This window comes from Talpa occidentalis, unplaced genomic scaffold (genome assembly GCF_014898055.3).
Source record: "Talpa occidentalis isolate TD23 unplaced genomic scaffold, MPIMG_talOcc4v2.1 talOcc4.16, whole genome shotgun sequence".
Lineage (NCBI taxonomy): Eukaryota > Metazoa > Chordata > Mammalia > Eulipotyphla > Talpidae > Talpa > Talpa occidentalis.
Genome location: NW_023601653.1, coordinates 22,651,037 through 22,723,125, shown reverse-complemented (window position 1 = coordinate 22,723,125; position 72,089 = coordinate 22,651,037).

Below are 72,089 nucleotides of genomic sequence, written 5' to 3'. Positions count from 1 at the left end.
ATGGAGAACAATTCACTCCTTTGAAACGTAAGCCCTAAATACAGAATCCACCCATGCATTAATTGATGACCCTATATAGTAGAGCCAGAATCTTATCAGGTTATCTCTTTTCAAGATCCCCTTATAGAAGTTTGTATGGGTTAAATAAGCATTGGAAATATTTATTATCATTTATACAGAGAACCCTGTATAAATGGGTTGGGCATGGTGGACAGTATACAGATCTGTTACAAAAACCAGTGCTAGGAGTTCAAGGTTGATTGATACATAGCTTCTGTCTACAAAGACTTCAGGGAGTCTTAGAACCAAAGTAAAAGGTAATCACAATTACTATTATTAGTGAGATTATTATGTGAAGCAATGATATTTAGAGAATTCAGTTCATGGAGAGCAGTATGAACAGATTCATCAATAAAATGCTTGGGTATAGGATATAAGGGAAGGGGAGGTCAGAGAAGAGGGTAAAAGGAGTAGGTAAGGGTCATCATAAATGTTTGCCATAGGCAGGGATTTATTTTATGGTAAAGGTAGGAAAAATATTAAAAATTTTGAAGCAAAGGAATGATCCAGTGGCTATATTTTTTCCTAAAAAGATGGATATCTTTATTAGAACTCACTGAAGAATATTTAAGGGAAAACTATAAATGGAATATATATTGTTTTTGATTCATCTGTGCTTCAAACCATGCTATATTATTTCAAGAAGAAAAAAGCTTTTTAGCTATTGATGACATAATATAACTGCCCTGTATACATGAATACAGTGATGCCATTAGAAATCCACTTTGAAATAACATAGATCTCTGAATAAGCCAGGTGTCCTTTTTGAAACTTCATTTAGCTCTTTTTGCAGTGAGTGTTTCAATGGAAAGTGACCTAAGGTACAAAAATTCAAAACTTCAAACAAATGTACAAAGCCAACATTTGCATAAGAGGCAGGAAAAAATCTATTGCAGTAATTTTCTGCCCCAACACATTCTAGAACCTTCCAAAAAATTTTCTCATTTCATGAAAATTAACTAACCAAAAGTATAATTTTCAACATTCTATCATGAATTCCTTTGAAACTATTTTATTTGGAACAGAAAGCTCATAAATTGTTTTTTTTTTTGTGGTTTTTAAACAGTTTTCACTTAACTTTAGCTTTAAAAATGGTAGGACTAATGCTGTTATGCATAAGTAACTTGAAGATAGCCTTCTTTCTCTGTTCAGTTATTGACAAGTTTGTATGAAATCGAAACGAGGTAGTCTTTCAAAATGAATTGCTGTAGCAACCAAAGATCTGAGCATAGATTGATCAAACTATTGCTGAACAACCATAGGTGCCAAGAGGCAAATATATTCCAATGAAAAAGTTTTAAATTAGTGATTTTTCTCTAGCACCTGTAATGCTTCATAATGCTTAGCCTTTTTTTTCTTTTTTTTACTACATAGCACCTGTTAATAAGATGTGCCAAAGTATAAATATTGGAGTATACAAAAATGCCATACATAGCCAAAAAAATCTCAACATTGTATTGCAATACCTGGCAGTAGAATCAGTGATTTAAAAGTCATTTGGAGATTTGAAATCTGTTTATATGGCGAAAATAGGCAAAGTTAGAACAATTAACTGACTGAATGTTCTCTCATAAGCCCAAAAAATAATTTGGGACTGAAGGACATAGATGTATTGGCATTCCATTGGAAAGAAATTGATGAGATTTAGTGAAACTATTTTTCATTCCATACTTAGTGGATTTTATTCCATCCTTTTATCTTTTTTAAAATGTGAATAAATACTTTTTCATAATTTATATTTTCTGTACTTTCATAAGTGAAAGAAAAACAATACATGGTTGGGGATATGTTTGCCTGTGTATGTTTTTGCCTTTGTAAGATTCTTCTGACATATTGGTAAGGTGAATGGTAAACAGTAATTACCATGGTTTTTAGACTTTTGAAGCTAGAACCACATTTTAAATCAATCCTAACGGTCATGTTCAAGAAATTCCAGAATAACATGCAGTATAGGGGTATATGGGTGGGTAAAAGTGATCGGGGAAAGACACAAGTAATGGTGCTTCTGTTCTAGTGCCACATGGTTCAGAAAAAAACTACCCTTACATCTGTTTATTTAATTTTCTAAATGACCTCTCATAATATTGTTGGTTTTAAAAAGAAGCCTGTCACTTAAAAGATATTTGGTTTATCATTTTAATTTGAAATGAATGAAAAATAAGAATGATATAGATTTTATTCCCTGGCTGCCAGTGAGGGTCCCACACACACACACAAAAAAATGATACCAATTTTAGTAATATTCATTCCAAGTCAAATATTTGCACAATGTTTTTTTCTGATCGTTTGTAATGACTAATCTTGTGTGTCCACTTGGCTGGAACATGCAATTCTCAGAGATGTGTCACATGTTATCCTGACTATTTTTGTGAGAGTGTTTCTAGATGAGATTAATATTTGGGTTGGTAGACTGAGTAAAGCAGTCAGTTACAGGCCTGAATAGAACAAAAAAGGTTGAGTAAGAGGGAATGTATGCCTAATTGCTTTGAGCTGGCACATCAGTCTTTTCCTACAGTGGGACTCTAACTGAAGTATTCTTTTTTCTTGGGTCTCAAGCCTGTCGGTTTTCACACTGAAACTTAGGCTTACACTTCTCCTGCTTGTCAGGCCTTCAGACTTGGGCTGAAACTATACATGATGCCCAGCAAATAAGTCTTCAGCTAATGTAGCTCTGCAGCTATGGAAAGGTCCCTCCCTTTTGCTGTGTAGTTTTGAAACTCTATATATTCATAAATAATATTACTATATTATATATGGGTATATAATATATATTATTATATGTGAAAATATACATTAGAATGTATAAAATATCTTTGGCCAAGGTATAATTGAGAAAAAATGCAATGCTGTGAATGCCTTGCTCCCAGGACTCTTTTGTCCTCCATCCTCTACACAGAATGACTAAAGGGGGGAACTACAATTAAAATATAACAATCAGTCACTTCCTATCTCCCATGACAATACTGCCCATTGATATCTACATTTTCTAAGTATATTTATATTACAGATAAGAATCCATTATGTAGGTATACTATACTTTACAAATAACTCTCCTATCCTTAAATATTTGTTTCTAAATTTCTCTTTTTTAGAAATGTTTACATAAATTTGTGTGACCTTTTTTCCTTTTTTGATATATAGAAAGTAATAAATATATATATTTCACACATATATATCTTATATATCAAGTAATATACATAGTATATAACATGAATTCTCTATAGAGATATCTATGTGTATATCATCCTATCAATCATGCATGGAGAGAGAGTAAAGGAGGGAGAGAACATATTAAGGGTAGGGCACATGATTGACCAAATAAGAAAACAAGAGCCCAGGAAAGAGTCCTTCCTAAAGGGCACAGATCCCATGTTTCAAAATAAGGTTAAAAGATTGGACTGTGATACAGTGTAATTCTTCATTATGATTTACATTGTTTCCTATGCTTGAGCCCCACACATTGTAAACACATATATACAAATTTACTGCTTAATAGTAGCAATTGCATAATTTGAGCAGTTTTAGATAGAGCAAGTATAATTGTTCCATACACACTCTTAAAGTAGTTAAAACATCTGCCTGCCCTTCCTCAGAGCCATTTTTTTTTTTCCTAGAAGAAATTATCTTGTGTTGTTTCGAAGATTTTGAGGATTGAGGTCTTCTGCTTAATTGAGTATGATGGTTAAAAAGAACTTCTACAGCTGGGTTGCCAATTAAAAAATGGGCCACTCTGTAATTCACACAGAATACATTAAACATAAACATAATGTTTGCTGAAACCATCATGTTTGTCATTATGCTTTCCCCAAGTCTTTTCAATGTAGTAATTTAAATATGAAGAAACCAGAAAATAATTTCTCTTGCAAAGAGGCATGCTCATATATGGCCATCGATATCCATGAACCAATGCAGGTGTTACTCAAAATGCTTCACCTACATTGGAGTTACCTAAGATGACTTTTAAAACATAATTTCCAAAATGTGTCAGAGACTGAATTTTCCACCAACAACCCAGGTAATTTTCAGGTGTAGGATTTCACCCAAATTGGGATGAGTTTACATGAGTGATTCAAATGAGTCATAGTTGTTTAGCTCACTTTTTCATTCCTTGTTTCAACTTTTGAGTAATTGTGATGTTTTCAATCAGTAGACTTTATCAACTTAACGCTATGTGAAGCCAATAATTAAGCTATAGTTTTAGTTTTAAGACACATTATGAAGCTTTCTTACTTTGGCTAGCACTTTCATGTTATAGTCAGCAATTCAGGGGTTAGGAGGTGTCAGGTCAATTCTGAAGCACATGTAAATGCCTATGTAGCACATGCCTTGATTACGATCATGTTTTTTGTGTGTTTACTTTGACCATTCAGAGCTGTGTGTTTCTTGTATGCAGCTTTCAGACATGTTAGAAAGTGGAACTGGGCAGTAAATCTGTTCGAAACACTTATTGTGGTTACTTTGCTACTCATGAGACTGAAGGCCTCAAAACTGTAAGCCCTACTAAACTATCTCATGGAGATAAAAACCTATCAAAGCACATTATTATGTTTAGTAAATTAAAATGGTGAAATTTATGTTGTGTATATTTTAATTAAAATTATTTAAAAGCAAATAAATAGGGCACAGGTGACAGCCCTGGCAGTGTGTAGTGAGCATGCATTTTTGTGTGTGCACTTACATGGCTTCCTGCTAGTAGTGGCAGGAAAAGACAGTCCTGGAACCCTCGGTGGCTTTTTTGGGACTTTCATTAAATTTTCCAGGTACATGGCAGGAAGGGGGGCCGGGGGACCGGGAGGCTGGCAGGCCGCCTAGCCCCCAGCGAATCTTCACTCTTCCTGAATCTTCACTCTTCCTGGCCTCTCCAGCGTTCTCTCATGGTTCTTTCTCATCTGCTTCTCTTTCATCTGGTCGCATTCCCTTTTGATGCTGCCCTTTTAAGCCCTTTTAAACCCACCTACATTTGCCCACACCCCACTCCAGGTGCCTGTCATCAGGCATGCATTTAGGATCACGTGGAATCCATCATTAATCCTAATGGTAGGAGGGCAGAAAAGCCTGATAATCACTTCCCCTACACTGCTGCATATATGTTTTCAAAATACATGATTGTTGGTGGTAGCAAGGCTGGACTTTCTCTTGGGCTTTGTCCTCCTACTGGTCTAAAAGCTGAAAACTCTTTAACCTGTTTACCCCTCACTCTCCTCTTCTGTATCTTAACTGGTACATAAATGTCTACCAATCTTTAACTTGCTTTAAGAAATTCACATGAAAGCAGTTTTGCATTTTGTAAATTTTTTTTTTTTTTTGCAGTTAGAGTTTGTCTCTATTATGTAAAAGAATGTTAGCAATACTAAAGAGGCATTTTGCAGATAGCTCTTATTTTATTTTTCTCTGTCCTAGTAAGCAAAAAACTCAAAATCATTAGCTATCAATCTTTGATCTGAATTCAGAAGATGGAGTACTAGGTCAAATTTCATAAAGCAATGGAGAGTAGGTTAGTTTTCTTTGGGCCTAGTCTGTGCAGATGGATAGAATAGGCTTTATTTTCCTTTCAATTGAGGTAGGAATGAGAGTACTAATTTAGATGGGGGATATCTATCCGCCGTGACTTGAAATATGCACCTGCTGTCCTCTGTTTTAGTGACTGAAAGTCTAGCGATACCTGTGGTCTAGATGTGTTGTAGCATTGCTTTAGTAGAGTTCCTCCTACATATGAATGTACTACTGTTGGGTTCCTGTCAGCATAATGTTGAGCATTGTTTCAACAGTGAGGTTATTTTAAATCTGTACTTTAGAGTAATAATATTTTTATGAGCATATTATTATCTCCTAATAGGAATATTGTAAAGCTGAAAATATCAGGGATTATAAAGCTAATAGATTAGTATGTAATTCCGTTACAAAGTCAATCAACATTAAGTCATAAATCCTTAAGAAAACAGGCTAAATTAGTTTGGGTGCATGCCTTATGAAACAACTTATCAGGGAGCAAAATTAATTTTATTTTAAAAACACAAAACAAAGATTAGATTAGAAATAATAAAAAGTCCCAGTGGCATTTGGGCTATTAATCCTTTTGTTGATATATGCGATGTAGTGGCATTTGGGCTATTAATAATCCTTTTGTTGATATATGCAATGTAGAATATATTCTAGTGCTGTGTATTGCTAACCCATAGATAAAATTGAAGACACTTCTTGTGTGCAGCAGTCTTACTTCACACTATGCAATTTTAATTCAGCAAGCGTGAAATTCTCCTTTGGAAATTATTCTTTTTTGTTCAGTTGTTAATTTAAGAGCATAAGGGAGCATGTAATTTTAGAGGAGATTCCTCTCAATGAGTTGAAACTATAAGTCTCACAATTCTGCCTATCCTACTGTGTTGTTTTTGATAAGGAACAGTTCTTTAATTTTTTTTTTAAGATTTATTTATTTATACAAGCACTGGGGTACAGGCCAGAGGCGCGGGAGGGTGAGAGAATTCACCAGAGACAGAGCAGGGAGCAGAACAGGCAGAAGGACTGAAGTACACTGCTGAGGGGAGCAGCGGGCACGACAGGAGAGGTCTGCCACGCCATGTGGGAATATCCCTGGTGGGCCAGGATTTGAACTGGCGCTGCAGAGCCTACAGACAGCTTCACAGCACTGCGCTCAATGCACTGTGCCACTTGGGAAGCCCTGCCTATACTACTTTTGTTCTACCAATGTGTCATTTTTCTTCATAATTTATTCTACAGTATATTTTAATCATGATAAAAAATGGTTAAAGAAAAAATGTATGAATATGATTTTGAATTTTTATTAAATATTTCCTCACTACCTTCTTCTGAAGGGTCCAGTTACACAATTATAATTTTGATATCCCCTAAGTTATTTTATCAATTTTTGTCTAATAATTAAAACTTATTTTGACATTTTTCATTTTTCTTCTGATTAATCATTGAAACATTAAAGAAAAGTGTATTCATCACATTTTACATGTTCTAATGAAACCAGATATCTAAAATGTAGACACAAATTTGCAAACCCTTGTAATAGAGGATTTCATAAAATAATTTTTGTACATTTATTCTTATTTTAAGAAAGAGTATTATTTTTGGGTAAAGTCTTACCCAACTATAAATTTCATTTCACAATTAAATTCATACATTTGTCACCAAAATTCAGAAATATAGTCAGAATATTGGACCTTTAATTAAACAAAGGGGGAATAATTACTAAAATTGAGAAAAAAATATTAACAGAGTCAACTGGATAACTCACATGGATTTAGAGATTAACCATGGTGAAGAATATAAGCAGTATAGTAGTGAAAAAAGAAAATAAGCACAAGGTTCATATACGAATTCTTTTCTTTTAAAAATATTAATATTTCCTGGATTAAACATGTGGAATTACTTCTCTTTGCAAATAAAAAATACTTGAATGTTGGTAATTTGAAGGGATACAACTTAAGCAGTAGGTACTGCAGAGTTTCTTTAATCAAGAGAAAAGCCTTCCTTTCTTTCTATACTGTATCTATTGAGACTTGACACTAATTTTTGGCTGAATAATTAGAAATCTTTTAATCTTTAGAATTTTTCTCAAAATGTCAGCTAGTATGACTCGTTTGAAATATGTCAGATCATGTTACTAATCTATTCAAGCCCTCGTTTAGCTGACCATTTTACTCAAATTCATAGGTAAGTCCTTAAAATTTTCTAGAAGGGGCTTTATTCCTGCCTGACCCTTTCTGACTTAATCTTTCTGACTTCTGCTACCACCCTCTCCTGTACTGACATTGCTCCACTGCATTGACCTGTTGCTGTTTCTTGAACATATCAACACCCACTATTACACTCCATCCACCCTGAGGATGAGCATTTCTCTGAAATTAATAGTGCGACTACATTGATTTATTTCCTTTGTCACTTAGATTTCTTGCTCTCTACTACACTCATCTCCCTCTTAACATAATTGTTTACTTGGTAACTATCTGTCTACTAGAATGTAAGCTTTGTGAAGGCAGGGCCTTTTTTTTTTTTTTATTTCTATATCCTAAGGTCTTAGAATGGGGTGTAGCATGTTGTTGACACTCAAAAAATAACTAAATATTTAGATGAAACTACAGAATGTCTTCTCTTCAGGGAGTAATTGGACAAGCAAAATCTGGAACTTTGTCACAAAGATCTAAGCATTTAGATTCAAAGGTTTTTCTGTGAAATCTTTCAAATTTTGAATTTTTTTTCAAAAATTTAACTTGCAGAGCTAAACAGGCCACTCTCATCTTAAAAAGAGAAATGAATTTGACGAAATTGATACTAAAAAATTGTGTGTTTAAATTCTCAACTGACAGGAACTTGACCTGGATTAGTAAGAACCTTGGTTTGGAGTATGAAAAAGGATGGCATTTTATGGTAATTTTGAAGAAAATAATTAAGCATATTGTGTTGAGAAGAAAGATCTAGGAAAGGAAAGGCAATGCTAGGTCAAAAAGACCTAAAGACAGGACACAGACTGTTTCTATTATAGTACTATGCATTTGTGTAGCTTTTTACCCCATAATATGTATATTGTTTTTCCATTTAAATTTTCTATAATTTTAATACTACAAACAAATGGAAGGAAGAAAAGCTTTGAAAAATAGGACGATTTCCAAAGATTGTGATATAATTTGTATGAGAAAATCTAAATAGTGTGACAATTCATATTGATAAATCTGACATTCTCCTAAGGAATGTATTGTTTCTTTTTTGTCATTTTTGCTACTTGGTCTTCTTCAACATAACAGGTTCCTAGTGTAGCCCATTTTCAATGTTCTTTATTTTTTAAAAATATTTATTTATTTATTTATGCATACAAGAACTAGGGTACAGGCCAGAGGTGTATGTGGGGGGGCTGAGAGAATTCACCAGAGACAGATTGGGGAACAGAACAGGCAGATGGACTGAAGTACATTGCTGAGGGGAGCAGCGGGTGAGACAGGAGAGGTCTGCTGTGCTGTGTGGGTAGCTCCCTGGCTGGGTATTGAACTTGTGCTACAGTGGCTGCAGATTGCTTCATAGGTTGTGTCTTTACCCCTTGCACCACCAGGGAGGCCCTTCAATGTTCTTTCTTATAAATTAATTCCGAAATTACTGCTAACTGGCCCTGGGGTGAGAGTTACAACACTCCAACCACTTCAGAGCCCCTTTAAATTCCCAACCCTCTACCACTTCCACATTCCAGTCCCCACTCCTCTCACATGTGGAATATTAGTGTTATCCCACATGTCTACAGTAGTATCTGTGCATATTCAGGGCTACAATTTCAATTTATTTCCTTGATCAGATCTCACTTTTTTTTTTTTATTGTTCAGTGTGTCTGAAAGTTAACTTTGTTATGGTCAAGATTACATTTTTTTTAAACAAGCGTATTTGCTATAAAAAGATAGTGTTCCCAGTCTACCATCTTTCCTTGAAATATATCGTCATCTTACCCAGTACCAAGCACACTATCACATTGCAGGACTTCCTTCCTAAAATGATGATGCCATTTGTAACTTCACAAGATAATTAACAAGATATAAAGGAGGAAAATGAAAATATTATGATAGAAGAGTCATCATTTGTGATGGATCTTGAAAAAGGAAGAGACAGAGAATGTGAGAAGAGGTGTTACAGGGATAGTTAGGAACATATGTCAAGACAAAGATTGTGTGAAACGGCTGTGTATTCCTTGAAAGGTGAGATGTTTAACGTCATTGGAACTCAGAAGTTGAAGTTGAGGAAATAAAATGAGATGAATTCTAAAATTAACTTTTTTTTCTGTTGTAATTCAGTAAGTGAATACCAAATGCATATTAAAATCCAAACAGTACTTTCAATCTACCTGTCTGTAAAGATTCATATTGATAGGCCAAGGAGTTTGAAGTTTATCATAAAGAAAGAACTAGATATTATTTTTAATTTTAAAGATAGAATGATCTGATTTGGTTTTTAGCAAGTTGGATTTAATGGCAGGCTGAAAAATTGCTTAAACTAAGGAGAGACTGGTGGCATAAATAGGGAGAGGCAGGTAGAGTCTGACAAGTTGATAACGTCTGAACTAAAACTCTGTTAGTGTGGACAGAAAGTAAAGATTACTCTGTAGATATTTTTGTGAGAAAAAGTTTCATTTCAGTTAGTGCTGAAAATTGCTTGTATAGAGGGGTAGAATGGCTTAAGGCTTAGACAAATCTAAAGTTTCCAGTTTGGCTATGTGGGTGTATAGGTATTCTACCTACCTGGACTATATAAGAATGTTTATTTTAGAAGCACTTTTTGGATACTGTGGTAAGCAGAATTCCAAGAACGCTCTCAAATTTCCCCACCTCTGTTGTACAGATGTAATGCAGGACACAGTGAATATAATGGATTTGTTCCTGTAATTAGGTTATTTTATATGGCACAGGTGACCTTGACATACAGAGATAATTGAACTGGGCCTGACCTAATCTCATCAGCATTTTAAAAGCTGAGAGCTATTTCTGGTGGGTCACAGAGCTGGGCAAGATTCAGTGTGCCATTGTTGTCTTAAAAATGAAGAAAAACATGCCACATGATTCTAAGCAGCCTCTAGGAGTTGAGAGTAGTCTTGGTTGCAAACAGCAAAGAAAGAGGGAATTCTGTCATACAGCCTCTGAATTTTTCCAACAACACAAATGAATTTGGAGGTGTATTTTTTCTGAGACTTCAGAGAACTCAGTGCATCTAATATCTTGATATCAACCTAGTATGAGAATCCAGTTATGCCATGCTAGTTCTCTGACCTACAGAAACTTAGTTAATAAGAAGGTATAGCTTTATGTTAATAATTTTGTGACATTTTGATGCATGATAATAAAAAATATTATAAAAGATACACAGTACCTATATAAATCAGTACACAAAGAATAAATGAAATACAAAATAACTTTGAAGATGTATTAGAAAACTTGTGCTATTATATAATAATTTATAGTTTTAATTAAATTGAATGACTTCCTTCAAAAATATATAAAACAGCATCTTAAATTAAATGTAGAAAATGTGAAGGAACCAGATCAGTAACTGTGGAATATTATTTTAGTGTTGACAATAAGGCATAACATAGTAGAACTTGCATTACAGTCCTCAAGTGTTATTTTTAAGTGACACAATGTGTGAACCTAAACTCAAGTAAATGGAAATCAGAAATGCCAACATTCAATGCATTCTAAAAACTGCTTATTCTTCAGAAATGTCATAAAGAGAGTGAAATATGTTAGAGATGAGAAGCAGCAGAGCAACATGAGCTCTAACTGCAACATGGCACAGTATATTTGGGTCCTGGAGCAGAAAAAGGGCATTCATAGATAAACTAGGGTACCTTGAATGAAGTGTACAGTTAAGTTCAAGCCTCTGCAGTCTATGACGCATGGGTCAGATCAAATCAAGTTTAAAAACTTGTCTCTGGGGCCTCCCCGGTGGCGCAGCGGTTGAGCGCTGGGTTGCGAGGCTGCCCGCAGCCTCAGCAGCGCCAGTTTGATCCCCAGCTGCTCCCCGGCCACCGGAGGGTCCCACATGGCGCGCAGGCCTCTCCTGCCACCCGCTGCTCCCCTCAGCAGTGTACTTCGGTCCTTCTGCCTGCTCTGCTCCCCGCTCTGGCTCTGGTGAATTCTCTCACCCTCCCGCGTGCTTCTGACTGTACCCAGTGCATGTATAAACAAAACAAACAAAACAAACAAACAAATAAATAAATAAAGCATGCCTCTATTAAAAATAAATAAATAAATAAATAAATAAAATAAAAACTTGTCTCTGAAGTTTTATCGCCTGCAACAGTACCTATTTGTTTACATATTGTATGTTTACAAAATAACTGATTTCAGGCTATCAAGGTAGAGTTGATAATTGAGGGAAAAGACCATATGACCCACCAAGCCATTTACAGAAAAAGTTGTCTTAACACTGGCTTAGGTAATAGTTTTATGCTACTGTTAATTTATAACTTTTGATAATTTTATCATGATTATATAAAATGTTCACATCAGAAAAAGCTGGGTAAAGAGTCTGCGGGAGTAGTGTGTACTCTGCGACCTAAAATGATTTCAAAATAAAAAGTTTTAAAAAAGATATAATAGTTTAGACTTCTGGCTTTGGAGTCAGACAGAGCTAGATTTAATTACAGCTTTGCAAGCTACCAGCTGTGATTTTCATCTTTAAAATTTGGGTGATTATAGTACCTAGTCACATAGGGTATTACCAATATTCAATGTAATGATGTACTTACATCCACTGCACATAATAAGCTCAATTCATGATAATTCACTTGTAATGATGATAGTTTTTATCAAAATATTATAAAGTATAATGGCATAAGAAACATTATTTTTGCCCTGAAAAAAATCAATCCTTATAGGTCACTTATTTTCCATTTTTACTTTACAAAATAAGTTACCTCAAATCTACTGGGATTGGCAGATCCTTACGGAAGAAGAAAGCTGTAATTTTCTGGTAGAATCAAGAGGGCATGTATACATTTTCATTTTGATGGAAGTTTCTGGATAACTGCTGCCCAGAATTAATAAATTATTCATTAAGATTATAATAATTGTAAGAAAAAATACAGGAAGATATTCAGAAAATATACATCGATCAGTGCTCAGAAGTGAATGATTTATTTTCAATGTAATATTCTCTAAGGCTAATATAAAACTAAATTACTACTTATAATAATATAATTTTAAAATCAGTAGGGATCTTACAAATGAATTAATTCAACCTCACAAGTGCTCTCATTTTTCAGATACATGATTTACTAAAGATCATGGAAATAGTGTTGGTGTGAGACTAGAATTTCTCACTGCACCAGAGCATATAAGGTATGAATTTATTTTGCAAATTACATTTTGCTTCTATGAATATATCCAAGCATTAATAATACATATTTGTGAAAATCTATCAAATGTTATCACTTACATTAATATTCTCATTATTTCATTTTATTCAGAAGCAAATTTAGGAGAACTTAACCTCTGTGTATGTTTGATAATAAGTAGTTGTTCCTTGGAGATACTGTTATGATTTTCTCTACCAAATGCATTGAATGATGGAAAAAAGAACCTCATAGACACAATGGAGACCTCTTGAGACTTTTGTTACTTTTAAATAGTTGGATAAATTATGTGTTCTCTTTGAGATATGTTAAACCTCTAGTATTATTATCTATAATCTTCAGCTTTTACTATGAATGTGCTAGTCACCTTTTTGGGGCAATCATAGTTAATTATTTCAAGTCTCTTTAGATATGAGGATAGTTAAATATGAAATATTGCTTTCACACATTTCATACAGCATTGGATATTAAAAGTTACATGCATAATGCCTAAAGTAAGATGGGAAGTTTGAAGTCTGAATGATTTCAAAATCCACACTTGGAATTATTAAAGCTGTCTACATAATTACATGATAAACATCCCCTCACCCATGCTGTACTACCTCCCAGTTTACCATACCATCACTCCAGTAAACACAGCAGTTTATGGTAATATATATATATATTTTTGCTATAATGCTGTGTCAGATGAGATTCGTGGAGGTAATATATTTAATTTTCTTGCTAAAGAATGAGTATGATTATTCCAAACTCTGGTAGAGAGTAATAAGAGAAACTATTCACAATTCATTCATATATGAAATATTTGTGTTTATCAAGTAATTATTTGTGTTCTACGATATAACTGGGCTGCTCTGCTCTCAGGATTCAAAATGTATCCCTTATAAAGGCATTTTATGAAAAATAAACAATAAAGATGTCAATTAAATCAGGAGATCAAGAGGACTTTAGCAAAGGGTCAACATTTTAATTCATCATCATATTTTGATAAGATTTTATGTATACTATATAAATTATTTGTTTATTGTCTTATAAGTTCATGAGGACATGTGGTATACCTCTTGTTTACCGATACATTCTCATGCTGAAAATAGTGTCTGGAACATAGTATTTATTTGTTTTATAAATATTTGTCAATAAATTAGAATGTTAAAAGAACTACTCACTTCAAATATCAAAAATACTGAGACTGAATTTTAAACATATTTGGAATCTAAAGTTTTCCTACTTTCCAATTTGTCAGTTGACTGGAGTATTTTATTCTGTAAAAGAAGTTTATTATTGAATATTTAACTATTTCAAATAGAGAGCAAAAAAGGTAAAAAATATCTGGAAATAAGAGTTGAAAACCCTTACATATAATGATTTTTTAAAATTTTTTCCTTTCATGATTAGAATCTGATTTTTCAGTATTAAAATTTAATCTAGTAAAACATCTTTGCATGAAATGCTATCCAGAATAGCTCAATTGTTTCTTACCAAATTCTAAGTTATATTTCATGGAAATAAATTCAGCATTGTCTCTGAAAGCTTATCAGCTAAAATTACCATACAAAACTGATCAGACATTTTTTACCTCCATCAAAAAGACTCCAGGGTTTATAATCAGAATAGTATATTTTCTTGTTTGTATAATCTACATTGCTTTATTTCACTTTGTAAAGGAATGGAGAAAAACAGCCCTCCAGAGCAAATGTCATAATGTAGTGATTTCAAAAAAAGAGTAGTGGAATAATAGGCTTCTTTACTTTATCTACAGGTATACAAGGTTTATATTGCATCATTCAGTTAACATTTTAAAAATGAATGGCTTTAATTTGATTTTCTTTGATCTTTGTTTTGAAATCTCTTTATGCTATGAGATTTCTGTCCAATTCTAACATGGTGAGATTCTTATCATCAACATGTCTTGTTAAATTGGCAGAAGAAAATCACAATAGAGCAAAAAAAACACTTGTGGAGAAATCCTAGCATATCTTTTGTCAAATCATGAAGTGTAAAACACTCCCAAACTCCTTAAGTGATATTGCAGACTGGAGTAAATAAACGTGTTTCTCTCTAAATTAGAAACAAGCAGAATAATGGTATTTATTTAAATGACCTATTTATACAGGCCTGTATCTAGAGAGCAGTCTTGGCTCAAGTAAAACCACAAACTTAATTATGAAACTTAATTATGAAAATGGCATAATCAGAATTTTCTCATCTTCCTTCATTTATCCCTCTTCCTCCTCCTCTTCTTTTTACAGATATAATCTACCTTATCTATTATTCCTTGGACAAAATGGTTACACCTAACTTTCAGGAGGAAATCACTTATGAGGGGAGTACATTTGCCAAATACATTCTAGCATAGATACATTTGTCCCACTTCTAGATTCTGTTTAATTTTAAACTCAAGTAAATGAAGTAGCAGCTTATTCAAAGGACTGAGTCTTCACAGTCCTTCCGAACTGTGAAGCTTTTCATTGTTTATATATCATGGGTTGATTTTATCTCTTAAATTACATATTCATTGGTAATTAAGTGATTTTACATGCTCCAGCCATTATGGGCTCCCAGGTCTTTGGTGCCCTGAAGCAGTTTGACATTTTGTATGGTAGTGAATCCTGCTTTTCCTGTGGATAGTTCCTCTTTGTTTTTAAACAAAGATTGCAGTTTAAAATATTTCTTTAGACCTTTAATTATTATTCCAGAATTTGACTAGTACTGAAACCAGATGTACTATTCTTCTTCGTTTTCCCTGAAACTTATTATTTCCATGAAACTTTGCTTTTTATGTATTTCTCCTATACCTATATAATAAATAAACTTCTCAAAGATATATATTAGGTTAACTCACAAAGATTGATAGATTCTAGAGATGTATGTTTAGAGAGAGAAATGTCATAAGCAGAGTTTGCACTCTGATAAATAGCTATTCTAGTTGTTTTACATGTACGATAGCATGGAACAATAAGATACCTCTATGACTAAGTAATTATTTTTGGGTTATCCACATTGATTGAAATAAATACTGTTTTCCTTGTTTCATATATGTTTAAGCATTGGATAAATAAGATATTTCTATGATCAAACAATTATTATTATTTTAGTTCTCCTAATTGCATTAGATGAGCAAATAAGGGTCAATGTTAAAAGGGATTGAATCAAATTTGCTGAACTGAATCATGGTATATCATAGCATCAAGCTGATTGCTTTCAGAATCCTTAGATTATTGCAGTCATTTGGCTATTCAATCATCTGACAAATACTTTACATTTTCCATTTCCTAATGTATTAAGAAGAATTCAAAAGAGATTATTTCTAGGACACATTGAAAGTAATTATGACAAGTATACAAAGTGCCATAATATAATAATAAAAAGGTATTTGTTATTATAAACTAAGTAGAAAAAATAAGATAAATGAACTTCTCACCAGTCAATCTTTGCCTGGACAAATTCATAGTGAATACGATTTCCAAATACTATTTCTAGAGCATCAGGTTCCTGCTCCAACAAACTTAAGTGGTTCAATATTGAGTTATTGGATCCCACTTACTTTTCTGCTTCATTTCTTATCATACATTTTACAAATACTTTAGACAGATGGTCTTTAAAAATGTGTGTTAGGGGCCTCCCCAGTGGCTCAGCGGTTGAGCGCTGGGTTGCAAAGCTGCCTGCAGCCTCTGCAGCGCTGGTTCTATCCCCGGCCACCCGGCGAGGGTCCCACATGGCGCGCAGACCTCTCCTGCTGCCCGCTGCACCCCTCAGCAGTGTGCTTCGTCAGTCTGCCTGCTCTGTTCTCACCTCTGGCTCTGGTGAATTCTCTCACCCTCCCGCACTTCTGACTGTACCCAATGCTTGTATAAATAAATAAATAAATCTTCTCCAAAAATTAATTAATTAATTTTTATAAAAAGGTGTATATTAGGCATTCTTAGCTAAGGAAAAATAATATAGTTTCTCACATGTCAGTATGAGTTTATTTCTATTAATTTTATGTACACATTGCTATTATTTACTTATGTTCGCAGTATATATTTTGGGTGAGACTAATGTTAAGCATAAGTGCTATAATCCATATTTCAAAGATTTGTAGGTAATTTTGATTATTTTGTTGTTATTTTTTAACCTTCCAGAGTGGAGTTATTTAGAATTACTTTATTTTACTTTTAAGTTTGCTGACTTTTCTACATAGTGACTCTATCTTATTTAATAGGCAACATAATGTAGTACAAGAGTTATCTTATATTTTATATTCCAAAAATTTAATCATGACCAATTAATTCATCTATAAACTACAGAAAATCTCTGTAGTGATATTACAGAGTGATATTCTCTGAGTGATATTCATCTAGTTTGTAGGTTTATTTGGGGCCTGTTCCATTTTGTTAGTAAACTAGAAGACTAAGAAGAGAATGGAGAGATCTATAAAAAAGGTTGATATTATAAACCATTTTTTTTAGGGGAAAAAGGTGTGACAGAAGCATGAATTAAAATGCTAAAATAGAATTAAAGGAAATGCACAAAAGAGTTGCAATAAATTAAAGACAACAAATCAAAAGAAAGAAGTGAATAATATGTTGAATTCTTTCATTGGAAATTGTGTCTATCTAGACATCATCTTAACATTTTAAGTTTCTTTTTTAAATTCCCTCCATCAAACCACCCATACCCGTAACTCATGTGCATCCCCACCCCCCCCTTTCCCTTATTCCTTTTGGTAACTATTATCTTCTTTTTGCCAAGTTCAAATTTTTATTTCTTCTATTATTTGCATGTAATTATTTTTTGGATATGTGTATTTTGCAGATGAGTGAGATCATGTGAAATCACGTTTTGACTGATGTAAGACAACATGACATCTGAAGATCTATCTCTTTTCTCCCAGTACCACTGTTTTACCTTTCTTCATGGCTGTGTAATATTCCATTGAATATATGCTCCACATTTTCTCTATCCATTCATCTGCCAAAGGACAGTTGGGTTGGTTTAATGACTTAGCAATTGTCAACAGTGCTGCTATATATATAGGTGTAGATAGATCTTTCTATATTAGATTTTTCATTTTATTTGGATAAATACATAATAGCAGTATTTCTGAGTCAAACAGAATTTCCATTTTTATTTTCTGGAGAAATCTCCATACCATCTTCTGTAGGGGCTATACTAGCTTGCATTTCCACTAGCAGTGAAGGAGGGTTCTTTTTTCTCCACACCTCACCAGCTTTTGTTAATTCCTGTCATTTTTATATGAGCCATTCCCACAGGGTCTACAGGGTATCTCAGTGTGGTTTTAATTAACATTTCTCTTATAATAAGTGATGTTGAACATTTTTTATTATGCCTCTAAGCCTTCTGAGTGTTTTCTTTAGAGAAGTGCTTACTGAAGTCATTTGCCCATTTTTTAATTGAGTCATTGCTTCTTTTTGTTGGATTGTATAATTACTTCGTAAATTTTGGAGATTAACTCCTTATCAAATGTATGGTATGCAATTTTTTTCCATTCAGTAGGTTGTCTTTTTGTTTTTGTGATGGTTCTTTTGAGATTAAAAAGCTTTTAAGTCTGATATAGTCCCACTTGTCTATTTTTGCTTTTGATTTCCTTGTAGTTGGGGTTGTATTCCCAAATACACCTTTGTAGTATATGTCTTGTAGTGTGTCCCCTATATTTTCTCTGAAATACTTATGTTCTCATAAATACTTATGGTTCTAATGGCATTAAATATGGATCTGGTTTTACTTTTTTTGTAAGTGGCTATCCATGTTTTCTAGAACCATTTATTGAAAAGGTTGTATTTTCTCTAATGCACGTCCATAATTCCTTTATCAAAAATTAGCTGTCGATGTTTATATGGATTTATTGCTAGGGTTTCAGTTCTGTTCCATTGTTCTGTTTGTTTTTGTTCTAGTACCATGCTGTTTTGATTACTGTTGCTGTGTAATATTGTAACATTTCACAATGCTCTGTAACATTTTAAGTTCCTTTAAGTCTGAGATGTCTTTTAGTTCAACCTCTTAATTTTATGCGGAGGAAGCTCAGAAATAAACTGGAGGGGGTAATGGTTGTCTAAAGTCAGATTGCTAGTCAGATTTAGAAATTTAAATCTAGAACTTCTGAGTTCTGTGTTCTTTCCTGTAAACCACACTGCCTTGCATGGAAAACTCCAAAAACTGGAGCTCAGAAAATAATAGAAAGTGAAGACAGTAAGTAAGAATTTTTAAGAGTATAACGGAAATGATATAAATCATTGGTTTTCAATATGGGGCAGTTTTGGCCCTCAGGATATTTGGTGATTTCTGGAGTCATTTTTGATTGTCTCAACTGGGTAATAATAACGATGTTCCTGGAATGTGGTGAATAGAGGCCCAGAAGGCTAATAAATGCCCTAAAATACACAAGACAATCCTCACAATAATACCTATAATGTCAATAGTGCATATGCCAAGAAACCTAGATGTGCATTTTTTAGATTTAAGTAACTACACCCGGAGAGAAAGAGGACACAAGAGAAAATGAGAGAAAATAAAAGAGAGAGAAGAAAAACTAAGGAGGAAGAGTGAAAGCAACAGGAAGGTGGAAATACAAATATCAGAAATGAGAAAAATAGAAAATGCATTACAAACAAGACTACCCAATTTTATATATGTATATGAATCATTCCCTGGGGAAAACAAATGTCTTCACCTATTTCCATGTATACTCATTTTTTGATAGATTGAAGAATATTTTATTTAGATAAACAATGCTTTCTTCACCAGATAGCTATGAGCAAAACTGTTATTAAATGACTTTACTGGAAGAAAAGAGTAACTTTAAAATGATACCTTTTATGTCAAACTTTGCTTCAAAGAGAGGTTGTGCACGGAAGTATGGTGTGTTCTGAACTCTAATTATATAGGAAATGTCATGCCATAACCATCAGGGTTCTTTGCTCTTCAGAGATAAGAATGTTCTATTTTTCATTTTTGTGTGTTGTTTATATCTAGGTTTTGAATAATTTATTTTATTTCTTTGTGGAAAAGTAAGCATTTTCAAATTCAGCTTAACATCAGTTAAGCTGGTATGCATCAGCTAATGCTGGTTTGCATTTCAAAAGAACTCTTATATTTTTCCCCTAAACTATAAAGAATCAGAAATAAAGAGATGCGTTTAAATAACAATTATTTGACACTTAATTGATTGTGAGTTCCAGGAATTATTCTTAGTGTTTTGCATGATTTGCTTTTTTAAGTCTCATATATCAGGTAGAATAGCATTAGTATTGTATTCGAGGCACAATAAAATTGAGGCACACTGAAGTTGAAAAACTCAACCAGAGTCCAATGGAACAAAGCTATAATTTGAATTCAAATCTCTAGACATCAGGTATTAGAGCTCTCATTCCTAATCACCAGGATATTTATTCTTTGCCAAATTTTGTTGAATTTATGGGTGATTATATTTTTATATAAAAGGCAAAAGATCTCAGTAGCTAATTCAAAGTTCTTAGAATTTAATTTTGTGGATGAAAAATTAAGTTTTTTTTTTAAGATTTATTTCTTTCTTTATTTATACAAGCACTGGGTACAGTCAGAAGCAAGGGAGGGTGAGAGAATTTACCAGAGCCAGAGAGGAGAGTAGAACAGGCAGAGTGACGAAATACACTGGTGAGGGGAGCAGCGGGCGGCAGGAGTGGTCTGTGTGCCATGTGGGACCCTCGCCCAGCAGCCGGGGATTGAACCGGCGCTGCAGAGGCTGCAGGCAGCTTCGCAACCCAGTGCTCAACTGCTGCGCCACCGGAGGGGGGGGTGGGGGGGGCAAAAAATTAAGTTTTAAGTCATTTTCAATGTTTAAGAAATGTTTTAAAATGTGCCTCTAAAATTGGGTAGGTATCCCCTACTCATGAATGAAGGGTAGAACCTATATATTGATAGTTGTACAGACATTTAGTTGCCTAACCGATAGCTATCAGCACAATATTATTTGACAAAATATGACTAATTTAATTTTGGTGGCTCTTAAAATAGGAACGGACAGCTTGGGTATATTTCTTCATACCTGTACCCCTTGTTCTTTCTACTGGAATGTTGCCTTCATGTCTGGAGCCACAGCATGTGTCATGGACAATGAGGTCTATGTAAATGAAGGTCATTTAACTAAAAGTGGCAAAGCAGAAAAGGAAGTATACTCTGGTGATCATGGATTAACTCTAGCAATCCTGGATTAAAATCCTTAGACTGTTTACATGAGAGAAAACTAAGCCACCTACTTCTTTAAACTGTTGCTATTATTAGCCTCTGTTATTGGCAGATGAACCAAGTCTTGAACACATGCTATACTCAGTATCTTTAACCTTTGCTTTCAAAATCGAATTGATTTTTTTAAATAAAGGAAATAGGAAATATATCCTTCCTCTTTCATTCTTTTTAAAAAAGATTTTATTTATTTATGTATACAAGAGCTGGGGTGTAGGCCAGAGATGCAGGAGGGTGAGAGGATTTACCAGAGACAGAGTTGCAGAACAGGTAGATCCACTGACATACATTACTGAGGGGAGCAGCAAGCCAAGATCCCTGGCCAGGGATCGAACTGTGTTTCAGTGGCTACGGATTGCTTCACAGTGCTGAGACTTAACCCATTGGGCCACCAAGGAGCCCCTTCTTTCATTCTTAATGAAATTATAGAAATTTAAATTTAAGGGACCACCCTGGTGGCATAGGGGTTAGAGTCTTAGCGCTGTCAGGCTATCACCAGCCACCTCGGCATGAGTTCCATGCATAGCCAGGGAATAAGAAAGTCAAATGGAAAGTAATTGTTTTGGTTTAGACATAATGAGTTAAAAAAAAAAGTAGATGGTGTGAGTTCAGGTGTCAATGTGTTATTCAGGTGTGATTTTTAGGAATAAAAGCATTATGTATTTTAATATAGATGAATTAGCCAGAGGAAGAGACCCATGTGGATAGAGACAAGGGAGTTTGTACTTAAGTTTTGGTTCAAATGGTTTAACTGCATAACTGTAATATTGATATATCATTACAACTGAAAGTGGTAGTTTAGATAATAAGTTACTGAAAATTTTATTTACTCTTACTAAAATTTGGCTGGGAGGTATTTTACATAGCTAAAAATAATGATTTCATTCCTACGCAAAAACAATTCTTTTCTAACATTGTAGTTTTCCTGTTTATCAAAAGTCTGTAATGTTTCACTATTTTGATTGATTCCCTTCCAGTCTGAGGAATAAAAATGCACAGATTAAGATCAGGGAAACATAGTCCAGTCTTTTCCTTAGAAATTCTCTCAACACCAAGCTGATGGAATTGAACTGTGTATTTGTGTTTGAGATGTGGATTATTCTCCACTAGAGGTTAGTGCTTAATATACGGACTTGAAAAGGTCAGAACTTTTATCCATTAAGCCATCAAGCTTTTTTCTATAATAAGAGTAGATGAAAGGTTTTAACTTGAATCACAAATGTAAAGTTCAGCACAATGATCATATCTCAAATTGAAAGAACAAGGCAAAAATAGCTTTGTCGTTTATTGTATTGGAATCTTGTGGTCTAAATGTCAGTACAGAGTGATAAGAGTATCAAATCTTAGATCATATCACCAAAAGTCAGAAGATAGGACAATTTTCTGCTTTCTTAGCTTAAATTATATTTATAAATAGGATGCATAGTTTGAATCCTTCTTATCTAATATTACCATGAGTTCAGATTTTATACAAGCAGGCTTATACAACCAGGCTCTAATTATATTCTAATAATTTGATTCTCCATTTGAAATCCAACTATTGCCACACATTGAAGAAACTAAGCAGTTATTGTACCCAGTAATAAACAGAATTTAGTTGTATATTCAGTATGATGAAAATAAAGGCAGATTTGGTTTCATTTTCTTGCAAACTGTTGTATGGGACACTTACACTTTGTATTGACATGTTTATAGTTCTTTTATTAAATTGTAACACCCGAGATATTACCATGCTATTGTATTCATAATTTTCTTCCTGAGTGACAAACACTAGCTTCTTTTTGTTATATTTTTTCTTTTTAATACTATTTTATTAAATTTAAGGTATTTATACAACAAGGGGAGGAAGAGAAAACTAAGAGGTTTATTTGAAACACAATTTCTTATAAACTGAGAGATAATTTATATTTTCTCATAAAAAACACCAGGTTTTCATAGTTTTCTGACTTGAGGAAACAGAAATTTGTCACTAACAGTAGGAAAAAGAAAAGATTAATGTGGAACAAAGGCACTACTTTTATCTAATGAAATGACCAGAAAAACAAAACAGGCACATGTTCTTCCAGTCTATTCAGCAACTTAAGGCAAAGCCATTCTGCATATGATTCACCTGGGTGCTGATTTAAAAAAAAAAAAAAAATGAATGTGAGGGTTTGGTGTTTGCTGTAGGTGTTTGCAAAGATAAGTTAAAGCCCTCATCTCCATACTGTGAATTTAATCTTAGTTGGAAATAACATCTTTGAAGATATAATCCAGTTAAAGATCAGTGGGATGGGCCTTTTTTCTTTTTTCTTTTTTTTAATACAAGCACTGGGTACAGTCAGAAGCGCAGGAGGGTGAGAGGATTCACCAGAGCCAAAGCGGGGAACAGAACAGGCAGACCGACGAAATACACTGCTGAGGGGAGCAGCGGGTGCAGCAGGGGAAGTCTGCGCACCATGTGTGACCCTTGCAGGTGGCTGAGGTAGAATTGGTGCTGAAGAGGCTGTGGGCAGCTTCGCAGCCCAGCACTCAACCACTACGCCACCAGGGGAGGCCCCAGTGGGATGGGCCTTTAATCCAACATGACAGAGTTTCTTAGGAGAAAATGAAAACTTGAGCAGAGTAACCCGTCAGGGAACTTGGCCAAGTGAAGATGGAAGCAGAAGCTGGAGTTATATGATCCTAAGTGAAGAAAACCCTGGGGCTACGTGAAGGTAAGAAGTAAGTAAGCCTCCTCCCCTAGAGCCTTTGGAAGAAGGATGACTCTGTCAGCATCTTTATTTTGTTTTTTTAGCCTCTAGAACTGAGGCTTGGGGGAACATTCTGTTGTTTTAAGTGGCTCAGTTTGTTGTGCTTTGTTATGGTAGTCCTATGGAATACAGGATTCATTAGTTCACTTCTCAATTAAAAAAAAAAATCCTGAACACAAAATTAGAATTAGCTTTTCAAAAGTATGTAAACATATCATATCAACTTCTACCTTTCTTCATATTGTTCTTTCTAACTCTGCTCTCCTTCATTCATTTCACACCAGGATCGTATCATTTTTCTTCAGCATTCCTCATGTCATTATTCTTTGTTCACATATGTCTAGGTTATCAAGTTTGCAGACAGGTCTCTTAGTTCCATAGTGTCTTTCCTCTCATGATCATTTCCTCTGCTTCATCTTTGCCTACCAAATTGTCACGTCCAAGACTTTATCATGTCCAGTTACTGCACCACCCCAAAAACTTGACTTCAAGTTAGTCTCCTCCATGATCATCACTTTATTTCCTTTGCTTTCATCTCAATTCTGCCAGTGTTGAAATTCATTTTTTTAAAAATTCCATCTCTACTAGTTTTTCACTGACCTTCAGTCTCCTTTTGTCTTTATTTCTGCACACAAACATTAAATTCACTGCAATCACTTAGACTAACATAACTCCCATTTTCAGTGTTAGATGAACTTAGGGATATGATCAAAGACAATTTTTATTTTGCCTTGCCCAGCCCCTTTTGATTTTTCATTCATCTGGAAGGGAAAGGTGGGCTAGTTCTCTGACTTTTCAGTTCAGTTTTGAGAAACTAGAATATCCAGACAGAACTTTAATTATTTTAAATGACAGTATCAGCTCAATTCAGGAACCACAATAAACCATTCTTAATTATACGATTCCCAAGCTTTATTTAACAATATGTCTTTTCCACATTATTGATTTGTCAATTCAGAGAGGGAGATATAGGTATGGTCCACCTCTCTTGTTCTTTCCTCAACAAGTAGGTTAATTCATCCTTTTGTTTCTCATTGGTTGGGACTTAGGATGGAATAGGAGTGTTGTTTTCAATGTTGTTGATCAGATTTATTTCCCTCTGCAAGATCTATTAGACCAGAAGTAAACCCCCAGATTTCTTTCTGCTTTTGTGCTACATGGGGCCTGTTGAGCCTGGTCTAAGATGACCACTTTTCCATCTCTTTCTAACTGATATGACTCCCATAATGAGCTTCTTTTATCTTCAATACAATACTATTAACCACAGGTAGCTGTTGAGCTGTTTGGATTTTGGGGTTCATCAATGTTTCTGGGTTTTGGGGTTCTTGGTACTTAACTATGACCATGAAAGATTTCAGAGCTACATCTCTAACAGAAGCAAAAACAAAGTTTATTTAGAGACAGAATGACAGTGCACTCAGGGAGAGGTCCTGAGCTGGCAGGGTCCAGAAAGAACAACTATGAGGGAAGGTGGGGGTCCCTAGCTTCAGTGGGGTACAAGAGTCTGCTCACTCCATCTCTGCATAGGGTGTACTGCACAGGCACTCCCAAGGTGCTGGTTTATGGTCCAGGCAGCAGTGTGTAAGTCACTCCTTGTACTGTGCTCCTGGGCTATAGTTTGATCAGCCCCTGCAGCAGGTTGGATCAGGCAACTGCCTTACTCTCTCTAGGCATTTCTTGGCTCTCCCCAGGCTTAATTGGTTCTGGCAAATGTTTCCTGGGTATAGTCGGTGATTTAATTTTTTTTAGGCATTGGCCTCACTGCACAAAATGTCTAGCAGTGGTGAAATAGTACTTGGGGTATCAAGGATAAAAGAAAATGTATTATTAAAATGGGTTATATTCTTTTACTTTGCTGATATGGCTACTAGAACATTTAAATTAAAAATGGGGCTCACATTATATTCCTACTGGATAGCGATATTCCAGACATTGATTAGTTTTGATTGTTTTAATATTTATTTCAAGAACCAGGAATTGATCCTTGAACAAGTTTGGGGAGTGTTTGTGATCCCGATAATGCTTAGATCTTTAGACAATCTTAAATTTATTTATTTATTTATTTATTTATTTTTGTGGGACCCTCGCCGGTGGTGGCCAGGGAACGAACCAGTGCTGCAGAGGCTGTGGGCAGCCTTGCAGCCCAGCGCTCAACCGCTGCACCACCAGAGGAGGCCCAAATTTAATTTTTTAAAGATTTATTTACGCATGCAAGAGGTGCGGAGGGGTGAGAGGATTCACCAGAGACAGAGTAGTGAAAAGAACAGGCAGAGTGACTGAAATACCCTGCTGAGGGGAACAGCAGGCAAGACAGAAGAGGTCTGCTGCACCACGTGGGTAGGTAGCTCCCTGGCCAGATGGGGATCGAACTTGTGTTTCAGAGGCTGCAGATAGCCTCACAGTGTGGTGCTTAACCCCTTGCACCACCAGGGAGGCCCAACCAACCTTAAAATTTAAAATCATGATTATTTCCAAGTATTTTCACTGTAGCTCTGTTTTGGTCATTGTTCTCTGAATATCAGTGGAGTACCAATCTATAAGGGAAAAAAATCATTCTATAAAAAAATAATGGGCCTCCCCTGGTGGCGCAGTGGTTGAGCGCTGGGCTGCGAGGCTGCCTTCAACCTCTGCAGCGCCGGTTCATTCCCCGGCTGCCAGTGAGGGTCCCACACACACACACACACAAAAAAAAAAAAAAAAAAAGATAAAAAAATAATTTATATAAGCAAGAGAGATTCCATAAAAACAGAAGTGATATATATAGAAAAGTAAAGGTAATGTTGAGGAAGAGAAAAGCTACATATATTTGAGTTATACAAAGACCATGTGTGATCCTTCACTTATCAGAAACAAATTAGAACATTTTGTCAGACATGACCCATACATATTAAAGAAGAGAATAATACAAGAAAATACAAATAGGACTGGTGTTCAGCTGCACCAGCGTCTCTCATGAGAACAATTAACTTCAATTAGATAGTAAGAATGGAGGGAAAGTTGTAAAATTAATTATTTAATAATAATATATAATGCATACTGTTCAAGTATTTTTTCCTGTTTTGTTGAAAAATACTTGATGTATATTACTGTATAAAGTTAAGGCACACCATTTGATGGTTTGATTTACATATTGTGAAATGATTACTACACTAGGTTCAACTAATATCCACCCTCTCATACAAAAGAAGAAAAGAAAAAAAAGAAAAAAATTCTCCTTGTGATAAAAATGCTCCCAAAAAACGTTCCTATATATCATATGGCAGTATTAGCTATTGTTACTCTTTAATTATTTAAAAGTAATCCTTTGTATAGCAAAATAGAAAGTTGTTTTTCTTGTGCCTTTGAAAATTTATATCCTTTTGTACAAAATTTTCTTTTCACATTTGTTACTTGTTGCTGTTCCTCATGCAGTGTAGAAATTTTCTTCCTTGAATATATGTGAATTACTCAATTTCATATTCATAAGTCATTCACAGGGTAATTTCAATAGAATACCAAAATGAGTCACTGTGCAGTCATCTAATACCAAATGATAATTTAGGGAATAAAGTGAAATGCAGAATAATTGATGATAAGAAATCTACATCGTGTGTCCATTTTTAACCTAACAAAAATTCCAAGTAATTAAAAATTGCCCCTTCCCATTATAATGAGCTAAAGAAGAAAGAGAAATATCATAAAGATGTGTTCAAATATTCACAGTGAAAATCAAGCAGACATTCGACTTGGTAATATAGCATAATTATAAAAAAATCAGTTTTTGCATAACATATTCATACATCATTTAAATGAATTAGTCATTACTTTATCAATCAGTTAATTAAAGCTAATTATTTATTAGGCTATTCCATAAAGGTCAAAGTAACTTATGAACTTATAAACACCCATATATGTGTCTGCCTCTCTAAGAGCTCTGACACCAAGGCCCAGTGTGTGTTGCATGATACAGACTCAATAATTTGTTAAAAAATAGTAAAACAAATGAAAGCATGATCAGATAAAGAACTGTCCTTGAATATATTCAAGGTCAGAGATATTGACCTTGGGAGTTGAAGGACAGCTGCCTATTTAGGTATTTGTTTGCTCACCCAATTTTGACATAAGTGGACATTTAATGTTGTGGCCTAATATTCACTTTCTTCTTTATATTTTACAGACACCTTCTTTTCTATGAAGAACTCATTCGCACTTATTAAAAGAGGTGTAGCCTACCCTGACTCTAGCTGACTAGAAAAAAAGTAGATGATCTCAGATAAATTAACTAGAAATCTAAGTTGGTTATTGGCTTTCTGACCAGGGTTTTTTTATCCAGCACCTTAAGAAAATAATGTTCTTTTTACTTGTGTGCTTAAATTCTGCTTTGTCCTAAAATATCGCAGTTTTATGGACCAATATAATTTTATGTTTATTTTTTGCTTGAGATAGATTTCTGTTGTTTTTAGCTAAAATGACCCTCTTTTGTTTTTTGACTACAGATAGCTTGTAGGCTTATGTAGTACTTTGTTCATTTTCTCCTTAAAAATTGTTTGAGCTCCCACTGAGAATATTACAGGGTACCCCCCCACCAAGGGAAAAGAGGTCACCAGGATATGAGGCCTCACTTGTGTGACAGGACCCAAAGGTAAACATGCAGAAAAAAAAATTAAACAAATAGTTTATTTACAAAGAAGGGAAAACAGAGGGAGAGGGAGAATATTAATTGGCCAACATGCAATTAAATACCATTCATCCTGCTAACCAAGGGTACTACGGTACAAGTGGGTGGAAGAAGCAAGAGAGTTCCAGGCTGGCATGTGTTCACTTATATACCAATCATGGCTCCTTGATCCAACCCCTAGTCCCCCTGCTCAAGAGCTTAGGCAACATAATCTTCATATCTTCAAGATACACTGTTTCCATGAAGTACAGGCATAATTTACATCCTGATTTCTCTGATGTTTTCTATTAGACCATATGAGAGCTGAGTTTTTACATTGTAATCCAAATACTATGAATGCATGTAAACACCCAAGGGTCCTCACTGCAGGCAAATTTCTATATTCAGTTGCTTCCCTAGGAAATAAGAATGCATAAGGTAGTTCATATATATTACCTAACTCCAGAAAGCTCCTTATCCTTTCCTTCTTAAAATTTACCCCTCCACCACTACTTTTCTACATTTGTAAGGACTTCTCACTTCATCATCCATATTTCCTTTTTAATTGTTCCTTCGCAAAGTTCTTTAGCATGCAGAATTAACCACATTTTAAAATAAAGAAAAAAGCAGTCTCTCTGGGGCTAACTCTATCACCTCTCCAGACATTCTTTATCCATTTCCTTTAAGAAACCATCAGAACTCTTGACAGAATATATTACTTTTAATTTCTCCATTTTCACTGCAATCTGTCACCTAACTGAAAGTGCTAAAGTCTCTCAGTAATTGTCTCTGGATGTTAAATTTTAAGTGTCTTAAAACACCAAGACATAATGCATATGATAACCTGAAGTTAGATACTAACTCAATATTAACATTTGAAAATTAAGTATTAAAGATAGGTTTAGATGACTCTTAGAAGCCCTCAAAAACATAGATATTATGAAAAGGTCTGGAGTTGAAGATTGGAGAACATTTGAAGTGGAGGATTTTTTTAAAGATAGTTGCCACATTAGTGTGATTATCATGTCTGCCACCACCCAAAGGAAAGAGGTGAGTTCCCTACTTTCTTATCAAAAAATAAAAGATTAGAATTTGAGAGTTTGTTAGAGAATTTAATATATGCCCACAATGGTTGTAAATGGATTTGATGTCCACTTAGTAAACCTATACGGGCATTAAATGACTTTTAGTTCATAGATCACTCCAATTATTTCTGCACTCTTAGAGACTATTAGGGAAAAGAGCATATGTATTCCATGAATCTTTGTTGGACTATACAAGCGAGAGAATAAATAGCGTGTATAGAGAGAGAGAGAAAGGAAAAGGCAGAGCTGGGAGGAAAGAGTAAGGGGGGAGAGAAAGAAAAAGGGAAAGACCAAGATCTTAGACTGATAAACTTGGACATTATCCAAAATGACCATCAGAGAAGGAAGCAGATATCAATAAAGAGAATCTAAATATAATAATGATATTGAAACAGTGTGATCTTCATTAAAAAAAAAGGGGAGAATCCAGCTTCCCTGCCCCACCTAATGAAGGGTGGAGTGGAATAACAAGGGGAAACTAGGAGAAAACTTGGAAGAAGACTTAGCAGAGACTTGGAGGAGGCACATGGAACAGAGAAATAGGTGAGGAAGCCCCACTGGCTTCTGAGTTTTGACTTTCACCAGGGACTTGGGGGACATGGAAGGAGGCATGCAGAGTTGAGGTGTGTACAGAACTTGGAAGAGCTATGATGAAAGTTCCCTGGGGAGGCTGACAATGGCAGACTTTACCTTACTTTGTACTTTGAGTTTGCTTCTTTCATCCTAGACTTGCCTAACCCCTTCTAGCCCTTTTATGTGGTTCTCCACAAAAAGTTGCCTCAGACTGGTGGCAAGCTCTTAGACCTAAATAGTCCTGTTTTGGGACAACGCTGTTTGGGCATTTATCGAAGAGGGGATGTATAACTTTTGGTGTTTTATGGGAAACTATTATCCTTTATGCTCTTCTGTCTCTGCACACTATGCTGTTAAAGTTCTTTCACACTAAGACATTTTTTTGTCTTTATGTTGTGGATGGCAGAACCTCTTTGGAGCATGCAGGTTTGGAAGTCCTGGGGTACCCCTCAGTCTGCATGCTAATAAAGCCATCACATTCTCAGGTAAACTAGAACATAAGATGGCATGAATAAAAGCTAATTGAGTTCAGGGTCACTTATTTGTAGTATGGGCTTCAATATCCTAGCAGATATCCCACACAATAAACAAAGTTCATGTCGAATGTAGCTCTCAGAAGAATGGAGAAAGTGAACCATAACTCTGAGCAAAGATAAGATATCACAGCTGAAATGTCAGATGGTGAGGAAAGGTTAAAATGGTTTCAAAATAAGGGTACAGGGCCTCCCTGGTGGTGCAGCGGTTGAGCGCTTGGCTGCCAAGCTGCTCACAGCCTCTTGCAGCACGGGTTCAATCCCCGGCCGCCGGCGAGGGTCCCACATGGCGCGCAGACCTCTCCTGCTGCCCGCTGCTCCCCTCAGCAGTGTACTTTGTCACTCTGCCTGCTGTGCTCTCCCCTCTGGCTCTGGTGAATTCTCTCACCCTCCTGCACTTCTGACTGTACCCAGTGCCTATATAAATAAATAAATAAATAAATCTTAAAAAAATAAAAAACAAATAAAATAAGGGTACATTGAAAGAATTATATTGTATGAGGCTACAAGAGCCACCATGGATTATGTTCCATGAGAAATTCCAGAAGACACAACTTTCACTAAGGCCACCAAAAATATGCTGGTAAGAGAGTTAGCAGCATCACGAACTTCATTGGTTGCTCTCATATGCATGCTAAGGGTGTCAGCAGAAGAAAAATCTCAGATCTAAAACCTGGCTTATTAAGTGGAGCAATGGGAATGATGGAACCCCAATGCAATACATGTCAATAGCAGTGCTTACCCACCAGAATGCAGAAGTCAACAATATTCACGTTCACTTATACTGTCAAAGCATTGTTCAGAGATTTTTGCCCATTTGTAGTAGTGGAGGGCAATAGAACATGGCATTCCTAGGGACAAATAAAAGGAGAATCCCCCCAAATTCTGTTTAGTGTCTAGAATAAGAAAGAAGTCAAGAATATAAAAGTAATAGTTTGACAGTTGCCCCAGAATATACTCACAGTCCCATTTTAGTTTACGCATTAGACCCTATATTAAGATCTATGTATCACTGACAGACAAGACGCCTAGATTTTGATAAGTCCCTTTAGCACCATAGCAAGGCTGTCTTACAAAGATTCCCTCAGTACTTTGTCCAGTGGAACCAATGGCAATTTCCTTAGTCAATGGAACACTGAAAAAGGTTTGCTGTCTTAATATTTAAAGGACAGTTCAATTCAGGGCTTAGTTGACAATGATACAAGAAGATACAAAGAATTAGCATAGTCTTCTGCTATATTTAAACATGGCAGCCAGGTAATAAATGAGTTTGCAATTAAAATTCAGCTTTGATTGGATCCACAGAGTCAACAGATTTACTAATGGTTCATTTTTAAAAAAAATTTATTTATGCATACAAGAACTGGGGTACAGACGAGAGGTGCGGGAGGTGAGAGGATTCACCAGAGACAGAGTGGGGAACTGAACAGGCAGACTGTCTGAAATACACTTGAGGGGAGCAGCGGGTGAGACAGGAGAGGTCTACCACACCATGTGGGTAGCTCCCTGGCTGGCTCAGGATCGAACTCATGCTACAGAGGCTGTGGATTACTTCATAGTGCTGTGCTTCACCCCTTGTACCACCAGAGAGGCCGTAGTGGTTCATTTTGTACCTGAGTGTGTATTGGAATGACATGCTCCCATACTGGATGCTTGGCTTGCGTAGATGGAATCACCTAATTGTACTCTGGAAGGAAGGCCAAGTACAAACCTCTGAATCTGCACTCAGATCTCTTTTCAAGACAGAACCTCCTGTGAGGCATGGCATTAACTGACAGCATTCATCTTTGCCTCAGGGTTCTCTACCAAGCTGTTGACTAATATTTGAGCTTAGTCGTGATGCTAAAACTGGGTCGTTCATACCCCATGCAGGACTTCTCTGACATGAAATCCACTCTCTGGGGCTCCTTCAGCCTATATAAAATGTTGTGCTACAATCTTTAACTCTTCCTATACTATCCTTCCTTACTCAAAGTGTCAGTGATGCATCATGGTCCAAAGGCTTTTTCTTACTACTATAAATTTTACAGGCATTTTTTCCAAATGAATCTCTTGCACTTCAAATTCTGCCTTGGTATCTGCTTCCTAGAAGACTTGAACTTAAACAAAATCCAGAATTGGGCTTATAAGACACTTGATTTATACTTTGCCTCCATTGCACTACCTTGCCATGTGCAATTTTCCCTCACACTCCAGAAATATGGAGTTATTTTTATGTTTATGAAGCCACATCATAAAGAGCTTTATGATCTTTGCATATTTTCTTTTCTGAATCCCTGAATCTCTTGTCTCTTCAACTCAGTTTTTTCTGACTGTCTGGATGGGCTAGATAATTTAGGGCCCAGAGCAAAATAAAAATGTGAGGCTTCTTGTGTAAAAAATACTAAGGATTTTATGAAAGCCGCATCAGGGCATTAGACCAATTATGAACACTGCTAAATTCAGGGTGCTATACAGCTGTTTAGGTCACATACCCATGAGCTAGTCTTGCCTGCTTTTCCACAATTTGACTTAGTGTGCTCCTTTAATATATCAAAATAATGACATCAAAGAACAACTCAAATTATGTTTTTTTGATGAACTACATTTTAAAAATGTATGCAAAATTTGATTTAAAAATGGTCCTGGTGCTTTCTTTATTAGTTATTTCCCCCTTAGCTGATTGCACATTTAAGCATTCACTCTTCCATATGTTCTGCTTCTGATTTGCTTTAAGAACACCTACCAGTTGGGTGTGGCCTTTGCATTTCCAATGTATCCCTTTATTCCAAGGAGATGAACTGCACTGATTTTTTTTTTGAACTGTTCTGATTTAAATAGTAATCTTAATTGCTTTGCAATGCATTCTTGATAAATATCTTCTGAAATTGATTGCACCCTTCACCTTTGCATTCTATCAATCTCAAAAGCTCTTATTATTAATAAAATGAAAAGTAATTAGTGGAAGTGTTTGGATGATACTACTTTCTTTATATCTTCTGACTAGTTAGAAAATCAAATTGCCCTCAGGTTTTTAAAGTGTGTTCATACATATTTTAAAGGAGTAGAATCACCAACTTTAGTCTTCAAAATGCTAATGGTAATTCAGTAATTTTTCTCAATTTGGAGCATATTTCCATAGGCATGTTTCAAATCATTTTAAATTTTAAAATTGGTGTGATTTCATTATGATAAATATAGAATATATAGAGGAGTACAAATAAGATAATAGAAATCAATCATAATTACATCCTTTAGATCTAATTACAGCTAATCATTCTTATACTATTTTTTCTATGTCTGTAAACATACAACCTAGTTCAAAGATGTATTGCACTAACTTTAAGATATAGAAAATAAGACAAAATTCATTCAAACCCCTCCTTTCTGTACCCTCTGAAAATTCAGTTTCTTCCCATGATATCTGAAATTCCCAGTTACCTCCAATTCTAAGCTTCTCTTTCCACTGAATTAGTTTCTGCTTAAATATATTTTAGATAATCTAACTTTATTATTTCAAATGTTAATATAAGACTAATGATGGCTATAATGGTGTTAAATATCTTTTCACATGCTTGTAAACATGCAAAAGTATCTGTCCCACCACCCCCTAGTCTGGAGGGCACGCTAACAAGCCATCTTCACATGTTCCATTTTGTATGCAAAACTCTACTTTGCCTGATGGTGTGAGTCACTAAGTTTTGTTTTTTTTTTTAACCTAAAAAAAGATTTAACAATGGATGTACAGTGTTTACATCTCTTCTGATGGAGATTTTATACTGCATTACCTTCCACTAGCACCGTCATCTTTTGATGGACAATTTGGACAATTTAGTGCCAGAAGACCTTCCTATCAAGAATAGTTATTTCCTTGGTACAAATGATTGAACAGTTTCAGGGCCGCCCCTAGTGGCGCAGCAGTTGAGTGCTGGGTTGCGAGGCTGCCCGCAGCCTCTGCAGCGCCAGTTCGATCCCTGGCCACCAGCAAGGGTCCCACAAAAAAAAAAAAAAAAAATTAGATTCAAGTTTGTTTTTGGCAGAATAGAGCTTACAGAGTGAGAAGATATGTTCAGGCTACGTCCAATGTTTGAATCTTCACTTTTATTATCTAATACATTATTTGTCTAACTTCATGAGACTTTATTTCTTAATTTGTTTTTGAAATTAATGAATTTTCGACTGAGGTAATATGTGGTTACTCCTATCCCATATTACCACTGTGGAGCCAACACCACCAAATCAGCCAGAGTCCACCCCCCATAGTCCATTGTTATTCCTTCCCTCTTTGTTCTTATCCATCCTCCAAACCCTCTCCCCCACTTGGTGCTTCAGTTCTGTAGTCAGCTATCAGGGGTCAGTTTTTAAACTTGTCTTTATCTGACTCTTAATTTAGTAACTTTATATTCCACATATTAGTGACAACGTTCAGGATTTATCTTTTCCTTTCTGACTTATGTAACCTAGCATTATACTTTCTAGCTCCATCCATGATGCCGCAAATGTCATGCATTTATCTTTTTGACAGATTAGTAATATTCCACTGCGTATACATGCCACATCTTCTTTATTTTTGACACTTTAATTTTCAGTTAACTAAGTTCTGAAATAAATTAGCTTCTAGAAAGGGGATCTCCAGTCTCCTAGTCCTTTTATTAGTGTGTGGTGCTTGCCTGACTGATGCATTTGCCAGCATACCTTGGAAATAAACTTGTGATACAAACAACAGAGACAGTGCTACTATACCACATCCTTTAAAGATGGGAGCAGTAGTCAATCTGTCTGTTTCCTAAGGCAGTAGACTTAGAAATCAAACAGGTACTGTAGTGCCTATGACTGGTGGTATAACTGGCACTGTGGGTGTCTACTGACTAAAGTATTAGTATCTTTAGAACAAGCTCTTTGGCATAATTGTAGGTGTTTTCCTCCTTGATATTCCATAAGCTACCCAGTACCCTTCTAATATATTCCTTTCCACTTGGTTGTTAATTAAACAAATAGTTTCTGTTGCTTGCAAGTAAGAAACATGAATAATATATTCAATTGCACTATTACCAAGATGATAGATGGATAGAAGAATGAAAATAATGTTACAATTTATTTATACAAGAACTGGGGTACAGGCCAGATGTGCGGGAGGGTGAGAGGATTCACCAGAGACAGAGTGAGGAACAGAACAGGCAGACTGACTGAAATACACTGCTGAGGGGAGCAGCAGGTGAGACAGGAGAGGTCTGCTGCACCATGTGGGTTTCTCCCTGGCCGGCCAGGATTGAACCCATGCTGCAGAGGCTGCAGACAGCTTCACAGTGTGGCGCTCAACTGCCTGTGCCACCAGGGAGGCCCAATGCTACAATTTAAACCAATACATGTAAGTATATACTAATAATAGTATACATCATACTTTCTATAATATTGGCATATCCTATATGTGCACATATATGTGTGCATGCATACACCAATACACATAACAATCACACACAACATAATTTATGAATATTAAGTAAAAAGTTGAATGAATTACCATTTTTTTTAAGAAATAATATTTAATTTCTATTCTAAATATCCTTCCTTTCCCATTTTCCGGGTTTAATTTAGGCTGGAGGTAGAGTGGGGATTAAGGAGTGTCAACTAATTCAAATCTGTGATTTACAATTTAAGTGATATATGCTTTCTTATGTCTATAGCCAAGATCATTTTTTTTCCTTTTTTAAATAAGACAAGTTCTTTATATTTTTCCTGACATAGCAAGGGCATCATGTGTTGAAACTCTGAGACTCCCAGTTGGAAATAGACTTTGCTAGAATAAAGGCAGATGCAGGGACTGGGAACTCTGCCAAAGTAGAAATACAAGTAAGAATACAAAATATTTTTCTATGAGTTTGGGAATGTCAAAGAATTTTGAGCTGTCATCAGCACTTTGGATCCCAGGGAGCAGCTTGATAAGTAGAACCTGTGTAATGCTAAGTAGAATTATAATACTTTTCAGACACCTATTAGTCTTAGGTATAGCACAATAGGTTTGCCATAGTGCTTCTAATATCAAGTAAAGATGAAGAAATGCCCCACTATGTTCAGGGGCAAAGTTTGAAGTTAGACAAGTACCCACTCAAATAATTATCCATTTTCCCAACCACTATACTTTATTCTAGAATGTTGATTACTCTTAAGCAGAACTAATTACTGTCATAATATTTCTCAGGTTTTATTCAATCACTTTGATTGAATTTGACCCCTTTCAGGTCTTTTATCTCTTAGATCCATCACCTTACTTGCAGTATAGATTTCAGTACATTACTTGAAGTCTTGTTGGTATCTTACACTTTCTTGCCTTCCATCTTTTTTTTTTTTTTTTTAGAGGCATGCTTTATTTATTTGTTTGCTGGTTTGTTTGTTTGTTTTGTTTATACATGCACTGGGTACAGTCAGAAGGGTGGGAGGGTGAGAAAATTCACCAGAGTCAGAGCAGGGAGCAGAGCAGGCAGAAGGACCGAAGTACGCTGCTGAGGGGAGCAGCGGGCGGCAGGAGAAGTCTGCGCGCCTTGCCTTCCATCTTTGCTTTTTGAATCCGTTCAGTCTTTCTTCTGATATCCACAAGTACCTTCCACCATAAAATACCTTCTTTCTATCCGAGATCACTCCCTGTCTAGGATCTTGCTTCTGTTTTCCTTTTCATAACTAAGTTCCTGAAACAAGGCTTTCACCTTCTATTCTTCACATCCCTATAGTTATAGAAATCTGTGTTCTACTCACTCTCCATGGTGGTCTCTTTGCTGCTAAAATCAATTTAAATATTTTGGCCTTTGTTTTCCACTTCTTTTGATACTTATGACTCCTCCATCTTGCTTAGAATTCTCTCATTTGATTTTCATTCTTCTTTTCTTTCAGTCTCTTTTGTGAGCTTATTGTTCTTTACCAGTGCTTTCAATGCCCAAGTTATTGCAAATATTGGCTTCTTATTCTTTTGTCCCTTTACCCACTCTCCTTGGTGTAGGACATCAGTTGCAATGGCTTCGTTTGTCTGCACTATATTAATGGCACTCAATATATATGTCTACTCTGGATTTTCTCTCCCAAACTCTTGCACTGTTGCTTTCTGAGATACTTGATAGCATTGTGACTCAAAATCCCATACTTCCCCTAATTAACCAATGTCTCTTCTTTTCTGGATCTTAGAAGGATCATAGTACAGGTACTTAGGTGAATTATGGCTTCCTTCCTCTGATTCAGTATCTACCCCACCTCCAACTAGTCAATCACTCTATCACTAAGTTGTATGTAAAATGTCTCTAGGATATGATTGCCTTTTACATTCCCACTACCACTCTCTGTTCTTTATTGTTGCCTCAACCATGTTACCTGGGTACCCTAACTTCAATTTGAACCCTTTAGTTAACTTTCTACCCTATACCCATGGTAACCTTTTGGTAACTGAAATATGATCAAGTCTAACTTCTGTATAAAAGTGTTTTGGTGCTCAATTTCCTCAAGATAAAAGATAAAACTCTTGGCCTAAAATAAAAAAAATCGCTAAATATATACATAACTCTTGCTTATATCTCCACCCTAATCTGTTCACTTATCCAATAAGTATATTAGTTATTTAAACAAATATGTTCCTATTTTTATTTAATAAAAGGTGAGTGATTATTAGTTCATTCATATAGATGGACTTAGTATCTATTATGTGTTAGACATTGTTATATATATTGAGAATATAGTACTGATTAAAAAGAAAGACATGTTTTCTACTCTTATAATGTTCATATTGAGGTGGTATGTAAACAGAAGCTGGTGATTAAGTGATATTGATGAGAATACAGGAAATATTTTACATAAGGTCAGTTCAACCCTTTCTAAAGACCTTAGCATTTCAACAGTGAGGTAAATTTTCAAGAGAAGAGACTTATAAGCAAAGAAAATAATCACTAGAAAGCTGCTATTGTAGAGGAAGCTTAATATATAACCTATGTTTTTAAAAGATTACTACAGTTGGTGAATGGAGAATAGACACCAGAGGGACAAAAGTGAAGCTAGAGAAACTTAATTTTCAGAATGCTTACTTTTGGGCAGAAGTGGTCCATAATTTGCCAGAAATAGTTATTATTCAGATTGCCCATTAGATAAAAACATAGTTCCACACTAACTATTGTCCAGTCATCAAGTAGTTCTTTTGATGGGCCATGTTCTCACTGTTTTAAATCTTCTTACATCCTGTCCATTGTCAGTTTGTCACTTGCTTCTAGCATAAATTCATCCATTAGTATGCAGAGCAGATGACACCTTCCCTTGCCTTTGGATAATATGCAATTTTTTAATATTTATTTATTTATGCATACAAGAACTGGGGTACAGGCCAGACGTATGGGGGTTGAGAGGATTCACCAGAGACAGAGTGGGGAACAGAACAGGTGGATTGATGGAAATATACTGCTGAGGGGAGCAGCTGGTGATACAGGAGAAGTCTCCTGCGCCATGTGGGTAGCTCCCTGGCTGGGGATCGAACTCGTGCTGCAGTGGCAGCAGATCGCCCCATAGTGATGCATCTTGACCCCTTGCACCACGAGGGAGGCCCCAATCTGTTCACTTATCCAATAAGTATGAGTTTATTGGTTATTTAAACAAATATGTTCCTGTTTTTTTATTTAATGAGAGGTGAATGTTTCCTCTCAATTCCTACCCATACTACCACCTATATCTGATTACCTATTTACTTTATGCTAGACAACAGTTCTTGTTCGATCTGTTGTCTCTTGTACCTCATCACAGTGAGTAGATGATATTTGAATAATATTAGAAGAAATCATTCATGTACATGAATCAGGACATAAGAGAAGCAGATGGAGAGAGCAACTGCAATGACTTGAGAACAGTAGGAGTTTGGAGTGTGATTCAGGAGAAGCAACATGTCAGCATGGTTAAAATGTAGTGAAGCAGGGAGAAGTAAGTGACATGAGGTACCTACTGGCCAATAAAATACAGAATACTTCTACTGCTTTTTAATCCCTTGTATAATTTACTCCTTTGCATTTGTATAAGGCATCTGAGATTATAAAATGAGTTTTTATGCCCAATATTTTTATTTGTTCCTGATTACCATTCTAGGATCTTTCTGACACAGTTTTTCCCTCCTCGTCTACTTGAAAGCTTTTCCCTTCCACACCTGTTTTTATCTTCCTTTCCATTATGAATAAATGCTTTCAACATATCCTGTTTTTATTTCAAAAAATATTCTTCATTTTACTACTGAAATTTTACTTTGCTCTCAAAATACAGTTCTTAAATTCACAAGAAAAGGATTCCATCTTCTATCACAAGAGGATATTTCTAAAGAATGTATCCTATTTCCTATTGCTATTTGTCTATCGTTGTTCTGCCACCATAAGTAACAAGTTTCCTTTTAAAAATTCACTCAGCGTCAATCCTTATTTCTATCCTTTCTCAATGCTATTATTTATATAGATGAACAAACATTTTTCTAGACTTCAGTGAAATAAATAACTGCATCCCCTCTTTCATCTTCTACCTTCATAATGATAACATTTAGGTTTTCCAGTTCCTTTACTCCATGTACTTAAATTGCCCTGTTTCCCACAATGTCCTTTACATATATGTAGACATTTTAAATAAAATTTCTTTATTTATTTTGTTCCATTTTGTGACACATAGTTCTTCAATTCATCTCTAATATATTAATCCACATATTTTACCTACCTCTTTACCAGTGTCACTCAGTATTTATTAGGAAGTATTTATATAAGGACTGGTTTTTAATCTTGCTATTTTCTATATCCTGACCACATAGTATGATTTCAGTATGTGATAGTAAAATATTTGCTTGATCAACTCTTCTATTGATGGAGTAATTGATAGCTTCCACAGGCCATTCTTGTTTTTAGAATATCTTTTTCTGTTAGAAAATGAGCCTTATATTAAGTAATTTAATTCATTATTTTTTATGGATAAGTAATTTAATTCATTATTTTTTATGGATAAGTAATTTAATTCATTATTTTTTATGGATAAATAAGTATTTTTGAATTACAAAGATATCAGCATTTAGAATCATTCATTGTTAAACAACTAAATTTAATGTGAAAATAGTATAAACTCCTGGCCTTTTCAAGGTTAAAATCTATGGTACAAAGAAACAAAAGTAGACACTGTGACTTACACAGAAATGTGTTGATATTGTGGAAGAGACTTTCTCTGAGTGCCAATAAAAATTTTAAAGTAAAATAGATTTTTGTTTATTTTTCACCTGAACTCCCAAGACTTATGAAAACCTGAATTCTGAGTTATGGAATTGCTCTTGTTTATTTAATTGTCTGTTAAAATTTAGAGATGTCATTTTGATTGTTTTTCCTCCAAACTATTTTACAAATCAGTTATTTCATTATTTATTATATTGATCTGATAAAAATAAGTGCTATTTGTTTCTTCAGTTGCTTGCAAAGCAAAATACTTTTCAAAGAGTCTCATGAATGCATGGTCAGCACAAAGACTTACTCAAAAGTAATAAAACTATTGTACAAACAAAAATCATATTCAAAATATCCCCAAGCTACAAACAGATTCTATAGTGATTGCAAACAATATGTGAGAGAACTGTTTCCAGGATAACAAAATATATACAAGTTGTTCCTTGGAGTTGTGATTAACTTTGATTTATAACACAATTGATTAGAACACTCAAAACTGGTAAGTTTCCTGCTATCATTGTCCAAAAGTTCACTTCAAGGGCCCAGTCTTTTGATTAACTCATACATATAATATGCATTAATACTGATAAATAATTTTAGTAGTAATAATATCAATAATAAATGTAGCATTGTTTTTCAATTATTATCTAACAAAATTTTTATTGATGCTGCTTTTCATGACACTTATGTGAAATTATTAAATAAAAATGACGTGGTGAGATTGTCTGTATATTTTTATGTGGTTATAGATATAGTATACATTTGTTCAAAACCAAAGACCTTTATAACACAAAGAGTAAACCTAATGTGTACATAATTGTTAAAATGTTTTTAGGAGGTTGGAGGATCCTTGGAAACATATATTCTGATGAGATAACCTAATTGTGTTAACAATGTATTAAAAAGCTTCTGTATAGGGAGGGGGAGACATGCTGACTTAAGAAACATTAGAAATTATTAAAGGCAAAATAAATTGAACATCAGTATGATATTCTACATGCTAAAGTTGTTTTGATGAAGGAATAGGTTAATAATTCTGATGCTGCTATACATGTATTCTGTTTGTTCTCTTTTAAATCTTTTATTTTAATTTTACTTGATTTTATCTTATTATTTACTATTCTAGATTTTGATGAGCTATAACCTCAAATAGATTACATACTGTTTAATATTAAACTAATTTTTCAAAGACGCTTTTGGAACAAATATAATTGAAATTAAGTGATTGGATTTTAATTTTAACTTAATTTTACTGAGGTAACATTGATTTACAACACTGTATATGACTTAGATGTGTAGGCTCACACCCTTCAGGTGTATGTCAGCAAACCACACCCACCACAAAGGCATGAATGACCTCCACCATAGTCCATTGTGACCCTCCACACTTTGCTGTCCCACCTCTGACTCCTTCGCTGGTAACCTCAGTTCTACAGTCAGATATCTAAGGTTTGTTACTCGTTTGGTTTTATCTGACCATTTTTTTGTTTCTTTATCCCTTTTTTTAAGATTTATTTTTATTTATACAAGAACCAGGGTACAGGCCAGATGTGTGGGAGGGTGAGAGGATTCACCAGAGACAAAGCGGGTAACAGAACAAGCAGACTGACAAAATACACTGCTGAGGGGAGCAGTGGGCACGACAGGAGAGGTCTGCTCGCCATGTGGATTGCTCTGAGGCTGGCGGGGATCCAACCCTCACTGCAGAGGCTGGGGACAGCTTCACAGTGTGGCGCTCAACTGCTTGTGCCACCAGGGAGGCCCCTTTTTTGTTTTTGATTAGGCCATTATCTTGTTGTTGAGTTGTATAAGGACTGTTAATCTTGGATTCTAGCCCCTTGTCAAATGTATGTTGTATCAACATTTTCTACCATTCAGTAGGTTTTTTTTTTTTGTTTCAGTGATAGTTTTTTCACTGTGTAGAAGTTTTTTGGCTGGAGGTGGTCATATTTGTTAATATATTCTTTTGTTTCTCTTTCTTTTTTTTAAACATTTATTTATCTATCTGTTCTATCTATCTATCTATCTATCTATCTATCTATCTATCTATCTATGCATACAGGAGCTGGAGTATAGGCCAGAGGTGCAGGGGTTGAGGGGTGAGAGGATTCACCAGAGACAGAGTGGGAAACAGAACAGCTAGATCTCCTGAAATACACTGCTGAGAGGAGCAGCGGGTGAGGCAGGAGAGGTCTGCTGTGCCATGTGGGTCACCTCCCTGGCGGGGGATCAACTCACATCACAGTGGCTGGCAATAGCTTGATAGGGCTGAGACTAACCCCTGTGCCACCAGGGAGGGCCTCTTTTGTTTCTTTTGCTGTTGGAGACAAGTTCACAAGGACATCATTGAAACCTACATTATAAAGAGCTCTGCCTATGTTTCCTGCCATGTAGTTTATGGATATAGGTCTTATGATTTTGATTAATATGATTTTGATACATCCATGGTTTTGATTAATATTGAGTTAATTTTTATATATGATGTTACACTCTAAACTCATTCTTTTGTATTTGGTGGTCCACTTTTCCCACCACCATTTATTGAGGAGAGTTTCTTTTATCCAATGCATACTCTTGTCTCTTTTGACTTAGATTAACTAGTCATACAAATGTGGGTTTACTTCTGTGTTCTTCATTCTATTCCATTGGTCTGTGAGTCTGTTTTTGTTGTTATATCTTTGAGGTCTTGGAATGTGATACCACCATTCATCCTCATTTTGTCAGGATGGTTCCACATTAATTTCAATAATATTTTCTCTTTTTTTTTTAAGAATGCCATTGAAGTTTTGGGGGTTGCATTGAATCTGTATATTGCTTTGGTTATAATGGTCACTATAACTATGTTAATTTTTCCAACCCTTGAGCAGAGAATAACTTTTGAGTTCTTTGTGTCTTCTGTTTCATTTAGGAGTATCTTGTAGTTTTCACTGCTTCATTGTTGCTTTGTTAAGTTTACTCCTTGGTATTTCATTCACTTTGGTGTGATTGTAAATCGGATTGTTTTCATAATTTCTTCCTCTTCTAAGTCATTGTTTGTATACAGACTGCAAGTGACTTCTATATATTGATTTTTGTAACCTGTGACTTTGCTCAACTGAGTCATTGTTTCAATTACTCAGGTTTTGTTGTTTTGTTTTGTTTTAGTGGAGTCTTAGAGTTTCTTATGTATATGTTATGAGGACATATGCAAATAGTGGCAGCTTTACTTATTTCCCCATGGGGATTCCTTTATATAATTTTCTTGCCTGATTATTCTGGACTTTAAGATCAACATCAGAAGTCATAAATCATACCTTTGATATGATATGATAAAAAGGCATTTTATCCCTGTGATCTTCTTAAAAACCTATGTCATGAAGAAAATCAAGCATATCCTAACATAGCTGCATCTTTTCCAGTGTATTTCACTTATACGCCTCAGAAATATCAAGGTTATTAAAAATAAGAAACATCTGAGAAAATGTCATAGCTACAAAGAGGGTAAGAAGACATGATAACTAAATGTATCACAGTAGGTTAGATGGAATCTTGGGATATATAGATATTAAGAAAAAAATAAGCAAAGATTTCAGCTATTAATATGGTGTTAATATTGGTGCATTCGTTTTAACAATTGTATCATACTAATATGCTACTAGGGGAAATTGTAAGTCGTATAAATGGGGACTCTGCACTATATGTTCAATTTGTCTGTAAATCTAAAAGTACTCTAAAAGATTGTTTCTAAATGAAAAGTAATTTAGATATTATGAAAAATTTCCATTTTAATATTCTTAATTTGAATTTGAGGTATCTGAGTTTCTATAAAGACTTAACATTTTTAACATATACTTAATGACATTTATTATGTTTGACATAACGGGACTTAACTTTACAGATTTGAAATTATGTTACATTCATATCATATTATTAACATTTTTTAATTATTATAATGTGAATCAGCACTTCAGGAAATTGGAGAGCAGTTTTCCTTCTTTATTTGGAAGAATTCAACAAAGTAGAAAGCTATTTTTAAAGCTGGAATATAGTTAGCCTTGAAGCTGCGTGATATCCCTTTAAATATAATTTTAGGGATTATATGAACATGGAAAACAGTTGATATTTCATAGGCAGCTTGCTCTTATTCTCTCTCACAGTAACTCTTTCAACACATAGGCTCAATATAGATAATGGTAGGCTACATGGATTTTTAACTTTGCAACTTTACGTAACTACCTCCCCTGCTTGGGTCTCAGTTTGCCCATTGGTAAATTCACATGGATAGTGCTATCTACCTATCCAGGTAATGCTTTAGAAATTAGATATGTCAAGCTGTGTAATAGATTAAGTGCTCAATGCATTTCAATTATTTATTACTAATAAATAATACATAACCATTTGTAGTTAGAATTGTCACTACCAACAATTCTAACTGCCTATTAATAGATTTTCCTCTATTTCTTTTCCCCTCCTGTGAGTTTCTTTTATCATTTATGACTACATATAGCATCATATGATATTTAGGACAGTATGCTGAACCATATGCTGTTTTTTTTTCCTAAAAGATTTATTTATTTATTTATACATACAAGCACTGGGTACAGTCAGAAGCACGGGAGGGTGAGAGAATTCACCAGAGCCAGGGCGGGGAGCAGAGCAGGCAGAAGGACCGAAGTACACTGCTGAGGGGAGCAGCGTGCGGCAGGAGAGGTCTGCGCGCCATGTGGGACCCTCTTCCGGTGGCCGGGGAGCAGCCGGGAATCGAACCGACGCTGCAGAGGCTACGGGCAGCTTCGCAACCCAGCGCTCAACTGTTGTGCCACCGGGGAGGCCCTGAACCATATGCTGTTAAACAGGAGATTTTTCCTCTGGGAAATTGAATAGGTATGACTGAAAATAACATGGAGATTTTGGTTCAAAAAGATCAAGAATCAAAATATCTTAAATTTAATAAGTTGTATGGTGTCTGCCCTCTGTTTATCCTTATTGTCTCTCTATGAGTAACATTTCTCTACCACCTTCCATTCCAGGCAGCTGTATTGCTGTATTCCAGTAGCCTATTATTGCTGAACTCCCTCATAAAAACAAGTCATTTACCCTTTTTATCTCCTCTTCCTGGAGAGCTCACATGTATACACACATGTGAACATATACACATGCATACACTTTTGGTTAATTAATTCCTAATGAGTTTGTGTGTCACAGACAAAAACAAATGATTTTCTAATGTCCCTAATTGAGTCAATTTTTTTTTTGCTATATGCTTTCATAATACTCTATATCTTGCCTTTGTGGATCATTTAGCCATTTCACATTTCACTTGCTTTGCGTGATTGATTAAATGTCAATCTTCCACACTACTGTGAAAATAGCTACAAAGCAGAAACTCTTATCTTGTTTTGTACATCACCTACTTCCTAGTTCTTCATCTCTGCTTGGCACATAACATATCCAAGATAAGCTATTTTGGAATGAATGAAAAGACAACTTGCCTTATCAAACTGAAATAACCATGGCATTGGTGAAAGAAGGTAAAGTATTTCTTCAGACTGTTATCCATATTATTCCAGAACACAATGACATCAATTGCTTCTTGAGAAAAAGTGAAATAAAATGCTCCTCAGTATACAGATTTAATCCCATTAATTCTTAAAAAAGTATTAGAAGATCAACTTTTCCATTGATTTTTATAATCAACATGTAGATTAATGCAGATTTCTTTCCAGAACAAACTGATGAAAAATTGATTCCAGGCAGCTATTCTTCTGTATATTTCTGGGTACCTCAAAATTTAAATGGAACTCGTTTAAACCCATTATTCATATATTGCACTTCATGGGAAAGATATTGCAAACATAAAACCCACCAAACCCACCATTAATCACCAAAAGACAAAAACAAACAAGCAAACAAAACCAATTGAATGTCTTCTAGTAAATTGTGTTATATTTTCTCATTTTCCATTTAATATAAGAGCATTTTAAATGATCATACCATATGCATATCAATAAACATCTTGGAAATCTTTTAATAACCAGCTTGGTCTGGAATAACATTAGGAGATTTAGTCTTGGGAAATGCTATTGTAATTAAGGTTGCTTTGAGTCAAATGGAGTTCAAAGGAGATTAATTTTAAGCTTTGAAAATCCCATGACACCTACTATGGTGGCATGCATCCTAAAGTTAATCTAATTATTTGATGACAATTCCAGTATTGAAGATTATTTCACTTAATTGTTTTCTCTTTGCTTCTTTGGGGACTCTACTATCTGAAACAAAGTTAAGGATCTTTTTCCCAAAAGCAACTTGACCTACTCTTTGAAGTGAATAGCTGATGAACTATGTCACCTTTATTTATAATTAGAGTATTTTCAATTAGTTGAGTTTTTTAAAGAAAAATTGATGTTATAAATATAAATACATTCTATATCAGTTAGGATACTGACACAATTTATATTATGGTAACAAAAAAGAAAACAAAAATTTAAATCAAATCTAAGAGATTTAGTTTTGACTTTTTGTTATTCAGTGTGAGCCTCATTATGATATCCAGAAGTATGGTTATCCTTGGGGTGACTCATTATGTATATTCATATCTATTCATGGGGTCAGGGAAGATGTACCTGGAAAACTGAACAAAAGCAATTAAATACCATGCCTAAGTATCCAACATCAATCCACTTATATTTAATTGCTAGGAGCAAGTCATAGGGCCATATCTTACTTTACAGTTGGCAAGGTACAATTCTCTCACTTACCTGGATATAGAGATAAATAAGATAGGAATTTTGGCAGTCTATGTCACATAGTCACAGCAATAAAAAAATGAGAGTTTGATTCCATTCTCTTTCTTAGTTTAGGTGGATTCACAGAAGTGACTATTAAAGTAATATTTTTTCTTAGCATAAAGTTTTGCTTTTTATATTGTTATTGAAGTACCATTATTTTACATCCTTGCTAATGTTTTGAAATTATATGATTCCTCCCACCCCCAGCTGTAGTCACCATAGCCCTTCTACAGTGGAACGACCCATAGTCCTTTACCATAGCGCCTGTATTCATCCTCCCACTCCCTTGTTTATTCTCTTCTCCCCACCTCCCTCTGAAAGCTAAAGATCAATGGTCAGTTTTCAAGGGTTCGTTTTAAAGTTTGTCTTTGTCTGACCCTTGTTTTTCTTCTATATTCCACATATAAGCGACAGCATCTAGGATTTATTGTCCTCTGAAGTTTTCTTGATCTCTTTTTCAGTCATAATTTTGATAAAAGCAACTGGCTATAAGCATATTCTTACTCTTAGATCCATCACATTAGCAACTGGACAAATAATGATTTTATCTTATATATTTAGTTGTCATTTTTGGCCATTCATTCTCTTAATGTCCATCAGTTTCCTGTTTGGAAATGTTTCCAGTAATTATTATTGTGGTTAGGTGTTTAAAGAAAGTTGTTGAGGCTTGAAGAAAGACATTCTAGTGGCATGAAAGACTCATATGTGTACTCAATTGGAAGTTAAATTTAGCTGTACATTTTTATCCTGTATGACAGTTGAGGGTTTTAATTAAAAATAGGAGTGGAGGCGTCCATAACTGTGGCAGCTGCTATTCCTCTAATAGAAAGAAAAACAAGTAGAAAGAGCAAATAATTTGGAGACTGACAACTCTGAATTTGAATCATACTTATTGTATGAACTGAATGTGTGACATTGACAAAGATGGTATCTTCTCTAATTCCCAGGATCCTTTAGGATTAAGAGATTATAGTGCCTACTAAAAAGACTTGGGAGAATCTAATAAATTATAGTTGTAAAGCAATTAACACATTGACATTACTAATTCCATTCAATATTTGTTGTGTGCTGAATGAGTACCAGATATTACTTTCAATAAATATGAGAAGATAGGCTAGAAAATGAATTCCCGAATGTTTTTTAAATATTTATTTATTAATGTATACAAGACTGGGGTACAGGCCAGAGGTGTGGGGGTGCAAGGATTCACCAGACAGAGTGGGGAACAGAACAGGCAGATTGACTGAAATACACTGCTGAGGGAAGCTGCAGGTGAGTCAGGAGAGGTCTGCTAGCTCCCTGGCTGGGGATTGAACTCGTTCTGCAGAGGCTGCGGATAGCTACATAGGTTGCGTCTTAGCCCCTTGCGCCACAGGGAGGCCCGGAATTCCAGAATTTAAAGCCCAGCTAAATATTAGGGAAGATACCATGTTCCCTGCTTCCACTTACCTTCAACCCTAGGATTAGTTACTGGGAACTAGGGGACAGAGCTGAGTGGCCAAGTAAAATTGTATCACATGGAAGCCAGGTGGACTCCCTATACCCTGGCACTGCAGGGGAGGTTACATGGAACAGAGGCATGGATGAGAGATGCATGGAGAGGCTAATAGTGACAGCTGTTCTCCTATGAGAGCATGTGGCATGTCCCTTTGTCCTACCTTTCTGCGACCTGCTTCAGAATTCCTTTCCTATATGGTTCCCTAAGGGAATATGCCTTAGACTTAGGCAACTTTTCAGTTGCCCTGTGCCATACCACCCCTGTTTAGCTGGGAATTTGCTCAGTTTGGCTGGGAATTTGCTCATAAGGGGATGGGTAGTTTGAGGTATTTTATTGGGAAAGTATTTCCTTTCTTCTCCTCTCTCTCTAATTCTAATTCCATTATTATTCTTTCACACTAAGCATCTGCTTTGCCTTTATGAGCATGGATGGCAGACCTCTTTAAAGCATAAAAGTTTTGGGGTATTGGGGTGCCCATTACTGTGCACTAACATAAAAATAAATAAATCTACAAATAAGGATAAGTGAGAATTGCAGTATTACATCATTACACTAGATAGATAAAGTAACTAATCTGATGCCATGGAGTTATAAAGTGGATTTAAGTCCTGGCCCAATTGCATGATGCTAAACCAAGAAGAAGGACTGAATACATGTGCATGTACTAGGGTGTTTTTTTTTTTTTCCCTTTGAGCCTATGGCGAATCACTGAATAATTTGAAGAGAGCAGTGGAATTATAAAATTTCAATTTTATAAAGAACATTATGAAAGCTGTACACCTCACTTGTTTAGTTTTGTTTCAAGGAAGAAATTCTGGAGTCAAGGAGAACCATTAAAAGGCTATTGTAGCATTCCACATAAAGGAAATAAAAGAGATAACACTGAGGTAGTGATGATTGAGAGATGAAATATTTTTCAAGTTATGTACAATATAGACCTATAGAAAGAAAGAAATGAGTAATCATATAGGAATTTAGGAAGAATGAATGTTTAAACTTGGCTCCTTAATTTTTTTTTCTTGGTTGTTGCATCTTTGATTTTAACATTCACCAAGTTTGGGAAACCACAGGAAAACACCCAAGGGTGAAGGGCAAGAGACAAAGCATTCATACTTGGGGATGTTGAAGCTGAGATTTATTATAACATTCATGCCATGTTAGCCCAATACCATATATGGCACACATCCTGAAAATCAAAGATGGTAATTTGTAATAAACATAGGAAAAAGTGATGATAAAATTATATATTTGGATAAACTTGGCCATAGAGAGTGAATTGAGATGGAAGAACAAAGTGTTAACAAAAGTAAAATGCCCAGGTTGTATAATATAATAGTTGAAGTGCGAAAACATAGGTAAAGACTAATACTCATACCAACAAATATATACTGTGTTTTTATAGGCACTATGTCAAGTATTTTATATTATATACTTCTTTCATAATTATTTCTGCCTTAGGCAGTAATATGTACAACTATTTGTTAGGAAGGAAATTGAATAATATTAGAAACTTCCCAAATTTCACATGTCTAAAAAGTCAAGTTGAAGAGGAAACAGAAATGAAATGTCTATTAATCACCATGAGATTGAAGAACAATGATGGGGTTTTGAAGTTAGGAGAAGCATAGGCAGTGTGGCTTGGCAGTAGATTAGCATGTTTTTAAGACTTAAGTAATAGAGTAGCGAAGGAAATGAGACAATCGAAGAGAATAGTATTGGTAGTGAGTGAAATGGAATAGAACTGAAGATCACCAGCCTGGAGAATATAAAAGAACAGTGAGTCTATGTAACTAAATGTTGTAAAACAGAGTCCATTTTGCAAATTCTACATGCATAGAATTGAGGGCAGGCCAGATGCTGAGTTTCTTGAAAACAGGGAATAATATGAAAGGTAATTGGAGGGAAGGATATATGTATGGATGAGGGTATAAGAGAGACAAGGAAAAGAATTATGTGGTATAATTATTGAATTTCCAAACTTTTTCCTTTTCTTTATACCTCTCAATTAGGTGCTCAACTTTAGCATTACTCATTTTTTCATCTCATGGGGGGTGGTGGGAATACAGCCAAAGAAGTCAAGTTGATTTTCCATTTCCACATTTTGTTCTGTAATTTTCCTCTCCAACCTTCTTGGGATTTGTTGACCTGCTTTTTAAAAAAAAAAAAAAAAAAAAAAGATTTATTTATTTATACAAGAACTGTGGTACAGTCCAAAGGCCTGGAAGGGTAAGAGAATTCATCAGAGACAGAGTGGGGAGCACAATAGGCAGACAACCAAAAACACTGCTGAGGAGAGCAGCGGGCAAGACAGGAGAGGTCTGCCGTGCCATGTGGTATCTCCCTGGCTGGCTGGGAATCAAACCCGTGCCGCAGAGGCTGCAGACAGCTTCATGGCGCTGCGCTCAACCCACTGCACCACCAGGGAGGCCCTGACCTGCTGTTTTTGAGAAACTTCTAAGATGCTCAAGCTATCTGTCTCTCTTGAACTTGCGATGTTTAACCCACGGGCTTTATTTAACATGCTCTGATTCACACTAATCTTGACCCATTTATTACAGACTCCCAGATACCTTCCTGACCTGATTCACTGCGTTCTGGCAAATTTTTGCTCCTTTAGTCTCCTTGGTCCTGACCTTGCGTATCTCCCTGACACTTCCTGCAGGGTTCTTGGCTGCCTAAACTGGATGTGAATGAACATTTCATGCTATCCTGGCTAGGAGAAAGATATCTACACACTCTGGGTTAGAAGAAAAGTCTACAAAGGTAACCTTTATCATACTGTAAAAGTCAAACATTCTCTTCATAATGAACTATCTGCTAAGCTGTGTGTGATTAAGTCTTATTCCCTAAATTTGTTTGTTTTTATTTTTTCAAAATAAATTTACTGATATAGTATGGGGAATAAACAGCTGTGATTTAGCATGAAAGAATTTTGGATTTGCAGCTCAGTGGGGCTTTGACTTTTATAAGCTTCTTTCATTATGAAATTAATTATTTAAATAATTACAACAATGTAAATGAACCATCATCTCAAAATAGAACCCAATTTACTTCCTGCTAGTACCCTAAGGGGACTTTTGCTGTAGTTCAGTGTAACCATGTCATTGCTCCAATTCACCAGTTTTCATTTCCTACTTTATGGATTAAGCACTGCAGGGGCTATAATGTTCTTACTACCTTTGTTTCTCCTTCTTCTTCAGTATCATGTTAGTATTTTACCAACAACTGACAAGGTTTGGTAGTAGGCAGGAGGTGAGAACAGCATGTCTGCTAAGTAATTCAGGTTAAATATATGTACATTTAATTATTTACACTTGATTTACATATTGTAATTTGGAGTTCTGGAAGGCATTAGAATCTCAGTTTATTGCTAACAGCATGGCACTTGGGTTTTCAAAGAAGAGTTGATATGGGGCTAATGAGATTTAGTATCAGATATTTGGCTTTGCCTGAAATTGCCTTCTTCACTCTCTCAATAAGTAGTAAGAATTTGCTAAATCCCTTATCTCAGGGTTATTGCTTTAAATTGAAAACCTAATGCTACTAAACGATTAAAGAACTAAGTTTGAAATGTCTAACAAGATTCTTTACTTGTTAAAACGTTGGAAGAAAGAGAGTAAGGTACATCCTTGATTTTAATTGTGTGCATATGTGTTGGGGGGAGTTTAAAAGAAAAAATGTAGTAGGATAGATAATGAAGCAAACATATACCTTCTAAAGACTTACATGGCACATAGGAAAGCAAAAATATAAGCACTTCAAAACCAACCAAAATATGTAATATCAAAGAGCCACAGGGAAATGTAAACCCTCAATTATTTTTTACTGACTCCTTAAAATGAGTTGTCAAACTCATTTACTGCAAGTCAAAGTATATGACTAAGAGATCACAGTGGAAAAGAATATGCTTGGAGTTGTCCACAGTTTTGCCAAGAAAATGCTGCTTTGTTGTGGTTCTTGAGCTTCTGATTCAAGTGGTCAGACTAAAATCCATGCAGGAGGGGCCTCCCTCGTGGCGCAGCGGGTTGAGCACCGTGCTGTGAAGTTGTGAAGTTGTCTACAACCTCTGCAGCTTGGCTTTGACTCCTGGCCGGCCAGGGAGCTACCCATATGGCTCAGCAGACCTCCCCTGTTTTGCCTGCTGCTCCCCTCAGCAGTGTATTTTGTCATTCTGCCTGTTCTGCTCCCCGCTCTGTCTCTGTGAATTCTTTCACTCTCCCATGCCTCTGACTGTACCCCAGTTCTTGTATAAATAATGAAATCTTTAAAAAAATAAAATAAAATCCACACAGGAGAGGTAGGCACGTTCAATCTAACTTCATGGACTATATTGTAATTTCTGCTTTACTTTTTTGCTTTTTCATTTTTCTAAAATGGTTTCTAGATCATATCAGCCTCCCACTTGCTTTATTTTAGTACCTGTATCATAGAAGCCCCTATTTTGTATAGTAAGTCAAAGCAGTTTTGAATATTTGGAACAGTTCTCAAGAGAGCTGTCAATTTGTTTTCTGACATTGCTTCTCTATATCTTCTTCCTTATCATTTGGCACTACTTCAGAAGCACTCATCTACATAAAGTTTTTTTTTGGTAGTTCCTTGAATATGGTGCCTATATGCACATATAAGTAGATCCATGCAGTTCAAACCTGTGTTGCTCAAGGGTCAACTATGTACTATCCTGTGTATATAAGTAGATTTATAGGCATTTCTTTATGTATCCTGTATTTGTGTGCACAAATATGTGCATACATGTACATGGGTATACACATTAACTAAACATGAGTTTATTTTATATATTTGACTCTTAAATGTAATGCTTAGTTAATGCTAACCTTGTAGCTTATTTGTAACTTTCTTCTATGACAGTAAGAAATCTGTATTTCATCATCATATATTGACTTACTTACTTTCCAATCATATTGCATACCCCAGGCCTTTTAGATCTCATTGTATAAGTTAAGAGCCTGAATGTTCCAGGTGGTATATTGGAGGTAAGGATGAAGAATTATAGGCAAAGAGCATACATACATTATCCTTTCTGCTGACATCCCATTTGTCAAAAATTAGTCACAATGCCACATGAAACTGAAAGGGATTTTGGGAAACATAATCTTTGTTCTGGGAAGTAGAACACCAGACTTAAAAAAATAACTCAAAAACTATTACTATGAAAGATGGGAAAGTAAAGGGGAAGAAAAATTGGAAAGTAGTTAAGAGTCTATCCAATACATTCACTGGATATCTTTTTTTCCCTGAAAATCATATAATTACTATTATCATTACTGTTTTAATTAATAAGCTAGGAAAGAGGAGATAGTCAATTTTTTATTTCATTTTATAATTATAGAAGGTCATATAAGTAGTCTGTGAGAGTGATTTTTGCATCATTTAAATATTTTATTTCTCTCATCATTGCCATTACCCACAGTCCATTTGACTTTACGAAAAATGAATACGTGATTAATTTATCTAAAGCCAAAACAGGTCCAAGGAGGGCCTCCCCTGGTGGTGCAGCGGTTGAGCGCTGGGCTGCGAAGCTGCCTACAGCCTCTAGAGCGCCAGTTTGATCCCCGGCCGCTGGCGAGGGTCCCACATGGCACAACAGACCTCTCTTGCCCCCCGCTGCTCCCCTCAGCAGTATATTTCATCAGTCTGCCTGTTCTGTTCCCCACTCTGGCTCTGATGAATTCTCTCACCCTCCCGCGCTTCTGACTGTACCTAGTGCTTATATAAGTAAATAATAAATAAATCTTAAAAAAAAATAGGTCTAAGGAGTAGAGCTGGAAAAGCCAATACCTGCTGTCATTAAGGTAGCTGAAGAGACTATTTCAGCATGTCCAAAATGTTCTTTAAGTGTGTGTAAGAAATAGTACCTTTATTTTTATGCCCCTGTATTTCCCCTTTTCTACTAACAAGAATCGTGAGCAGTGACATTAATCTGTTGACTGTTGCTGAATATATCAGATACGCTTCATAAATGCGCACCTGCTGTGCTGCTGAAAGAACCAGGTATTTTCTGATGGTCCATTGAATACGATGGACTGACAGCTTAAAGAGGCAGAACGAAAGGTAGGTGGGAGGGAAGTCCAAGAGTAAATGGGTTAATAATATACCATAATACAGTCTTCACTGAAACTAGTTATTACTGAAAAGAATGGAGAAACCACAGAGTCTTAAATAAAGATTATCTTATAAAATGTAATAATACTGGAATTTACGCTAAAAGAGATATAGTCCTCAAACTGAACTGATTATAAATTCTCAAATGCATGGCACTGTTATTTTTCAAAAAAGAGATCTTATTAGTTATTTAGAGGTGATGGCCTTGAGTGTGAGCTAGTCAAGTTATGCATAATACTAATACAATATTAAAATGCAAAGAACTTTTATCAAAAAAAAATGGCATATCACACTCCCCTATGTAACATTACATTTTTAAAGTTTCAACGAAAGGCCTATAAAACCTCTGTGTATATCTATATAATGGTTCCCAATTGTTCTAAGAAATAGCTCAGTCCATGAAAAACATTATAAAGAAATTTCATTCCATCCTAAATATATCTATTCCTTTGACGTAGTCATAGCAATTCAAGCATGAGAATGAATACAAAACAGGCTTTACTAAACCTGAGATGGCATTTTTTTGTATTTTTAAATTGTGTGCCCCTTCTAAAAATCGAGATGATCTGAGCTCCTAGATAAATGAAACTTAAGTGTGAAAGTATGCCAGAAATTAGTCTTTTTTTCCCTAATTATAGTTGTGGAAATGTGCTTTTTATCTTTTACCTTTGTCATTTCTATCTTGCTTCAACTTTCAAACTAAGAAACCACACCTTAAAAATTACAGAAAAATTTACAAATAGAATAGAAAATGTCTGCCTACACAGGTTTCTATTTATTACATCAAATATCTATTTGTAACATAAATATAAATATTTCTCTTCCTATAGAAAAAATACTTTAGATTTTGCTAAATAGTAACAAAATAATTATTACAGAACTAACAAAATAGAAAACTATATTTTCTACTCAAGTTTTGTTAGTTTTTCTAGTTTTTTTGTTGGAGTAAAATAATTGTAACATGCAAAGCTTTCCTGTGTTCTTTAATAGTCCTAGAAATTATTGCAATTGTAGGCTTTTAATAATTTTTTGCATTTCAAAAATATTTCATTTTTTCTAGGTTTTGCTCAATTATGCTATAATTAATCAGGTTGGCCCTTGTTTTATCCCTGGAACCATGCTACAGACCTTTCTTTCAGTGATGTTTATCTTTTCCATATACTTCCAGTAATTATTTATTTCCCTTTGAGCTTTGCTTGGCTCAACGTTATACATTTAACTCTTTAGTATTTATTTTCTAAGAAAATTTCTCTAACTTGTTTGGAACTTTAAGGATTGTTCTCTGAATTTCTCTTCATCTTTTGGAACTGTCATTTGCCATTTCAGGTGTGGCAAATGTAGGGCATGGCTAATTTGTAATATTTTCTAGGGTTATTTAAAGCTAAGAGATACACATTTTGACTTTGAGAGCCTATTGAATTTTCTGGTTCATCACTGAATCTAGTTATTCCTTCTTTGTGGTGAATTGTTTCATAAGCTACAAGACTGTACTGTGATTATTCAAGAAAGGATGTTAAATGAGTTTTTTCCCGTAGTATATATAATGATTTCCACATTAGAACATGACCAGAAGTTAGAAAGTCTATCTCTGACTTGATATTGTACTCTGTCAACCCAATTTCCTATTCATTGGTATTTGATTTTCTAGAATTTCAATATATCAACGTATCATAATTTCATATTTTCTTAATTTCTATTATATTTGATTCCTCGAGTCAAGATATTAGTGATTCTCTTCTGATTTATATCTGGACTTTCTTTCAATGTTCTGACTACTTCTTTGAAAGTCCTTATTGCAAGTTCCTCTTCCTTTATCAAACCTGTAACTGAGTAATAGTCTCTCATTCTTTCTGTATATGAAAGAATTTTTAATATGCAGTTAAATTTTTAAAATATGAAGTTCTGACCTGACAACAGGTTTTGACTAAGCAGATTTGACTCCCATCCCAGGAACAACATTTTTACAAACATCAACATGATTTTCATGATTCCTTTTTGGATAAATACTATATAAACTTTGTTCTTCCAAACTCTGTTTATGTTTTTTCATTCAGTGATATTGTTGTCTCTGGCATAAGTATGCAATGGGCTTTAAAATCTCTATCTCAAACTTGTCCAAATATATTCAACACTCTCTTTGAAGCATTGCAGAAGTTAACATTAAGACTACAGGTTCATTGTGATAAAATCTTTTTATGCATCTCTTCACAAATATGTATTTAGGCAGATGGGAATTTAATTTTTAAAATTTAAATTTTTAAATTTTTAACCCCGATAGAAGTTAGTTCGTGCAAATAAAAGGCTAGTAACAATGTGCTTAAAAAACAAAATAAAACATGAAACAATGTGTTAATATCTAAATGTGGTATAGAGTTACTTTGGGCAGAGAGTAAATGGGAATCAGAAAAATATTTTACTTGTACCCAGGTCTCTACTTGTATTGAAATCATTGTTCATCAGAATGGAGCATCTCACAGAAAGGGGAAAAACTGGTATCAAATTACCAGTAGTTTTGCCATGGTGTTATGTAAATTTACTAAGTGTCTTCAGAATCCTAACCCTTTCTTGAAAAAAAACATGCAATTGTCTGCATGTTCAGCCTATGGGTCCCTAACTAATCTAACTCAGGGCTCATTAACTACAGACTAATAGACTTTTTGGGAGTTCAGTAAGGAAGCAAGTTGCCTTACTAAATTATCACTCATTCATGATCCTTATCTTTTAAGTCAAATTGATGCATGACTTCTATTAACATCTGCTACTAACCTGGAAGGCATTGCACTCCTCATGTTATAAGTCTCCTCCTCATACTCAGTACTCCCCAATAAATTTAATGTTCCCTTTAACTTCATATGTATAACTTAATCTCATTAACATTTTATAGCATATCTTGTGTTTTTAGGATTTGAATGTCCTCATTCAGATATTTAATTTATATTTTGATATTTTACAAATAATTTATTCTTTTCAGCACACATTTTGCCTGATACATGGTTTAGGTAAAATGAAATTCTTTCCCAAATAATCAACAAATATTCTATCATATTATTAAATAAATTTATCTTTCCTTATTAATTTTGATAGTTTATGTTAGGTTATTTACCTGCATTTTTATCCTTGATTGGCAATGTCCTCATTTGTCACTATTTTTCCATAAATAAAACACTGATATAACTCTTAGTATTATTATTTAAAAGAGTCATTATATCCCTTATTACTCTGTATTTATAATTTTTCTTGTTTAACACAGTCTGTTAATTATCAAAAAAAAAACTGAATTTTTTTACAAGTAATAAAAAATTATGTGGGAAATTGCCTTGGAATTATTTAAATTTATACATTTTACAAAGTGGTAAAATGGGTTCAGATATAAACAATAAGAATTTGTGTTAATTCAATTTAATTAATTGAAAAATTCAAAATATAGCACAATATATATCTTTTGTTAATTCAAAAGATAGCACATCTTTTATAGGTAAGTAAAATAATCTGAATTGATAAAGTTAATTTTTTCTAATGCCTAGCTGGGGCTAACTTAGCTGACTTTTTGCATGCTACCAATTCAGAATAAACTTAGTCAATTCAGATTTGTTCCCATGTTTTCCTTTTATCAACAAACATTTTAGGTCCCAACTGAGGACTCAAAGGTTAATGTTTCTCTTGGGAAAAAAACAAACAAACAGATTTATGTTTTGACATTCAGTCTAATTCTTAACAGCATTTTGGGTTTTACAAAATTGAAGCGCATCTTGGAATCAGTATGTTTTAAAAATTTTTTCTTTTACACAGACACATAACTATTCCTGGCAAATCACACATTCAACCTTCAAAATAAAGTTTCAAAAAGGCATTTCCACTCTTTTATCAATGAAAGTTTCATGTTGGAATTAATTATTTTTAATTGTATATTTAGAAGGTGACTTTTCCACATGACAATAGTGTGGGAGACTCTGAACCTCAGAGCACTAATTTCAGCCTAATTAGTTTATACATTTGTTCAACTCACAGTTTCAAGGTCCCTGCCCTATTTCAGAAATTACATGTCCTTATCGGTAAAAACAGAAAGATTAACTCACACATATTAAATAGAGTTATTCATGGTTGAAACTGATAACATAAGATGTAAGTATGCATAGAATTTTAATTTTTATTGTGTTTAGCCTCCTCTTAGTTATTCCTTTAGAGAGAGGAGGATTCTTATTAGCCAGGACATTGGCTATTTTATTTTAGTCTTGCTTTTCCTTTATTTCCATATACTTCATTTTCCATACAACCTACATAAAGCTTATTGGAATTTATTGTTTTCCCCCACTTTTTGAATCAAGATTCTTCATCACTTTAAAGTGAAGATGCTTCTTACTAATCTTGATCACCAAATCAACAGAGAATATTTAAATGTATGGAGACTACAAAATCCTCTATGCCATTTTCTGTTTTCTATTACATTTCTATTATAAATGCAGCCCATTGTCAGAATTTTTGATTTACTTCTCCATGCCACTTAGATAATCCCAAAATTCTAGAAGTAACATCAAGAGGCTTTTCATTTCCAGTGAATTCTCTGTAACAAAACAAAGGTAATGGTACCACTACAAGAAGAGAATGGACAGGGACACGCAGCCCTAGAGGAAGCTGAGTCTCTCTCCATTTCATTTTTTTAAGCACTACTTCATTTTGAGTGCACTGTCCTGTAGCTCCATCAAATCTCAGGAATATTTTCTTCCCAAAACAGTATTCCATGATTTTTGTTTCTTAGCAACATTCATTTTAACTCTTTTATACAATGGACTCTTTCAAAACTCTGCTAATCATCCTCCACATTTTTATGGAGCAGTAGAGAGATGGTTTTGTCTGAAAATGGATTATTTTCTCAAAGGGAAGGAATGTTCTAGATATTTTATAACCTGTCCTAGGGTGCATCCAATTATAACTCCATTAGCTAATTAAAACAGGTTTAATAGTCAGGTGCATCCCTGTACTTCAGTTTGAGCAGTAAAAGCAAGCTGATGGGATTTTTGAACCAAGATTTCTCACTGGAACTTTGCAAGCACTGCATGCTCCATTTACTGTAATTATATGAAATTTATCTTTCTGAGAAAAGTATACACATATCTTGGCATAGCTTTCATGAGAAAAATAGCTCACAGTCACAATTTGTTATATCCATCTTTTTTCCTCTTCCTAAAAAAGATAAAAACATGAGAGTGAGTGTTAAGAACTACAGGTCTATAAAACATAATTTACCAAGGTCCCTTAGAACTCAGACTTTGAAGGAAGTCCTGCTGATCCAGAAGAGTGATAGAAAGAGATTCGGAGAGATATGTTGCCTCATAAATGCTTTTCCAAAAGAAAATTGAGTAATCCTCAGGTCATCAAATAAATTAGGAAACCACGTGCTTCAAAACCTTCTTCCACTTTATGGTACATTGCTTTTAAATCTTAGGTTCTGGGTAGGGGCGAGTTTACTGCCCTGTTCCTTTTATTCTCTTTCTTGCTGATGGAATGCTCTTTTCTCCCCTTTCTAGATCCACTTTCCTCCCCCATCACCCCTTTCTTTTTATATTAAAAAAAGAATCAACCTTAAAATCTATCTTTCAAAAATGTTTGATGTGAAAATTGGGAAACAAGGTTGGGAAAAATGAATTATTATTATACATTTTAGATTCATTATGATTCCTTTTAAATAAGGGAGCTTCCATATTCATATTTATTACATTCACTTTGTTCTGACTTTTATAATCTCATTTTATATTTCCCTCTTTGCTTCCTATTCATGATTCTGTGTCAGGACTTTTGTTAAAGTTAGTAACATTTTAAAACTCATCCACTGCACAAGTGACTAGAAATGCATATTTTTCTCACCTCCTTGTGTTTTTCTTTTAATATTTTGAAGTATATTTGAACTCTTTTTTTTTAAAGATTTATATTTATTTACTTATTTATGCAAGCACTGTGTATAGTCAGAAGCGCAGGAGGGTGAGAGAATTCACCAGAGCCAGAGCGTGGAGCAGAGCAGGCAGAAGGACCGAAGTACACTGCTCAGGGAAGCAGCAGGCGGCAGGAGAGGTCTGCGCGCCATGTGGGACCCTCCTCCTGTGGCCGGAGAGCAGCCGGGGATCGAACCGGCACTGCAGAGGCTGCGGGCAGCTTTGCAACCCAGCGCTCAACCGCTGCGCCACCAGGGAGACCCTATATTTGAACTCTTGAGCTCTGTATTTCATTGGAAGATAACAGGTTTTGTCATGAGATTTTCAACATGGTTTTACTTTTCTCTGTCCCTGTCCCAGCCATCACATTAACAACATCTATCACACTAGCAATATTAATTCATCACATGTGCACTTTTCCTTATTTATTATTATTTTTAAATCAGAACAATTCTATAAGATTAATTTAAAATTTTACATTCTTTACTACTAGGTAATTGGAAATCATATTGTCTGGAGTCAACATTAATAAATATGTGGGTCTAAGATTTTACCATTCCTTGCTACTTCAATATGCATCACTGCAACCTTTCTGAAGTTTTCTATTAAGCATCAAACACTTAGATATTCTATAACCTAGGCAGAGTGTAAAAGATTTACAGGGCAGTGTAAATATTGTACATGTGTTATAACAATGGCTATGTCATTATACATTTGTCCCAGCCAAAAATGTGCAATGATAAGTGTGAACTCTAAGATAAGCTATGGCTTCTGAGTGATTATGTGTCAGTGAGGCTTATCGGTGGTAAAAAAGTTCTTTTTTAAAAGCCCCATTATCCTTGTTCTTGACATCGAATCTGGTGGCAAAGCTTGTGTGGGGGCAAGATGCATATGGGAAATCTCTGTGCAACTCTTTTATTTTAGTTGTAAATCCAAAACTGCTCTGAACAAAATTAAGTCTCTAAAAAACTTTCCCTGGCTTTTAATATAACCGTTACCCTAAAAGGATTTCATTCTGGGTTGATAAACATGAACAAAAGGTTTTACATATTTAAAGTAAAAAATTATTGTGTTTTTAAATAGATTTGTGATTTTTCTGAAACCAAAGTGCACATTGATAGATTGTATTGGTTAATACTTAATAATATAGATAAAGGATCACAAAACATTTTCATTTCTCTGCTTACTAATGAGATGGTGTATATATATGTGTGTGTATGTTGACCACTTTTAACTGATACATTTTTTTAAAGATTTATTTTATTTATTTATGCATATACAAACTGGTTATAGACCAGAGGTGTAGGGGGTGAGAGGATTCACCGGAGACAGAATGGGGAGCAGAAGAGGTGGATCAACTGAAATACACTGCAGAGGGGAGCAGCAGGCAAGACAGGAGAGGTCTGCTGCGCCATGTGGGTCAGCTCCCTGGCCGGGGATCAAACCGCAGTGGCTGGCAATAGCTTGATAGTGCTGAGACTTAACCCCTGTGCCACCAGGGAGATACATTTTTATGGCTTTTGTCCATTTTTTCTTTTGCTTTTCTTTTGTTCATTTATTTGTGGGTGTTCTGGACCCTAGGCAGAAGTCCAGCATCTAGACTTGATCCAGAGATCTCCCCAATAGAAGTCTCACAATCTCTCCATCTGCTGGCCAGAGGCAGGAGACCCAGGCAGGAGACCAAGATTAAAAAGTGTGATTTCTGAACCTCAGCCCAGATCATTCTTTGTTGAGGGACACAGGATGTGTAGCATCATCCCTGACCTTTATAGGCTGGTTGCCCATAGTAGCACCCAGTAGGGACAGACAAACATGTCCCTAGATATTACTAAATTTCCCACAGGGGCAAAATTGCTTCTGTTTGAGAAACACTGCCCTAGAAAATAGTGACAGTGCAAGATGGAAGAAGTCTGTATCCCCAAATCACTATGTGAGGAGGAGTTTTCCAACTAAGAACCTCTGCGATTTTGAGGTTTATCTATTAATTTAGATAATGCAATTATTAAATGATTATTCTTTTTTATTTTTTTATTTTTTAATTATTTAAACTTTATTTTTATATTCCCCATACAATTACAACCCCCTTATTTTGACCCCAAACCCTCCTTTCCCCACCCCCAAACCCCCACAGAGTATCTCTGGTTCATAGTTGTTTGTTGATTTTGATATTTTCTTTCTTATAGTTATTCTTTTTCCTGGTCCCTTATTGAAGTTTTCTAGATTCCTGCTATGAATGAGACCATCTGGTATTTTTCTTTTTCTTTCTGGCTTATTTCGCTGAGCATGATCCCTTCAGCTCCATCCATGTTGCTGCAAATTGCATGTGTTTATCTTTTTTGAATGCTGAGTAATATTCCATGGTGTATATGTACCTCATCTTCTTGATCCAGTCATCTATTTTTGGGCATTTGGGTTGTTTCCAAAGCTTAGCTATTGTAAATAGTGCTGCTATAAACATAGGGGTGCAGGTGCTCTTTGGAATGGATGTTTCTGTGTCCTTTGGGTAAATACGTAGGAGTGGAATTGCTGGATCATATGGAAGTTCTATGTTTAGTAGGTCAAGAAATCTCCACACAGCTCTCCATGGTGGCTGGACCAGTTTGCACTCCCACCAACAGTGCAGGAGAGTTCCTTTTTCTCCACAACCTCCCCAACATTTGTTATTGCTAGTTTTTTTTTAATATGTGCCATTCTCACTGGTGTGAGATGGTATCTCATTGTACTTTTGATTTGCATTTCCCTGATTACAAGTGATGTTGAACATTTTTTCATAAACCTGTTGGCCATTTGCATTTCCTCTTCAGAGAAGTTTCTTTTTAGCTCTTCTGCCCATTTTTTGACTGGATTATTTTCTTTGTTTTTGTTGAGCTCATCAGGTCTTTGTAGATTTTTTTGATCAGTCCTTTATCATTGGTGTTGTGTGTAAAAATGTTCTCCCAGTTGATGGGGTTTCTCTTTTTTTTTTGTTATTGTCTCTTTTGCTGTGCAGAAGCTCTTTAAGTTGATGTAGTCCCAGCTGTTTATCTTTGCCTTCACTATCACTGCTTTGGGTGATGTGTCTGTAAAGATGTCTTTGAAGTGCATATCATGTAGTGTTTTGCCTATATTTCCTTCTATATATTTTATGGTTTCAGGTCTTATGTCTAGTTCTTTAATTCATTTTGAGTTGGTTTTTGTGCATGGTGTTAGGTCATGGTCAATCTTCATTCTTTTGCATGTAGCGACCCAGTTTTCCCAGCACCATTTTGAATAAACTTTCTTTGCTCCAATGCATAGTCTTTGCTCCTTTGTCAAAGATTAGTTGACCATAAATTTGTGGGTTTATTTCTGGATTTTCTGTTCAATTCCATTGGTCTGTGTGTCTGTTCTTGTTCCAATACCATGCAGTTTTGATGATTATGGCTTTGTAGTATAGTTTGAAGTCTGGGAGTGTGATGCCTCCATTCCCTTCCTTTTTTTTTTTTTCAGGAGAGCTTTGGCTATTTGATTAGATATTCTTAATGAGGGAAAAAAATGCTCCTTCATTCACCAAATAGAAATTAGATTTGTCTATTTGACTGTTGAGTCCTCTTACTTTTTGTTTGATAAGGCTTAAAGTTAGGTAAAAATAAGTTAAGAATTTTATTCAGGTGAAATTAATCCTTATATATTATATAGCGGCATGTGTGTGAGCGTGTGTTTGTGTGTGTGTGTTTTATCTTAATTTATATTACTTTTTTGGGCGGTTGTTATTTTCCTGCCACGTCTTTTCTATCCTTTTGTTATCAACCATTGATGGCCTTATATTTTATATGATGGAAATGAGTCCAGTGTGACCATTTTTAACTTTTAACTGAATAACTTAAGCTATTTATATTTATTACATGGAAATACTGATGTAAATATGTTAATATATTTGGTTCCACTTCTGCCACTTATTTGTATGTTTCTATTAAATTATTGCTATTTCTTGCTTTACTTCAATTGATTGGTTTTGTTTTGCTTTGTTTTGTTATCTTACCTCATTTCATTTTGTCCCCAAGCAGATGGGGAGTTATATGAACTATTTATATTCATTTAGTGGTTACATGCTCATTTAACTTTCAAAAGACTAAAGTTAATCACTTATCTTTCTATGCCTCATAAAAATTTCAAGAACATCAGAATGCTTTAATTTCAGTGGCTTCCCCTATCTATATCTGTGCGACTATTACAAAGCATTCCACTATTTTATTATTCTTTAAGTCTACAAATTACTTATCTAAATATTTTTCAACATTTTCTTGCTTTTTAAACAAACACCTTGTATAATTTTCCTCCTTCCTGAATTGTGTCCTTTAGAAATTCCTTTTTTCCCCCAATTGATAGAGCATTGGTTCACAAAACTGTGTATGATCCAGAGGTATAGCAAAACACCTCTTAGAGGTGTTACCACACCCCACCAACCACCAAGGAACCATAGTCCTCCTCCATAGTCTACTGAACCCCCTCCACATCTTGCTCCCCACCTTCCATCCAACTCTCTTACATCCAGATTGCTAGAGTTTGTTATTGGTTTGAAACTCTCTGAACCTTTGTTTTGTGTTGTTTTTCTATGTTCCACATACAAGTAAAATCATCCAGTATTTGTCTTCCTCCTAACTTATTTTGTAAGTCATCGAAGGGAAGTAAATTAATATCTTCATACTAGAGATACTTTCTCTGACTATAAAGAAATATGAACTTATTCCCCAATAGCACTTTGAAGATATTATTCTGTTGTCTTTTCTGTTCACTTCTTGCTTTTGAGAAGTCAGTACTACTGCTTTTCTTTTTAAAATTGTTTCTTTCTGATTGCTTTAGACATGTTCTCTTATTTTTGGGGGGTTTATTTTTTTTTTTGATTCAGCATACTTATTACAGTGTATGTAAGTTGGTGTCTTTTAATTTATCCTTCTTGTGAACTGTTCACTTGTATCTAAACATGGCTCTCTTTCATGAATTTTGGAACTTGCTCTAGCATTATTTTCTTTACTATGCCCCCATTTCTCCCTATCACCTCATATTGAATTAAATTATGACATATATAAAACCATGTTATCCTTTCTTTTGTGTTTCAACTCTTTCATATTTTCCATGCCTTTGCCTTTTATTATAGGTCATTTTCAGGCAAACTATATCTGGTTTCTAATTTTCTCTTCATCTATGTCTATTTAGATAATCTGCCAGGTTACCAATTTAAATTTCTATGTATTTTATATCCTTAATAAAAATGTGTGTTTATTAAGTAAATGTTGATTTACAACATTCTATAAATTTATGGGCATAGGCTCAGGCCTCTCTAAATGTATGCTATACCAAACCTACCACCAGTAATCTCCCACAAGTAGACTATGTATTTTTATCTATCTATCTATCTATCTATCTATCTATCTATCTATCTATCTATCTATCTATCTATTTTTAGGTTATGTATTTGTAAATCTAATGTGATGACTGTACAGTGCTTTGTCATTCAGCCTTTTTAGTTAATTATAATAAGCATGTTGCCTACTCAGTATATATTCATGTACTTTTTTTTAAAGATTTATTTATTTATGCATATAAGAATGGAGTTACAGGCCAGAGGTGTGTGTGTGTGTGGTGGGGAGAGGATTCACCAGAGACAGAGTGGGGAGCAGAACAGGCAGACTGCTGAGGGGAGTCAGGAGAGGTCTGCTGCGCCATGTGGGTTGCTCCCTCGCCAGGGATTGAACTTGTGCTGCAATGGCTGTGGATAGCTTCATAGATTGTGTCTCAACCCCTTGAGCCACCAGGGAAGCCGTATTCTGTGTACTTTTAATATTTGAAACATTTTAACATTCTTACTTCCATATTATTTATTTGATAGCATTACTATCTTCATCTTTGAGTTTGATTCCAAACTTGTTTTCTGTTTACTATTATTCTGGATCATTTGTCATTTGAAATATTTTTGTTGTCATCGAAAACTCATTTTCCGTGGAACTTTATATGTAAAAATAATTTAAATTCTTGGCTTAATATTTTAACATGTTTTGTTTCCAAAGGGAAACTAAGTGGAACTAAATTTTGTGCTTGAACTTCTTGGTGACATGTGGGATTAGAGTTTATGGTTAGATATTTATAGAGGAAACTCATTTATATTCCCCTTCCTTCCTTTCTCCCTTTCTTCACTCCTTTCTCTTCCTCTTTCCCTGCATAGTTCTCATTCTTTTACACCTTCAGGAGCTAAAGTTCTCGTGTGTATCAAGATGTTCACAATATTCAGTTATTGTGTGAGTGTTCCCGTTTGCTGATCTATTACTAAGATTTTTGTAGAAATTGTATCTTATTCCATGTTTTTAAGTAATTATGTTGTTTAATATTCTTTTGAATAATTACAGCTATTAGAAGTTTGTATAGATGTAGCTATTTCTACATCTACAAAATTTATTTGCAAATTGATTAGCATTTGGTGACACAATATAAAATTCAGAAATATACAGTGCAATGGCAGGTAAGTTACAACAGTCACAAATAGCTTCAGACCATGATTTATTCCTTTATAATATGAGTTGTCTCTGGATTTTTCTGCTTACCTGAAATACATTGCACAGACAGATTTGCAAAACTGACTCATCCCTGCTATAATTAATTTCCATGATTTAATGTAGCACTAAGTTCCAGTCCCAAATCATGTTTTCCTGGATATATTGGAGTATGTCTTTTTATTTGTAAAGTGAGGCATGTTAATTTTCTGTTTATTTCACAAAGTTACCAAAAGACTCAAGTAAGATTACAATGAGAATTTTCTTTAATAGTACTGCCTGTTAAACCTAAGGTATTATTATTCACTTGCTCTTCCTAGAGATACTACAGGTCACTTTTTGCAAAGAGGATGAAATAAATTTGTTAGACTATTTGATAGGCTATTCTGAGCTTTTGCTTTTATTTTATTTATCATTTTCAAAGTTTCTGACAGAATTTTCTGTAGAAAACTAATGATGACACTTCTAACAGCTTCAGAATCCCCTTGTGCATGATTGTGGTAATATTTTCTAAGAACTACTGAAATTTGGCAGGGCTTTCTCTTCTCAATGTTGAAGTAACTGAGTTGTGTAGTAATAAGATTTGCCAGTATTTGCTCTCTTACAGCCCAATGATTTTCTGAAATGCACATCTTCAATTGATTAGGATATAATTTCTTGATTTATTCCCAAATAACAACAACAAGAATCAGAAAGATCTGTTATTTTTCTTTCCTCGGGAACATTTCTAAGCCTAATGAAATTTTTAAAAGGTTGGCTAAAGGTTTACTGATTTCTTTGCTTTTTTTTCCTTAATCTTCTTAATGCTTTGTATGCCATCTAAAATTGGTGCTTTATCAATTTCAAGTACATTTCAGTTTTTTAAAAAATCACTCTTATGTTGCTTAACTTGTCTGTCTTGTTTGAAAACACATCAACTATTTCAATCAATGTAATATCCTATTAGTATAAACTAATTTAAGATACCATTCAATATTCTGTTGTGAATAAAAGATAAAATTGCTTTTATTAATGTATTACCACATACATAAATTACAGATGAAAGGTTATACATTTTGAAATTATGCTTATTACCTTCTTGAGTAACAGTATGAAGATAGTCTAAAGAAACATTTTCTATAAGAATCTAGACATAGGGGCAAATAAAACATTTTCCCAACAAATTGTTGTTTTCTTGGTACTCATGCCACTGATAGTAACTTGTATATCTTTGGAAGCTTCATAAATTTTTATTTAAGCCATGATAATCTATTAAATTTGTATAGAAATTTGTAATTACAAACTTAACATTGACATTTAACATTGTAAATATCAGAAAATATCCCCTACTCTTTTTCTGCCATATGAAAGATTTTTTTAAATTTATTTTTATTTATTTATACATACAAGAACTTAGGTCTAGAGCAGAGGTGCTGGGGGTGAGAGGATTTACCAGAGTGGGGACCAGAACAGGTAGATATACTGAAATACAATGCTCAGGGAAACAGAGGGTGAGACAAGAGACAGGAGAGGTCTGCTGTGCCATGTGGGTTAACTCCCTGGCTGGGGATCATACTCATGACTCATGCCTCAGTGTCTGGTGATAGCTTGATAGCTCTGATAACCCCTACACCACCAGAGAGAACCAAAAGATGTTTTAATTGAACTTCAAATATGTCATTTGCGTGCCAAAACATGGCTTCTAAGGGGGCTGCCTTTGTACAAAATGCATTTCAAAGACATTAAAAAAAAAAAAACTACTAGTCTTGCTTGCATGCTTGTTTGTTGTTTATTTCTGATGCATATTCTATAAATTTACTATAATTAAAAGTGAAGGGGTATGTTATATACTGAACACCGACTTTGTGTCAGATACCTTTCATACATTACTATGTCTCTGTCCAAAATACTTGTCAGTGAAGAAAGTTTTATGTTTTGGTAGAGAGAAGCCAAAAGATCAGTGAATATTATTAGGAGAAATTTCTCAGGAGAGAAAGAGCCAGCAGGCTATAGACTAGGGGTTCAGAATAGGACTTTCTGACTTATGTGAGTAGGCTTTCTAAGAGGGAAAATATATCTGATGTCTCACTTATGGTGGTTGAGAAAGTGATCCTCCAAAACAGAAGACATTCTCAAACCAAAATTTAGTTGATCCATTAGATTCCTCCAATTAGGAATGCATTTGATTACAAATAAGAAAAGTAAGACCACATGTGTGTCATTAAACAACACAAATGTAGTTTATTTATAACATACAACAAAAACTCAGGGATATGACTGGTATAGATATTTATTAATATTTTGAGTACCAGACTTTTAGTTTATTTTTGCTTAGATATTTAAAAAAATATTTTGAACACATTTTTATTATTGTTTTTGTATAGTCATTCTTGTATACTCATGATAACAACATGGTTATTTAACCTTAGGTGCACTTAGTACCATAGGTACCTTAGGCACTGTGTGCTTATTGCAGACAAGTGAAGGAGAAACTGTAAGGAATGCCATAAGTTGACTTCTGCTATATCTTGTTGGTCAGAAAAGTGTCACATGGCTATCTCTGGCTGCAATGAAAACTAGGCTATTAAGATTTTAATTTTATATCACAGGAAATAAAATAGTTTGAAATGGAATTTTCAAGTACCTATAATGTCTGCTACACACATATATTTATTTTTTGTATCTTACATTTTAGTATTAATCTAAACCTGTGACTTCATTCATTCATTTAATGCTGTCAGTCATTTAAGAAATATTTATTCAAAATCTATTGTTGGGTGCTGAGACTACGTGTGAATTGAAAAGCTAATGCTATAGTGCTTATCTTACAAAAAGTACAAAAATCAATTCCAAATAGGTTTCAGGTCTAACATACACACACACAAACACACACACACATATGCACAAACGAATATACCATCTAGGAAAAGACTGATATATTGAACTATATCTATTAAATTGAAAGAAATTTGCACATCATAAAACACCATTAATGGCATGCAAAGGAATCACACGAAACTGATAAATACCCACAATATTTATAACTGATGAACATTTCTGCAATAAGAAAATTTCCATGTAACCCAATGGAAAATGGTGAAACATGAATAAATAATTATTAAAAAGGAAACACAAATTCCTATAAACATATAAGGCATTTGGCTATCTTTATCAGGAAATTAAAATTAAAGCAAAAGAGAAATCTGAAATTACTCCCTGAAAATCTCATTTTTTCTCAAAGAAATCAAAAGTATTTGGAATGCAACTGAGAGTGAAAACTGGTACAATCACTTACAATCACTACAAACAAAAACTGTTAAGCAGTATTAAATGTTGCTGAACACAAGCACTTTATGGCCTACTATTTCCATTCTAGTTACATGCCTAAAAGAAATCCATGCATATTTGAACAAAAAGTTATGTGCAAGAAAGCTCACAGAAACAATACTGATAATGGCCAAAATGTGAAATTAACCTAAATTTGTTAGATTGGATAAATAAGTCATGGTATATTTGTATAATAGAATATTCTATTTAATGGACATACACGACTAACAATTACATGCAAAAGTGTGGATGAATCTCATAAAAATAATACTGAAAGAATTGGACCAACAGCAGGATAACATATTCTATGTTCCAGGTATGTAAGGAAAAAAAATGCTGTTAAATGCTGTTAAACTCAGGATAAAAGTTAGACCTTGTAGGAAAGGCATGACACTAAATGAAGAATTACTAGCACTTCCAAAGTGCTAGTAATCAACTATTAATATCGAAGTTGGCCATACATGTGTTTTTTGTGTAAGAATACATCAAGTTCCACACTTATATCAGTACTTAACTTTTCTTTTGAGAGTAATGATAGAAGTCAGTTAACTCTTTTTTGTTTAATTGAAGCAAAATTGAATTATAACATCACATAAGTTTTAGTTATTCATCATTAAAAATTAACTTCTGCATATGTATCACATAAAGTGTATCACTAAAAGTCTAATTCTATCCTTCATCATATAATTGCCCCCTTTTATCTGAATAATCCACTGCCTTCCTATTTCCCTTCCAGTAATCACTAATGGTTTTATTTTTCAGAATTCTATCCCTCAATTGAAAAGTTAAACCAAACAAAAATCTGACTTCTACTAAATAGAGGTTACTGACTAAAGGAAAGAAAGCGAATAAGCAATGGTCATTAGCTTAACTGCTAAATAGATTAAAGGATAATTGCAGATCTTTCAAAGATGGTTAAACAAGTATTCTAATTCACATTTCGTAGTCTTAGAAGATCCCTCTGAATAAGTGAGAACAAAGATATTATCTGAACCATGAAGGTGTTTTCAGATGAAGAAGAGTGTTTTAAGCAGAAGGTACAATATGTGAAGATCCTTAGGAATAAAAGAACTTGACTTGTTAGAACAA